Source organism: Hoplias malabaricus, chromosome 2 (genome assembly GCF_029633855.1).
Source record: "Hoplias malabaricus isolate fHopMal1 chromosome 2, fHopMal1.hap1, whole genome shotgun sequence".
Lineage (NCBI taxonomy): Eukaryota > Metazoa > Chordata > Actinopteri > Characiformes > Erythrinidae > Hoplias > Hoplias malabaricus.
In genome coordinates, this window is record NC_089801.1 from 63,226,348 (window position 1) to 63,278,915 (window position 52,568).

Here is a 52,568-nt window from a genome sequence, read left to right on the forward strand (position 1 = left end):
ATAAATTGGACTGTGAATGGAAAAGTGCTAAAATGTGGAATTTTGTCTATTATTCTGTTTAATCACCAGTGGTCCGCTAGAAAACACTGTCCAAAACACTAGTGGACCTCCAACTTTGCCCTCAGTTAAAAACGGTGGTCCGCTGTTTCCTTGCTATCAAGTGTGTGTGTGTGTGTGTGTGTGGCGCAAGGGAAAGTAAAATTAACGGTTCACAGAGTCATGTTTTTGTCTGGTCGTTCTCTCTCTCTCTCTCTCTCTCAGGTGCATGTGTGTGTGTGTGAGTATGTGTGTGTATGTGTGTGTAAGGGAAAGTAAAAGTAACGGTTCAGCGGTGAGGAACGTGGACTGTACACAGCGGTGCAGCGAGGGACAACGACGCTAAATGCAACTGTAAAATCCTCTGTAAAAAAAAAACAGGTTAGTACTGCACTCGTATTTATCTCAGAGGGAGATGTTAAATATCATTTTTTTGTGTGTTTCCTCCATTGTCCTCACCTCTCTGGAGGTGCAAAACTTATAAAAACATACCTCATATTAATTCCAGCTTCTCTGTAATAGCGTAAACATTTGAAAAGAGGTTCACCTTTGGTGACACTTGGCTCTAGAAAAGTACGTTTGAATTATCCTTCTTAAATAACTGCAGGGATACACCTAATTTATTTTATTTCACTGTCATTTCATAATCTTTTTTTTGACAAGTACTGCCCAGTTAATTGCGTCAGCAAGTGTTTTCCCGTAAATCAGTAGACGATGTTTAAGCCTTTAATCAAGGCACAGTTCAAGGTGGTTGCACCTGCTCTTCATTAAACAGATGCTGTCTACCCAGAGGTTGCTGTATCCGCCTCTACAAAGACAGTTGTGTTAGAATGTGTGTTTCAGGGTACAAGGGAAACTGTGCCTTGTTTTAGTTTCCGCCATTTTGTTCCGTGTTCCGTCCACTCAAACAACCAAACGAGCACCTCTGGATTCTACAACTTCATCAGACACTTTCCTGATGTTTAATCAGAAAATAAACCAGACTGTTCCCACCCAGTGAAACACAACATTGATCTGATCTCTTTTGGTTGGATTCTGGTGATGATTATGACATAAACGCCACCAGCTAAACGTGACATTATTTGTGTTTGAAATTGCCCCTCACTCACTATAGCCCTACATTTCTCACTATATAGCGCACTATTCAGGAGTTTAGTGAACCATTTTGGTCACTAATGAGGGTTTGCTCACGTGCTCACAAACACCTTTTCACACCAATGTACATAAGCAGGGATATATGTATTTGTGTATGCGAATAAAGATACACGAATTTGCATCGCTGACAGATAGTGCTGCTGCTCTGTCTCTGCCAACATATCACAGAAGTATATCACAAAATGCTCCCAACAGAATTATAAGCAAGAGATATACACAGCCTTAATCCCCTTACAAGGGCAAAATATGGTAATTAAAGGTAATTACTGTGATAAGACATTGATTATAAATATATATATTCTTTCTTACCATTTGTTTCAGCAGGTACAGTTTTGGAACGCTGTAACAAACAACAGTAAGCTAAGATTGTATAATGCACTGGATGAAAAAAAAGGGAGATTTCACATGAAAATCACATGAAAACATTAAAAATTGTGGGTCTGAGCCTGCGCACAGAAGCATAGTTATCAATAAGTAGCACAACCTGTCAGAACACCTGTTTAGCTACCACATTTACACAGGTTGTCCCCTTCACTGTCTGGCATTTAACTTATTGAGACCATTTAAACACAGGAGGGGAGTGAGAGAGGAGGCCTCACTCTACAGCCAATCAGGGAAAGCTTCCTCCATGTCTGATCTTAAACAGGAAGAGTACTGGGTTAGGAACAAGACTATATCAGAATAAATCTAAGTGAGTCATAACTTTTTTCTTGTTTGGTGAGGGTAAAAAGCCATTTGGAGAAGTGCATGAGATTAGTTTGTCAAGGAAGGTAAAATGTAAAATGTTGCCATTAAGCTGATATAATCATTTTTTGCTGCAGTAAAATAAAATATTTTCCTTATGGAGAGGTTGGAGTCTTTGAAAATTCCAAAGGAAGATTTCAAAGATGATTCCAAATTTAGGAAATTAAGGAAACAGTCAAAGCTAATGCACTGCTGCCTCTCACAGCATTGCTAAAGTAATATATTCTACTTGAGAGGTGCCCAGTCCAGAGCAGAACTTCTATGATCCAGCCCTCCGAGGTCCTGCCTGTGTCCCGCCCTCTGTCCAATCATTTCACAGTCCACCGTGTGGCCAGGTCTACAAACAGTGTCTCACAGCCATGAAATGAACATGTGAACATAGTTAATGTTATATTTTACCAAAAGTCAAGAGCCAGAGCTGGTTAATTTTCTCCCGAATAATATATAGTTGTGCTCAAAATTTACATACCCTGGCAGAATTTTTGCTTTCTTGGCCTTTTTTCAGAGAATATGAATGATAACACACACACACACAAATTCCACTCATGGTTAGCCTTATCCACAGCTACCACAAAAGACTTCAAGCTGACATTCATGTTAGAGGGGGCAATACACTTAGGGTGACCAGACGTCCTCTTTTACCAGGACATGTCCTCTTTTTTAGACTTAAAAAAATGTCCGGGCGGAATTTCACAAACGTCCGGGATTTTGTTTTTCTAGAGCTTACATAGAATTTCGAGAAGCATTTCGTTCACAAACTAGTCCCGCCCTCCCCTACTCCGATTGGTTCGCTTGAGTGAGAAGGGGGCGTGGTGAAGGAGCCTAAAATCTTCCGATTGGACGATCTGACTGTAAAGCTACCGTTATTGGTCGATAACCTTCTCTGTAAACATTTAATTGGTCAGTCTGCACATCAGCAGTCCTTGTTTACGTCAGGCAAAGCTCGTGTACCTATCCTCATCTCGAGCAGCTATGCCGAAACGTAAATGTAAGTTCTCGGATGAATTAAAAATGAAATTCCCATGTTTTGTGTGGCAATTAAAGGTGTAAAGGACCTAAGAGCACACATAGGTTCAGCTAAGCATACAATGGCAGCGAGGGGCGAGACAACAAAATAGCAAAAATTCTGCCGGGGTATATACACTTTTGAGCACAACTGTAAAATAAAATATAGACGTACAGACGCCTATGAGTAGTTTAAAAGGAGTAAATCTTGACAATAATGCAAATAAAATTCTAAACGTTTGAATACAAAAATTGTGAATAATTGGTTGAATAATACAATTGGTTTGTGTGATTTAAATGGATAGAGTGGAATAAAAGTTGCTTCAAAAATTTTAAAAGCTATAGCGTTAGCTTAAGAGCGTTAGCTCTTAAGGTGGAGCAGAGAATTCAACAAGCTTGTGAATAACATCATTAGGACTTGTAAACAGACACATGTAAGGTGGAACGAAATATGGATAAGTTCTGCCTCCTAAATGACATTTATGGTGATTTATGGTCAATATGTTGATTATGGCTTATTCTTCTTAGCTATTACGGCCCAAGTTCTTAAACTCGTCTCTCGCTTGTTCGTTCAGTTTTCCTCAAACTAGCAACCTGCTCAAGTTACACATCTTGGGAGGAGCGGAGGAGGCAGACAGCTCTCACTGTTTTCAAATTGTATTATAGTTCAAATTTTAAACGCTTGGTGTCAGTATTATAGATTGCTCCTTTAAGAAAAGTGCTTAAAATGTTTTGTTGTTTTGATCATAGTTTAACCACTGAAGATTCATTTCAATATCTTTAAAAATTCTGAAGGCTTTTTAGTAACATTACTTTATAAAATTTTCTCTAGTTTATTCACTGCCTCAAGATTTGGGTTATTGTATTTTCAGGCGTAAAATGGAAAAAATACCTGGAGTTTGAAGAGGTTAAAAACCAGCATGAAAAATAATCGTGATAAAATTGGGATTGTGATCCTGCAAATATCGTGATAATGTATTTTTGCCATATCACCCACCCCTAATTGGAGGAGATGGTGACATTATGTCTTTAAGTAGCTTAAGCCTGCTATTTACACTGGTAATGCTTTCATTTGTTCAGATTTCAAAACATGATCTTGTATGTAAAATGCTTGGTGATCAGTGATGTAGTCAGTACCTGCCATGATCAGTTTTCTCATGTATGAGTCACTTGAGTGTCGTTTAAGTACAGATCAATTGAGTACAGTCTTTTTTTATATTGAGCTGAAGTTAAAAGCCCTTTTTATTTTGCCATAGTGATATAAATGTAGAGAATGTCAGGCAGTTCAGGACAGTGTATGTACAAACTACAGCACAAAGCGAATCCCATTATTGGATGAAAACCGCAGACCTACCTTGAAAACAGTGGCGATTGCTCTAAGACTGCAATGGAAGCTCAGCTTCCCCTAAAATGTCAAAAAATAAGTGATCAAATATATACTGTTGTGTGTACATGTCATTGAATAAATATGCACTTCAACGCGATTAACTTTTGTTCGGAATCAGCTTCTTATCACTGGTAAAGATGCGGCTTTCCTCTCAATCATTCTCTTCATGGTGCTTTAAACAGTGAGGACGCTGAGCGTCCACAGAGTTCAATAGTGAAGCAGCAAAGTGCAGGGAAACGAGACGAGTCATTGGATAAATGCTGGGCTTTGTCCCGCCCATCGGACGCTCAGCGTCTCTGGGGGTCTATGGGGCAGTGGGCTGGCCTCGGCTGGCCCGGACGCTTAGCTTCTGCATGATGATTGGATGATCTGTCTCAGGCTGAATCCCTTTTTGATTGACAGCGAAATGAGCGAATCAGCGATCCTTTTGTGTAAAGATCCGTGGGAGCATTAAATTTTCAATCTGTTCTGAGTTGAACCAGACTTTCTAAGTCCTTTTAGCGGCATTTTCTTTGTTAAAAATGACTAGCGACAAATCGAGTTTCTATTTCTGGTGGTTTTTTTGTAGCTGCTTGTGTTTGGAGACTGACTTCTATCGCAGTTTCTGTCCAGCGGGTGCTGCTGAGCCCCTCCACCGTCACAAAGCACTCACAGGCGGACACACTTCACATGGTCCAAGGCCGTTTAAGCAGCCTAGCTCTGCTGGCCATTGAGAGGACACTAGTCAAGTCCCTGGAAAAGACGCCTTGTTGGTACGACAGGGTCACAGATCATTTCCTTTAAAAGGAACGGAGGGTAGAATTTACGTATAAATAAACCGACACATTTTATGATGTAGGCCGAAACTGAGCTTCCCCTCCTTGAAAGACCACCGTCCGCCACTGCTTGAAAACCACTGGGACCAAGCAGTGTACACAAGACGCTGTATTTACTCAAGTGTGAGATTTACTCAAGTGTGTCTAGTAAATGTTGAAGAAGCCCCATATTGTGCAACATGCCAAACTCAGCTTATGATAAAACATATAATGTTGGACTGTGTTGATTTTGGCAGAGCCTAGCTGCAAAACCCATAACAGAATTATTCAACAATATGAAAGCATGTGCACTCCTAATTACTGTCAGTAATAAAACATAAGCAACACATATGAATAACTTAAATAGATGGCAGTCTCAACATATATAAAATAAAACTGCATTAGTAAATTAATAACATCTTACTAGCTTTCTTGCCGTGAATGTGGCCTTATGGGCAAATATGGCGTTAAATAGAAACTACAAAATTGAAGAATACACTGAAATGAAATTACATTGAAGCTACTCATTTACACAAGAAACCTTGATTTGTCAAGATTACATTTTAACTGTGATTTTTTTAATGTTACTAAATACATGCACCTTTACATTTCATTAACCAGAAATAATATACTTGATGAAGGAACCAGGGCGGCACGGTGGCGCAGCAGGTAGTGTCGCAGTCAGCTATCTTGCGCCCAATGATTCCAGGTAGGCTCTGGACCCACCGCGACCCTGAATTGGATAAGCGGTTACAGATAATGAATGAATGAATGAATGAAGGAACAAGGCATTCATGCAGAAATATTTATAGCTGAGCCTCTGCAGGAGAAAATGTAGGAGAAAAGGTAAATGACCAGAATTAATCATTAATTCATTCATTCATTATCTACCCGGAATCACTGGGAGCAAGGCAGAAACACACCCTGGAGGGGGCGCCAGTCCTTCACAGGGCGACACACACTCACACATTCACACCTATGGACACTTTTGAGTCTCCACCTACCAACGTGTTTGGACTGTGGGAGGAAACCGGAGCACCCGGAGGAATACCACGTAGACACAGGGAGAACACACCACACTCCTCACAGACAGTCACCCGGAGTGGGGCTCGAACCCACAACCTCCAGGTCCCTGGAGCTGTGTGACTGCGACACTACATGCTGTACCTCTATGCCGCCCTGACCAAAATCAGACAGGGAAATAATGATTAAACATTTATATAACGTGAATTATGGAAAACATAGACTCTATTGCTTCAAAATTAATGTTATTTAAATATTTTGGGTAATTTCTCTCTCTCTCTCTCCCTCCCTCCCTCTCTCTCTCTCTCTCTCTCTCTCTCTCTCTCAGAAACTGGACTAAGGATTTACTGGAAGAAAGCAGACAGATATGAGCTCACGCTTGCCCACTCCTGGTCAGTCTTTATCATCACTCTGGAACATAGGGCACACTGTGTTGTTGAGTTTCAGCAAATAGAGTGTGGAGTGTGTCATTTCTTACCAGTAGAGGAAAATATGTTAATTTAAAAATTCTGGAGGTTCAAGTCCAATTTCTAAACAGTCACACAACACATTTACAATTATTAACAAAACAAGAAAACCACAGTGGAAACGGTGTCAGCATCATGCAAAGAATAGTAGAAGCCCCTTATACTCGGTGAATTCAATTACTTTCAGGTTTTTTATCATGCACATAACATGGAATAACATGGGACATTCTGGAGCAGCTGCAGATGAACTTAAGATCACTGTGCACAATTTCAAGCTTTCGATTAAGGGGTAAAAACTCAGTAGCATTGGGCTGTTTCCCCTGAAGTGACAGACCTCCATGTAGTACATGTGAGATGAACTGGAGCAGAGCTACTGATTTTGAATGCTGCTAAAACCTCACAGTATTGTTTTAACATCTAGTGTGCATTCTTCCCAAACTAGAAGAGGCAACAACTACAGCAGCAGTGGAAAACCCGGAGTACAATGTTTTATAAATTTAGGATTTTAGGATTTTCAATTTATCATTTTTATCTTCCCACAACAGTAGGGTGACCAGATCTGAGGTGGTGAAAAAGAGGACACGCTTTGGGGGGTGGGGGGGTGGGGGGGGAGCTCTCGCCCCTTGCTGCCATTGTATGCTTAGCTGAACCTATGTGTGCGTTTAGGTCCTTTACACCTTTATTTGCTACACAAGACATGGGAATTTCTTTTTTAATTCATCCGAGAACTTACATTTAAGTTTCGGCATAGCTGCTCGAGATGAGGGTAGGTACATGAGCTTTGCCTGACGTAAACAAGGACTACTGATGTGCTGACTGACCAAGTAAATGTTTACAGAGAAGGTTATCGACCAATAACGGTAGCTTTACAGTCAGATCGTCCAATCAGAAGATCTTAGGCTACTTCACCACGCCCCCTTCTCACTCAAGCAAACCAATCAGAGTAGGGGAGGACGGGACTAGTTTGTGAACGAAACGCTTCTCGAAATTCTGTGTAAACTCTAGAAAAACAAAATCCCGGACGTTTGTGAAATTCCGCCTGGGCATTTTTTTAAGTCTAAAAAAAGAGGTAAAAGAGAACGTCAGGTCACCCTACACAACGGGTGTCTGACGGGGCAAAGTCTCTAAAGGGGCAGCTGTGGCTAATGGTTAGAGAAGCAGAATTGATGTGATCCCCATGACCAGCAGGAGGAGGAGATGAGTGAAGAAGTGATTTACAGACATGCTTTTTTCTCTTTCTCTGTGTGTGTGTAATTGTCCGTATTTAAAACCTAGCTGAGCCTCTGCAGGAGTGTACAGAGAATGCAGACAAAACACTCGATACCAGCAGAGCTTTCAGACAGCAATACATCGAACAGGTAACACACAGACAATCACACAGATGTAAAGTAAACTGCAGATCACATCTGAACCTGAACACACTCAAGATTGAACACTTGAGGTGGAGACTAGAGTCAGTGTGTTTGCTTCACAACTCGACTCTGTATTCTTGGTCTGCCCCGGGGCCTCCTCCCCGTTGGACATGCCCGGAACACCTCACCAGGAAGGCGCCCAGGAGGCATCCGGACCAGATGCTCAAACGACCTTAACTGGCTCCTCTCTCCTCTAGACACCCTGTGGAGAAAACTCATTTCAGCCATTTGCACCCGCGATCTCGTGCTTTCGGTCACTACCCAAAGCTCGTGACCATAGAGCTGCTCAGCTCTCTCTTCACCACAACGGACCAGTACAGAGCCCACATTACTGCTGACGCTGCACCGATCTGCCTGTCAATCTCCCGCCCCATCTTTCCCTCACTCGTAAACAAGACCCCGAGGTATTTAAACTCCTCCACTTGAGGCAGGATCTCACTTCCAACCTGGAGAGAGCACTCCACCCTTTTCCGACTGAGTATCATGGACTTGGACTTGGAGGTGCTGATCCTCATCCCTACCGCTTCACACTTAGCTGCAAACTGGTCCAGCAAGAGCTGGAGGTCCCGGCTCGATGAAGCCAACAAGACCACATCATCCGCAAAAAGCAGACATGGAATCTTGAGACCACCAAACCGGACACCTTCCGCCACTTGGCTATGCTGAGAAATTCAGCCCTGAAACCAGTCAGACTTACTGCCAGCCATACGAACCAGACTCCTGCTCTGTTTATACAGGGACTGTACAATAGTTTTTGTGTACAATCGTATTTTGTGACTTTACCTGTAGGTTTTGCAATGTGAAGATTGACGCTTATTCATCAAAGTTACCTAAAACAAGCAATTTAAATTAATTAACCTGCTAAAATCCCTCCAAGAGCACAGCAGCGGATCACTTAAAATTTTAGGGAAAATCCAGATAAACCCTGAGCTCAAGGCTTATGGAGCATCCATTTGTAGAGCTTCACCGTCACACGTCACCACAGGTTTATGTCAAGATTGAACCAACAGTTTTAGGACATGGGGTTTTTAGTCTCCGGTTTCCTCCTGAACTGGCTACTCACAAGTGTCTATAGGTGTGAGTGTGTGGCGCCCCCTTCAGTGTATGTTACTGCTTTTTTCCCTGTGATTCCTGGCAATCCAGGAATCCAGACAATGAATGAATTAATGATTATTTTAGTCTTGCACCAAGTAGAGTTCCAATTGCTCCAATTACACCTTACAACCACACAAAAGTTTGTGATTATGAAGGATATAGGAGGGACATCAGCAATCATAACAGTATTAAATTAACCATGACCCTAATCCTAACACTAACACTAACCCTAAACCTAACAGTGAACAACTCACAGTGTAGTCCGCGGTTCTTACAGAGTAGAAACTTCTGTCCTGAAGCTGCTGGTCCAGAGCGGTTAGCCTGGTTTAAACCTGTGGTGACGTATGGTGTTGTGGCTATGTTATGAACAGCTCAGAAGAAGCAAAATGAAGAAAGTCTCGTCAAAGTCTTGAATTTAATCCCATTGAGAAGCTCTGGCAGAAGTTCAGATAAGAACTATTCTTCCTTTTTTCAAAAGTGAACACAGTTCTGGGGTCTTAAGGAACATTCATGACCTGCTTTGGTCAAACTATCACAAGCATTGAACCCCACAGCAGAATTTCCCCCTGTCTGAACATCTCTCTTAAGAACGGCCATTTCAGCACCTGTTCCTTTAAATGATAATGATAAGCCACTGTTTACTCCAAACACAAGGCACCCAGGAGTAATCTTAGAGGACCAGATACACTGGATTTTAGCCATTTTCACTATGTTCCCTTTCTTCTTCTTTCTTGTTTTCCCTGTTTTTGTCGTACATTGTAGTCATTTTGAAGCCTCTGTTCATTCTTCTTTTTAAATGCAGTGGGTCAACAGTACTCCCTCGGACAATGATGCCATGTCAGTGCAAACCAGTTTATCTAAAGATATGCCTCTCAACGTTTTTACAAACAGGTGAGATAGGGCTATTATTTACAGTGTAACAGATACATTTTTTTTTTAAATAAAGTGTTTCTTAGATTAAAGAAAATGCTGAGACCCTCAGACCTTCAGAACTTCATATCGTGATATGTAAAAGAGCATCTTTCAGAAATAACTCCATGCTAACCTGTCCTGATCTAATTACCTGAATGATGTGTTTGTACCTCAGGAGACAAACCAGAGACTCTGAATCACACAGACCACATGAAGACAATCTGGTGAGATCAGTTATGAAACACTAACTTTGCTTATTATTATATCTCTATCATTCACATCTTATTTTATTGTTGTTTACTTAACAGTTTAGGCTCACAGAGAAACTGATGGACAAACTAACATGAATGTCCAATATTTTAATTCCACACTATTTACTAGTGTTTGTAGAGATAAAAATATATTTAAAGGGGTTTTTAAGTTAATAAAAATATTATAATATTTATAATAATAGTAATAATAATAATAATTATTATTATTCTCAATAATTATTAGTCTCAAGTAAGTCCTAAGTCTATTAATTTTCTTGTGAGGAAACCATTACAACACCCTGTATTTATTACAGCATAAAATGCCTGAAACTAGAATCAGGAGCAGCACATCAACTGCAGATGATTAGGACATCATTACAACTGATTTTGGAGGAAACCTTTTATTAAGCCTCAGGCATTCAGTTTGCTCTGGATTGTTGAGGTGAGTGGTATCATCATAGCGAGGTTCAAAGAGCTCTCTTAGGTCTTCAGAAAAAAGGTTGATGGTAGATGCTGTACTTTAACATCAACTGTGGAGAGAGCTACCTACTACCATGAAGACATTTTGGAATGTCATCCCTGACTTCACAGACTCATCTGCATTTACAACCTTCTTTCTGAAGTCCTCTGAGAGCTCTTTGGATCTGGTGATCCCACTCAATAGTCCAGAGCAAAGTAAACTAAATGTCTGAAGGCAGACCTCTCCAAAATCAGCTGCAATGGTGGTCTAATCGTCAGCAGCTGATGTGCTGCATCTGATTCTAATTTTAAATATTTTAAGTTTTAATAAATGTGTGGGTGTTCTTTTTCCTCACAAAATATATAATATATATATATATATAAAAAAATATTTCAAAAGGCATTTCACAGTTAAAAATGTTTATTGAGGTTCCTGCTGTTCACCATACAGCAGAAATGCTGCCGGTAAGTCTATGCAGTCGTACTGGGACATAAACAATTGAACGTGGAGCCTATTACTATATTTCTCATCCTTACACCCTTCAAACTTTACAGGATGTGTCCTTATTAGAGAATTCTGTCTTGCTCAAATGTAAACAAACGCTGGTGAACGCTAAGGGCTGATTATGAGGTGTCCGAATTAATTTATTAATACATAGCTTCTAGCTATAGCGATTTAGTAAAAGTTAAACTAAACTGTTAACCACTATATTTGGAAACACTAATGGGAACATGGGGTTTGAGAATCAAAATAAGCATTAACCCTGGAACTGCAGAAAATACATCACAAATGTTAGCAGACTATGGCTCAATTATAAAGTCTTTTCATAAAGTTAATGTTACCAGCATACCAGAAACCCCAAGTCATATGATTTTGCCATTTTACTTAAGTCAAGTGTTATTAATATTGACTGTTTTCTCTTCTCAATAAATGCACAATAAACTAACATTTCAAATTAACATTATCGTTTTGCTAATGTTTGACTAGCCAATGAATAACCTTATTTAAAAGGCACAGCCACTCGTCTCTCATTGTGGGTTTTGAAGTGATGAATGACATCTGATGTTGTGGTGGCCGTGTTGCTGATTTCAGAACTGTAGACCTTGCATGTTGCTGTTTGGTTACACTTACTGTGACTCCTTAAATCTAAACACAGTTTTTAAGTAGCCGCATCCATGAAAGGAGCTTTACATGTTGGTGTCTGCTGGTCTGCTGCTTTCTGATCAGTTGCCTGGTTTACGCACATTGCAAAAGTAAATCATCCAGTCATAAAAAAATAGTAATAATAATTTAAAAAAATGATGTATATCCTCTGTTTGTACAAATTACAAAAGTGTATATTTCACTGTCTCAATATGAAAATAGATGATCACCTATCAGAGTTGTTTTCAAATGACTCTGATTCAGTTATTTCTCCTTTCTGATTCACATCTTTAGCAAACGAAAGTTTAAAATTGTACATAACGTATAATCATTTATTTTGTGGATGCTTATTCAGCACCTTGCTTATTATTATTTTATTATTTTTATCATTACTTCTATCTTTGTTCTTTAATGTTTGTCTTTTCTCTTTCCTGCAGTGGGACAGTGATTCTTCATCAGAGGCTGGATCATTCGTCACACCTATACAAACCACAACATTTAAAGGAGCAAATTTTTCTGCAAACAGGTGAAAGATTTTTCAATTTACAAATTAATAGATAAAGCTCTTTCAAATATTGTGTCACATTAATTTAAAAGAATCATTGCTTAGACATCAGAGAGTAAATTGTTGCTATGGTGTGTGTCTGTTGGGATCAAATCCCTCTCTGAGGGATAACAGATCATTAATCCCTGGGCTTAATGCCAGGATCAGCCTACACATATTTAGTCTGATTTTGGCAAGATTTTGTCATATCCAACACATTTACAGTGTCCACCGACACTGGGGCAAGTAACGTTTGTGTAGTGTGACATAATTCAAGATCAGCGATGTGGCATCTTAGATGCCCCACAACACCACAGCGAGAAGTCAAGCCTCCACAAGAAACTCTGAACTCACCCAATGACGTGAATGTAGAATGGTCCGTGTCAAAAGTGTAGTGTTTCCAGTCTCCCGACCAAGACACGGCACAAATTTATATCATTAATCTGAAACAGTGAACGTTGTGAAAGACAAAAATATTGTGTAGTCTGATCCATGTGATTATGTGTTTATACTCCAGCAAACAAACCAGTGACTCTGAATACAGATCATACAGGCCACGCAAAACCAATCAGGTGAGCTCAGTTCAGAAAGATTGACTTTCTTATCATGGCTCCATCATTCAGGTCATCTTCTCTTGTTGTTGATAAGTTAATTTACAAGCAGCACAGTACAGGCTCACTCAGAAATCCATGAAGAAACTAAAATTTACGTTCCTTGGGATAATATAATAACATGGACTTGAGCATATTTATTATTAAATAATAAAACAATAACACATAGTGTTAATTCATATATATGTCTCTGATCATCTGGGCACTTCATTCATTCATTCATTCATTCATTCATTATCTGTAAGCACTTATCCAGTTCAGGGTCGCGGTGGGTCCAGAGCCTACCTGGAATCATTGGGCGCAAGGCAGGAATACACCCTGGAGGGGGCACCAGTCCTTCACAGGGCCTGGGCACTTCAGTCTTTCAAAATATATGTAAAACATAAGAAAATTTAAATCCATGTGCTGTAATATTACCCTGAACTCTTTTGACAGAAATCAGTGAGAAGCTTCAGGAAACAGGTTTGTGATGACAGGTAAGACTGACCTCTTGCCCATTTTTATTAAGTTAGGATTTATCCTTCAGTTTTCCTCATAGTGATGATGTTTGCTACTGTGTTGCATCCCCTCTTGTTTCAGTTCATCTTAAATTTGATTGCGCCCACTAAAAGTGCTGCAGTTTCTGGTTTATATCTGTTTTTTTTCTTCTTTGTATTTGTGAGTTTTAACTTGCGTTTGTGGATGCATAAATGAATAAATGGTTTCTTGTCTGTGATCCTTGTTAGGTTGTAGTTTCCATGGTTATGGTTTGTTTCTAGTCTTGTATGTCCCTCCTTGTTTACTTGCTGTACTGTATTGAAGTGCATAGCGTTAGCATAGCGTTAGTGTGTCATGTTTCTGTATTGTTGTTTTACTCTGAGTAAAGTTTGTTTGTGTCTTTAATGTATTTCATGAACTGTCAGCTCCAGCAAGACCAATAGTGTTGTCTGTGTATACTGAATATATTGTGCATTGTCTGTAAGTTATGTGTATTCTATTCTGGTCAGCACTAGAGAGCATCACCAACAATCGGAAACAAATTCCTTGTGTGTGTTAACAATAAATCTAATTATGATTCTGATATACTTTAATGACCTGTTACCTGCTCTAAAAGGAGTTGGTGCTACAAATTCTCAAAAAGGTCAAATCCACATTAAAACCTGGAGTTTCATTCATTAACTCACGTTGATCCATTGACCTCAAGTTTCAGAAACATGGGTCACAGAGTCCGGTCTTATTCACTTTTAGATCATTTGTTTTGTGAATCATGAATATATGTCCATTTTCAATAAATGCCCATTACTTTTATGTCTTTGATATACTTAAATTGAAAGGGTCCAAAATGTCTTTAAATGAAAAATTGACGTTTGCCTTTTCTTTGTTTGTGACGTTCAGCAGCAGAAAAGACAAAGAAACAAAGACAGACTTCAGAAATGAGATTCGTCAGGAGACCAAGATCAGAGAAGAGGAGGAACAGAAGAGGAAGACGATGGAAGAAGAAATGTCTAGCAAGATAAACAAATTACAAGAAGAGATAGATTATAAGAACAAAGTCATTAATGTGAGTACTGCTTCTTCGATGAGTCCCACCTCTAAATTCTGACTGTCTAATTACTGCTTAGCAACTGTAATCACAACCATTTTTTTCTAAATGTCAGTATAAGTTTTAATTGGGCAGCCATTAACATTGTAACTGTAAATGGCCAGCCCTATAATAATCTTCCCGGGAAGGTAATCCTATCCCCCCTTGGTTCTTAGATAATTGTAGTGTCTGTAATCTAACTTGCAGTTTTTGTTTTCCCCAAAATAAATATCGAAATCATTCTACTTCACTGACTAAATTACTTAGGTAGTATTTATACTGGCAGAGAATGAAAGAGAAAGAGTAATCTGGATAATGTGTTCATTTTAATGATATCTATTTGGTTGGTCATTTTCACTGCTAATAGGGACCAGCGTTTCTGCTTTTATGTTCGCGATTATGACAATAATTCATATATGACAGATCCTCGGGTATCTGCACTCCAAGGTAGTTAATTGTGTTGTCTTTATATTTAAAATGACATTTTATAGGTAATATTCTGTGGGTTGTAACTAAAAGTGACTGTTTGTGTTTTATGTTAATTTACAGCCAGAATATGACCCACATTTTTAAAGCAAGGATTTAACAAATTTAGGCAAGCTAACTTGAGGGTTGGTCAGGGTCAAAAGAATGTCATCAGCATACAGACATTTTATATTCTGTATTATTAATCATTCCCCCTTTTATACAGTCATCTTCTCTAACAGCTTAAGGGACACACTTGGAGACCATATACGAATATATACATAAACATATACGCAGCAGGTAGTGTCGCAGTCACACAGCTCCAGGGGCCTGGAGGTTGTGGGTTCGATTCCCGCTCCGGGTGACTGTCTGTAAGGAGTTGGTGTGTTCTCCCCGTGTCCGCGTGGGTTTCCTCCGGGTGCTCCGGTTTCCTCCCACAGTCCAAAAACACACGTTGCAGGTGGATTGGTGACTCGAAAGTGTCCGTAGGTGTGTGAGTGAATGTGTGTGTGTCTGTGTTGCCCTGTGAAGGACTGGCGTCCCCTCCAGGGTGTATTCCCGCCTTGCGCCTGATGATTCCAGGTAGGCTCTGGACCCCCCCGCGACCCTAAATTGGATAAGCGGTTACAGATAATGGATGGATGGATGGATGGACTTATTAATCAGTTATTTAACATTTTAAAAGCCAATAGCTTTAGTGTTTTTACACTTTGTCATATTATTTAACAGAATAATGCTACGTGCATTAACAAAGGCATCAAAAATGTCATAGTTATTATTTGTATTTTTATGCCTTCATGTCTGCTGTTGACAAAAAATAAAAAATAAAACATTGATGATAGTGTATGATATAGTTCTTATGAATTATCCAATATTTCCTATTAATTCCTATGAAATCCCATAAATTCCTTAAGGTTCGCATGGTAAGCTACCTGTAATTTACTGGAAATTTATTAGAAATGTTCCAGCCCTTTGCAGCCCAATTCCTCTCACATTTTTATTCTGGAAGGAATAGTAATATGTGTCTTTAAATCCTATTTTTTGCAATTTCAAATGTTCAGTATTTGTGAGATTTTATTCTGCGTTTCCTTCTTCATTTCAGCTATTACCTTATTTCTTTCAGCTGGATTATGCAACCCATTTATGGCATTATTTTTGTGCTACAATTATGCAATTCTGCATATTTTGAGCGAGCAAGGAGGTTTCTTGAACACACACTACAACCTACACATCTTGCTCTCCTGTCCTGCGCAATGTCTCTGACCCACGAGCTCGCTCCACACTTACAGATATTACAAAGTGCCTCAGTTTCAGCCAATCAAATGTCCTCCGAACGGCAACAGACCAGTGCACCACAGCCAGTAATTTTATTTTATATTCATTGAATTGGCCACATGGTAGAGTTTTTTTTGCCTTAATTATTGTATTTACTAGTTTTACTGAGTAAGCAACATAGCTGATGTGCTGAAAATAATGTACATAGTACAAAATAGTGCAGATAGGACCACTCAGATTACTGTCCTGTACAGGATATAACTCATTGTTAATGTCCTCAAAAAGATTTTAAATTCACAGAGACATTTATTCTGGAAAACACACTAATACAATTATTACCAACAACTATGAGAGATATAATAATGAGTACAAGCCTGATATAAAATGATAATGCTAAAAATGTTGACACTGTGCTGGATTAAAATTATTTACTAATCTTATTTATAAAAGATAACAGAAGAACCTAATGAAGGGGAAAAATGTAAATTGGACAGTGAAAGGAAAAAGGGCTAAAATGTGGCATTGTGTCTAAATTCTGTTTAATCAGCAGTGGTCCGCCCAGAAAATGCTGTGCAAAACACTAGTGGACCTCCAACTTCGTCCTCAGTGGGCCAACGGTGGTCTGCCGTCTTGCTATCAGGGATAGAATACTGTAAATGCTATCTAGATAGGTAGTTATCAACATACATGGCTAGTTGCTTGTGTAATGCTACAATCTAAATAACTCAATAGCTTAATACTGCAGTTAAGTAAGCTTATGGTTAGCTATTCATAATTCTGTCAGCTATAACTCTAATGCAGTAAAATATCTAAATAATGCTGCATGCCGAATTGTGCAACGAAAATAACGCCATACCCATTCACATGAACTTTTCAATCATAGCAAGGAAAAAAGATACAGAAAAACAGTTTAACAGGGTATCTAAATATTCCTAGTATGTTTAAACAAAACAGCTTCTGTCCAAATTGAACAAACAAGTATATAAATATAACACTGAGGACCTACATTTCTGAAGTAAACCTTAACTTCCAGATTAAAGAGAAAACCCTACCACCTGAAGGGGCCCACTTTAGTGCTAACTGCCATCTCTGACAAAGTAGGGCCAGAGCAGTGTACATGCTAAGCAGGCATTAATTCCCAGTCATATGGTCATTATTAAAATAATTAGGCAACAACAAAGGAAATAGTACCATTTATGACATAATTCAATCTATCAATATGACATTATCTGTTTCAGTCCTCTATATCTCTGCAATGATGTTAGCTGGGAGAACTTCCATAGCTCCTCGTTCAATTTGGTTGCTAGCACCGTCACTGATTTCCTCCTTTTCTTTCGACAAATTGCTGCTTATTTTCAAGTTTTCTGGTAAATTTCCTTTCAATTTCCCCCTTCCATTCCGTAAAAAGCTGTTTTGTTAAATGAGTAGTCAGTGTATAGTCAGTGGGAAGTAAGACCAACAGAGGGATCCTAAATTATGCTGCTGCACCATCCCAGAAGCCACTCTTAGACATTCTGTGTTACATTGATTTGGTAGTGAAACCAGTGGTACAGCCATTTCTCCAGCGTGTCCCAGGAGCCATTTTTCAACAGAACAGTCTATGCCGCCTGCATGGCCTAAACATGCTACCAGACTACAGCGTCTCCAGATTTGTGTCCTATTAAGCACATTTGGAATGTCATCTGTTGGCAGTGGGAAAGAGAGATGCCAGCAGTGGATCTTGATTATTTTTGTGCACAAGAACATTCCTCAAACAACCATTAATAATCTCACTGATAACATGCCAAAGCCTGTAGTGTGTTTGTTTCTGTGCTTGGCACTCATACCCAAAACTAATAACTCAAGATGTTTTGAGAATTTTCTTTCTTTTTTTTATCATTTGCTTAACACAAATATGTCTGTCAGTCCTGTGGTTTCAATAATTCTATGACTTTCCCATCTTGTTGTTACAGTTTCAGTGTTGAAGAGTGTATATATAGACACAACTCATGAATGTATTTCTCCAGGAGATGAAGCAGGAGGCTGAGAATGAGAAGAGGAAAGCAGAATCCAGGGTCAGAGAAATCTTACAAGAGGAGGAAAAGAAGATGGAAGAAGAAATGCATTGTCTGAAAGTACAGCTGAAAGATGAATAATTTCTATATTAAAAATCATAATTTGAAAGTACTGAAATTACATTTAACTTCTGTGTCAGAATTAGCCAAAACCTGTGCTTTGTAAATAACAAAATGCTCTTTATTCAGTGCCCAAGTTTAAACCCAGGCATTGAGTTTTTAATAGAAAATCATTTTATTTGAAACCTCAATGTAAGTCAGAAATTCACGAATAAATATTTTCCCCAAATCATTCAGTACCACGTGAAAGATAAGATTAACAGACTGAAAGAAGAGGCAGATCATAACAACAAAGCACTTATAATGAGTATTACACTTTGTTAAGCTTTAAATACCGACTGACCAGTCATCATTTAGCCACTGTAGCTAGAACGAACATCTCAAACAAGCTTTTACAAATTTACTAAATGCTCTGTGCTTAATTATATAAATGACAAAAGTTAGTAAAAACAACATTGGGGCATTTTAAAAGAAATATGTTCAAAACAGTGTAGAAAAATGTAATTTAATTTACTTCTGAATTAAAACATTTGGTTTTGCAAACTTCTAAAACATTTACACAGAAAATATGTACATGAGATAAATTATATGACTTATTAATGAACCTCTTGGGTGTAATCAATCATTTTTTAATTTTTCTGTTATTCATTTTTATAATTCTAGCAACATTTATTCTAATAGATTGCTCTTGGTTGTTTCTTTAATCAACACGTTTCTTTCCTTAAATGTCTTTTCCCGGTTTCTGACAGAAAAACAACACGGTTCCCTCTGGGAAATTGTCTTTGGCAGTTTTGGCAGATTTGGCAGTTTTGACAGTTGTTGCAGTGGTTATCTTCCCTTCAGCCTTCAAAGGTAAAGACAGATCTCACAGTAAACAATAAGTTATCAAATAAACTGGAGTTCACATGAGACCTGGCCCCTTTTCTCTCTAAAACAGTGCTGCCCGTTCTGATGAGCTCTACAGGCTTAAGGACAAGCTGACATGGGCATTGCAACATACTTTATTTCCTTATCATGAATTATATATGAGGGAAACCGGACAATTGGGCTGGAAGTGGTATAGGGATTTTCCTACTTCCCTTCAGTCCAGATGTGGGTCCAGCTGTGTGCACGGAGGGGCTGCCGTTCATACACTGTAACCACACATCTACCAAAAAAAAAAAAATCCAAAGCCCAAGTTTTCCAGCATTGAATATCCACAGAAAACATAATTAAACTGTAAGACTGTTAATCGGTAGAATAAAAAAGCTACATCAAATGTAGTGAACCATCAAGTTCACCCTCTCTCTTCTGCTGTCCTTCTCATGCTATTTGAATTGGCAATGTGACCTGTCCTTCTGTCTCAGCCTTCTTAGCAAATTCATCTTCTGATTTTATCAAGGCAGTCACATCTATCTCTAGACATTATTTGTCATTAAAAGCACTTTACCATTTTGTAAAATATAACTAAAATAAACAAAATAAAACATGACTGTGAGTGACAGTCTACACTACTGCCCAGGTAAAAGTTATTATGATACACGTTTAAATACAAAAACTGCCCAAGTTCATGTGAAATACAGATAATTGATCATGTGAAAAATTAATCTACTATCAAACTGTTTGTGTTTTTGTTTTTACACAATGTTATTGTTAATGACTTTAAAGTAGGTTTTTAGATGTTATTATTTTTCAAGGGCTGTTTATGTTCTGTGGCCTTCCAGGTTTCCCAAAACTCTTATGATCCCTGACTACTCTACCTATCAGATACAGGGTTTGTGTGAATCCCATTTCAGATCAAAAGCACAGTTCCTGTCCATGTGACAAATCAAATTCTGAGTCGTTCACTGTCCTGATAATGAGCTAGTTCAGTGTTCTCACTGATTGGTCAGAGTGGTGATTGATGCAGGAAAATATAATGTGATACTATTGGTTAGTGTAAGTTTTCCACACCCACAGGCTGATGTCATCACTCATATTGTGTTTTACAGGGAGAAAAACTGACTACACTTTGAGTAAAGATGATTAAGAAGCAAGAATGTTGTATTTGAAATTTTATTAACAAAGAATTCTGTTCAGTATCAACACGCACATGAAACATCAAGATAAAATCATTCAATTTTTCAGCTTGACTTTATTCTGCGACTGTGTAAAATTCAATTAAAACCAACTTTATTGTCGTTGTACAAAGTATGGAGGTACACAGTATAAACGAAATGTGTTTGTCTACATTTCAGGTGGGTAAATGTAGTACTTGACACAATGCTTAACACTATCCTCAGAGTTTAAATGTGCTGTTAAACTTCATCCTGATCACACCCTGCTGCTGTTTCTCATCACTGAAGTGTTTCTACTGCTCTCCAACATCGAGGATTTGTCTGATTATATGAAAATAACTCTCCTTTTCTCTGCTTTCCTCACTTTGGCCTGATCTGTAGACCATGGCCTCCTTTAAAATACCAGCAGAGCTGACGAGCGTGCAAATCCTCATTGAACTAGATTAGGCAAAATCAAGGCATACAGACAGGAAACAGCCTAAAACATTCAGTTACATAAAATTAGTTTTTAAGTGTTTAAGACTCTTAAATGTTACATCTTTCAATAAGGTTTTTCAGACTGAAACTTTCATTCATTTATTCTTTGTCTGTTAGAGCTTATCCATTTCAGGGTTTACAGCAACATTGCAGTGGTTTATAATGGAATTTATTTTACTTACATGAACTTTCTTTGTAAGCTACAAAACACCAACAAGAAACATCAGTCACTGATCAAATATCAAGCTGTAAATCCTGATCAGATTTGTGAATTCCGAGGTAATGTAAATGTCTGAATCTGTTTTGTAGGACCATCGACAGAAGGACCATCATGCTCTATACATCCCCATGAGCTGAGAGTGATGCTGGTGGGTAAAACTGGAGCTGGGAAGAGTACGTCTGGAAACACAATCCTGGGTGAGAACATTTTCAGAGCGGAGGCGTCTCCATCTTCAGTGACAGCACACTGTGAGAGGAGGAACAAACTGGTTTTTGGACAGAACATCACTGTAATCGACACTCCTGGGGTAATGGACACATGGTTCTCATCAGGCCAAACAACTCACAATGCACCTGAATGTATCCTCGATCCTGCTCTTCGTCCTCATGTGTTCCTGCTGGTGATCAGACTGGGAGCATTCACACAGGAAGAAATGAATGTTGTCAAATGGTTTCAGGAAAAGTTTGGAGAAGACGCTCAGCAGCGAACCATGATACTCTTCACTGGTGGAGATCTCCTGGGGAGGAAACCCATTGAGAAATTTATCAGTAACAGTGATAAGCTCCAGGGCATTGTCGACACCTATGGAGGTAGATATCACGTCTTCAACAACAATCAGAAAAACGATACCATTCAAGTTACCACGTTGTTCGATAAGATAATTGCAACGTTATTCCAGTCTTTGGACTACATTTACACAAAAAAAGGTACATCAGATGGTCCTTAAAATCATAAGAGAAGAAGAAATCATTATATATTAAAAAGGACAAAGTAAAGGAATGTTCATTAAAGAGCTAAGATGGAAAAAAAGATCAGAAAAGAGGAGAAATTCAAGAGGATAGAGTTAATGAGCAAAATGAAAGATGAGGACATCAGAAACATTAAAGAGGAAAAAGACATCAGAAAAAAGATAATGTGCCCCCTCCCCTCACAGAGAACGGGATTTAGGAGACTGGACTGCTCTAACTGAAAATGATTAAAAAAAATTAATGTACTAAATATTTGCCATTATTTTGTTTAATTTTTCAGTATTTTGTTATTCATGTTACCATTTTATCTTTATTTGATATATTTTATGTAGTACTTTGATTTTTTTTTCTGTGTACGCTTGGCTACATCGTAAGACACTAGACCAGGGGTGGCCAAAGTCCAGCCCCCGGGTCACAGGCTTCATTACTTTTAAGAATACATCATTAACGGCCCACTTGCACTTTGCAGTTTTTTCTTTTACCTGACGGTGGCAGCAGTGCGCTAATGTATAGGATATTCCACCACTGTTTTAATAAACTCAGCTAAACTTAAATGCTATTCATTTCTCTGGGACAGCAAAGTAATTCACTGAATGACATTTGGTGATGGCTACAGCCGAGAACCGGGGATTTCACGAGAGAGGGAAACATTTGCAGTTAAATGTTGGATATTACACTTTTTTGAGCTCATGCAGCAGTTGATGCTGTAAAATATATGTAATATATATAAATATATAATTTAATATATATATAATATATATATAAAATATATGTGTGTGTGTGTGTGTGTGTGTGTGTTTCAGAGGCTTTGCTTCTGTTTTGTCTCTCTACTCATAAATGTGAAATATTCAATTTGCTGGCAATCTACATTGTTTAGAAATGTTAACAATGTGTTGCTCTGATTATAGCTCTGCTGGTATTACTTATGCTTTATTTTATTTATTTTTCATATAGTTTCACTCTCATTCTTTTAGTGTATGAATACACAGCTCAATAAAACTCAGGAGCTTGGAGGCTACATCCTGACTCTCATGCATTTATCTGAAGGGAGTTTGGCTTGCTGTTAAATTGGGTACAAAGAGAGAGAGAGAGAGACAGTACATTCCTGCACTAGACAGTAGACAGATTTGGACCTCATTTTTCTTAACTGACGCCTGACTTGTTGACTCATTATTTGGTACATGATTTTTTATGCATTTGCTCTGGTTTTTGTAAGGTGTTGTTGGCTTTGTGTTTTGCCTCTGTCTCTTGACTTCACCACTTCTTTTGCCCTGTTTATTGTAATTTTAAATAAAGTGCCTACCATGTCCCTCTCATCTCCTTGAGCCTCCATCATCACACATATTTTAGGACAGCCTTCAGGACAGCCTTTTAGGATAGGTCATATACCATGACCCTCTCCTATGAATAGTGGCCCCAATCATATACAGCACCAGTCCAAAGTTTGGACACATCTCATTAGTGATTGCTGGAACAAGGCTGTTCACTGTATAGAACTGTGTACCACCCCCTGCGTCTGAACAAACCCAGTTATGGTCTCGAACACATTAAGAACATGAGCGGTTCAACAAATTAACTCTTGACAAGGCCACTGCTGTTCACTGAAAACCGATCCAGGTGATGACCTCATGAAGCTGACTGAGAGAATGCTCAGTGTGTGTGAAGGTGCAGGTGGTGCAGCAATCAGCCCCAAACTATGACATTTCCACCTCTTGTGCTCAAATGCTGCGTTGGTTTGCACCAGACCTATCTTCTGTTACTGTGCCCAGATAATTCAGCTTTGGATTCATCTGTCCAAAGCACATTGTTCAAGAAGTCCTGGTCTTTGTCTAGGGTCTCTCTGGCATATTGCCCTGATATTTTTTTAAAAGCAAGTGTTTCCTTTTTGAACACCTCCTGAAAATCAAATCAAATAAATTGAACACCTCCATGAAAATCAAACTTGTGCAGTCTTTTCCTGATGGTAGCTATATGTACCTTGACATCACCTGTGGTAACAGCTACTTATTAGTCTTGTCATGACGTTTTAGGATTGTTGGAGACTACGCATCTGTACTTGCTAGGATGGCCTGACCTGGTCTTGTTAGCAGTTAGTGTAAATGTTCTCAACTTTCTACACAGAGGAATGTCTGATTTCTTATTGTTTTGAAATCTTTTTACATCCCTTCCCTGATTCATTGTGAAGGGGGTCTGCTCTGAGCGGGACTCAAACCCAGGTCAGCAGGGTTAAAAACTGACAAAAAACTGGTGCGTTATCCGCCAGTAATGGCAGTGGGCCCTTAAGCAGAACAGTGAGGTCTCACAACAGATTATATAAAAAATCCAAGTAAACTGTAGGATGTGAACCCAGGCCGTCAGCACGCAAGACGAACATGTGACTGCTGAGCTAACAAGCCACTGTAGGAACTAATAAAACGGACTCTTAGTTCGACAGAGTTACAGAGCAAACATAAGACAGTAAAACACTGTGGCAGGAAAAGGAAAACAAAATGCCATGGGAAGGATTGTAACCCCGATAAATGGGAGAACTAAACTCAACTTCCAAATAAAAAATAAATGACTTTAAGTGCTTGGTGAAATTTTTATTTTTAATACAACTTTCCCCTTTTATCCATTGAGGGATTAAGGGTCTTGAGACAAATAAAGAAAGAAAGAGAGAGAGTCTCTCGAAAAAGAAGGGCTGTGTAACCACAGGCACTTTCACAAAGTCCTCAGATAACAAATTACCAGCAGGGAGCTCGGCTCAGAGTTTCACAAAGACCCAGCACCCAGAGCAGCTCTGCCAGCACTGAGTGACTCAATCCCAGGGTTTATATAGCCCTCACACAGCTGATGAGAATCACACCTAATTAGTAAATTACTAATTAGTAATTAGTAACCCCCCCCAGTGGTCGGAAGAGACCTCACCCTTGCCTCAGCCTTTACACTCATATACATCTATAACCTTCTTTCTGAAGGACTCAGAGAGCTCTTTAGATCTCGCCATGGTGATACCACTCACTTCAACAACCAAGGACAAATCAAACTAATGAATGAGGTTCAAATCCTCCTCCAGTGTCCTCTTTAACAATGGTCTAATCATTTGCAGCTGATGTGGTGCACCTGATTCTAAATATAGACATATTAAATAGTAATAAATGTAGGGGTGTCCTAACTTTTTCGTCACAAGAAATGTACAATTTTGTTCATTACATTGTACAACCTCTGTTTATGAGTAATTTCTTCAGTTTTATTTGTATAAGCTCCATCTCTCAGTGCTGTTCAAATGAAACTCGATTGTCCATAAATTTAAATATGTTCAGAAAGACAAAGGTTTGGGTTGGGGTGTCCTAACTTTTTCACATGACTGTATATGTCATATATTATATTTTTGTATGGGGTGGTATTGCGTAACTGGGGGGATTCCTAGCTCTTGGGTTAAAGTCTGGATGGATGACACTCACACTGCCTAGAAAGTGCACAGTCTTAAGTGCACAGAGTTAAATTTGGGATTCTACAGACAGTGGAGATTGACAACTCTGAGCAGTTGTGTAAATCTTTTAAACTCTTGTCTTGGGGAAGTAAAAGTCACATGGACTGCATGACTGACCTGGCCACGCCCCCAACTGATCTGATTGGTACCAGTGTGTTTGGGAAGGTGGGCTTCAGTAACACCCCGACTCAACCAAACCCTTCACAGGATGTGTGTAAATGGAAAGTGAAAGTCTAAATAACGGTTCCGCATGGAGGTACGTGGGCTGTCCTCAAACTGTTCTGAAGGCAGCTGTTTGAAGAAGAATTAATATAATTGGTTACCAGCCAACAAGCATGGATTTATGTGATTGGTTAGAACACAATGTTCAGAGGTGTTCAAATACTGCACCATAAACTACATGCTAGTGTACAACTAGAAATCGTGCTTGAGCTTCAGTTGAGAGACAACAAAGCTGAAGACTCCAGTAAAATCTGCAGATAATCAGGTGGAGAATCTGGTGAGTCTGTCTCTCACTTCTACCTTTTCTGAAGATGCCACATTTTGAAAGTGAGGGCGGCATAGTGGTTAGGAATGGATCCCAGTTTTACTTTAAAATTTCAGCGCATGGCTGACTATCTGTCAATTAAAACCACATATCACCAAATAATTTGGGATATACACGGAAGAATCACTGGATTAGGGCCTACCTTGTCTCTACACTCAATGTCCATTTTATCAGCCCCACAGACCACACAGGAGCACTTTGTTGGTCTACAATTACAGACTGGAATCCATCTGTATCTCTGAATGCTTACCTTTCCCCATTTCACCCTGTTCTTCAGTGGTCAGGACCCCCAAAGAGCCGGCATGGTTTGGGTGGTGGATCCTTCTCATCGATGCAGTGACTGGTGGTAATGTGTTAGTGTGTGTCACACTGATACGAGTGGAGCTGATAAAATGAGGAATGTATATGTGTCTAAAATAGAGATGGAGAGACCAGATGAATTTTGGTTTAAAAATATCCATTTTTAACAATTCTGTCAAGTTCAGTTTTGAAGCTGTACATGTGCTCATCACACCCTAACGCATTAATTTCTGTGTAAGAGCCACTCTCTGTTTGTGCCGTGTTATTGGTTTGACCTCCTGTCAGTCAACTGCTTAGGGGAGTAGGTTGGATGGGTTTAGTTGCTCAAGCAGGAAGGAAATTCATTCACAGAAGAGTGCTCAGAATGTGACTAACAAACAGTAAAGCACTTGTAGGATATTTATAGGCACATTTGATAAGAATACAGTACTAATGATGACAGTCGGTCTTGTCTGAGGTGAAACTTGCTTAAGACCTATGCTTTAGCGCAAATTTAACCAATTTTGACATTAGGTAGTAGTCTGATACTGCAGATGAATGGGGGAGTATTTTTAGGTTTTTATGTTAATGTCCAGGTTCAAACCTAAGACCTAATAAAGAACCTAATAATAATGTGTAGGGTCTGAAACATTTTGTGTGAAACCAACAGAGTCTATGATTGATGTGAATGCTTTTTTAGGGAATCATCACTTTTATCAAAATGAATGTTAAAGTCTCCGACAATTATTACTTTATCACAGGACACTGCTAAATTAGCAGCTAAACCAAATAAAAAAAATCTGAATAGGGACCTGGTGGTCTGTAAATATTTATTAAGGATAGTGTGTTCTTATTTGTAGCTGGGTTCGTTATGTCAATGTACATCATTTCAAAGGAAGTGAAGGTGTAACCAAGTTTTGATTTACATCTAAAGTATTTTTGTAAATGACACATAATCCAAACACTTACCTGTTAATCTGGGGCTGTGTAAACATTTATAGCCGGTGGTGGCTAATAGAAAGGATGCTGTGTTCCACAATCTCAAATTCAGCATCTGAGTTCAGATGGATGTTGTTAAGGATGCTTTCATAAGGGCAGTTTCTGTGCTGTGATGTGGACAGAAGCTTGACTGGAAGTCATCATAATAACAGTGTTCATTTAAAAATTTGAGCTGAATAAAAACTACTTTCTCAATAATTTTTCCTATGAATTGAAGATTAGAATTTGGTCTGTTGTTGTTCAGGTTGGTGCTGTCTAAACTGCACTTTTTAAAGAGAGGTTTAATTACTGCATTAATGCTTGAGGGAAGATCCCTAAAAGGAGTGACCCATTTACTATTTGCAGTATGTCCTCAGATAGACAACAGAAGGCTTTCTTCATAAAGTGCGCAGGCAATATATGTAATATGCATGTGGATAGTTTTATCTCCTGGACAGATTCCTCTAGAGTTTTCTGATCAGTAACAGTGAATTCATACAGGGTGTGTTTCTAATTTTGAGCTGTATCAGAACAGCTCTGCTGTAAAGAGACATATTGAATATCACCCTCCCCCCTCTCTCTTTTGTTGTTGCACCGTCACGTGGCCCGCCCACTCAGCACGCTCCTCGAGCCGACACGTCACAACTGTGAAACTGATACTGTTCTTAAATAAAAACCTCTAATCCTTTGTTCTCAACACGTATTCTTTCTTTAGTTATATACTTTCTTTATTTAATTTTCATTTATTATTTTTATTTTGTTTAAAGCCAGAAGTGCACTGAAGGGAAGAAATTCCTTATTCTTTGTATTATTTTCTTGTAATGTTCAACTTGAAAAAAATAACAAGTTTGAAACCGCTTACAATATTTGTTGTGGTGTGTTCATTTTTCTGTATTGTGGTTTGTCAGCTCTCTAACCTCAGAAGATTGTTTTAATTCGCTTTAATTTATATATTTTTTACATTCTTTATTTAAGAAAACAACGTAGAGAAGTGCACTGAACGGAAGATATTCCTTATTTTTTGTATTATTTTGTTGTATTGTTCGACTTGAAGAACAGAATAAGTTTGAAACCGTTTGCAGTATTTGTTGTGGTGTGTTAATTTTGTTGTATTGTGGTTTGTCAGCCCTGTAAGAGATTTAGTTTTAAGTTGTGTTGAGTGATATTTTTTTACACTCTGTTTATTTAAAAAAAAAACAGAATAGCACTGAAAAGAAAAAAAATCCTTATTTTTTAATTGTTTTTCCTAAGAACAATTCTATTTGAAAAAAAAACAAACAAAAAGAAAGAACTACAAAAGATGTCTAGTGAGGAGAGAAGTTTTATTTTATTTTTGTATTGTTGTTTCCTAATGTTAAGGCAAACTTTGTTTTGTTACTGTTCCATTGTTTCTAAACAAAAATGTTGATTGTGATAAAAAATAGTATTTTGTTGTCACGTACAATGTCTTTTGGATCCTTTGGATCTATGAAGCTTAAATATGAAAAAGTATCAGTATCGATAATGGCGATACTGGCCTTGCATTTACTTGGTATCGGATCAATACCAAAATTCCGACCTCTACTTGCCGGAAGTTTAGAATTTTATTGCTGAAGAAAGCTGCATTACATTTTTCCACAGAGAATAGTTCTGGGTTCACCTGTGGTGGTGGGTTTCACAGCCGATCAAATATTGTAAATAACGAGCGGGTGATGTTAGAGCTTTTACTGATCTTAGAGAAGAAGGCTTGTCTGGCCTTTCTAACGTCTAAATTGTACTTATTGCATCAAGTAAAGCATAAAGGTCCATAGTAATTTTGCCCAAGTCATTATCTCATCTGTCTCCTGTGATGACAAACTGATCAAAGTCAGCTGCAATGACAGTTAGCAGCACAGTAAATTCATCAATAAAATCTGTAGTGTTTAGGTGGTCTATAAATAGAAAGTATTAAAATGTGAGGTGCACCTTTTAGCACAGTACTTAAATACTCAAAAAACAAGAAGTCACCAAAGGCTGCATACCTGCATGGATATTCTGTATATTTGTAAACAGGCCGGCTATTCCACCACCTTTTCTGTTTTCTCTACATACACTATTAAAACTGTAGTCTACAGGATTCTCTCCTGTACTCTGTTTTTTCTGTTTCTGATAAGTATTGGAACGTATGTAATGTTTTTTGTTGGATCAACATAAACCTAAGGGCTGCACGGTGGTGTCACACAGCTCCAGGGACCTGGAGGTTGTGGGTTCGAGTCCCGCTCCAGGTGACTGTCTGTGAGGAGTTTGGTGTGTGCTCTCCGTGTCCGCGTGGGTTTCCTCTGGGTGCTCCGGTTTCCTCCCATGGTCCAAAAACACACATTGGTAGGTGGATTAGTGACTCAAAAATGTCCATAAATGTGAGTGTGTGTCACCCTGTGAAGGACTGGCGCCCTCTCCAGGATGTGTTACCGCCTTGCGCAGACAATGAATGAACGTAACTCTATCAGTAGTTGGTATAAGTAAAAAAAATGCAAAATGATGCCTTATCTTATTTTTTAGAGTCTGAATATAGCATGGCACTGCATTTTCAACATAGAATTTCTTTGTTAACAAAGCTAGATTGTTAGTTTTTGCATTCTGACCTTCAACACAGCCGTAAAACATGTAGAGTATCACAAAGCAGTACACCTCTGTGTGTCATAGAAATGACACTCATAATTTGTTTCACCTGAACTCAATAAATTAACAACGGAAAATAAAAAATCTGACCAAAAGTACAACTTGATTTTTTATCTTACAACAGTAAATAAGTATTAGAAAATAGACATCTGAATTACTCTGTCTGATAATTCGTTGGAGGAAGGTAGGTGGAGCTCCTGTTGACAATGAGGTTGAGAGCAAAGCTGATGGTTTTGAATCTTTCTTTATGTTTTGAGGTGTTGTAAGTGGTGGGTGAATATTGTTTAACAGTTCATCAATCTTGCTGAAGGAGTTGCTGGGTCCTTGCAGCTGTAGATGATAGTGGAGGTGAATTTGAGCTGTTTTTTCTCTGTACCTGAGGACTAGCTGACAGGGAAAGTGACAGACTTGTCCCTGCAGATACCAGCTTCTCCATTGTTGTTGGGAAGTTCAGGTTGGGTGACAGTGAGGTGGAGATGGAGGATGGTGTAGATTGCTCATGCTGATACCGTGAAGAATGGCACTCATTCAGTAAGGGCAAGATATGGTGGTTTTGGTGTGACAGAGTCCTTGAGTGTTAATGCGGACAACTCTGCCTTCTCAGTAGAGGGAGGATATTAGTCTCTGAAGTGATGCCAGAATCCTTGGCTGTTAAGTCTGATGCGTCTTCACTGCTTGGAACAGAGAAGTAGCCTTGAAAACATATTGGTGCTCCTTGCAGGTAGAGGGCCACTGATAAATGACTGGATTTTGAGCTTGATCAGAGTGATAAACATAGCACAAAAAGTAAGGACATTTGTGTTTGGTAGATTATTTATTTGTTGTAACAATGCTCCTTGGCAATAAATCGTATACCTTTGGAAAGCCTGTTAATCTCCCTTTTAAATGGTGCTACATTTTTAAGGAACACGCATTTGTGGCATGAGCAGTAGAGCTGAGTATGTGGGTTGTGCCCATGAAACATTTGCCAAATCCGCTCTGCCAAATATTCTCTTTATTCTCTCTTTCTCTGTTTGAAAGTTATAACATTAGAGGGTGTGTACATTCTTCTGTATTTTTCTGTATGTCTAAAATGTTGTGAATTGTCATTGTCAGCTGATATTACATGTTGCAATTTTTTTTTAAAACCAATTAAAAACATTAAAAAGAAAAAAAAAGGTCCATAGGGAAATTCAGAAATTAATGTTTTTAACAGAGACCAATCAAAATTAATCACTTGGCCAGAAGCTGAATAAAGGACATTTATATGGGAAAAAATTACTGTACTTCTATATATAAATATGTATTGAACACTGAACATTAAAATCCCAGCACATACCAGCAAAGCAAAATGGCTTTAAATAATTTAGCAAAAAAAAAAAAAAACGTTTGACCCCTAGTAAAACAAAAAAAATGTGAACAAATAAAAAATATATACAGTAAGACCATATTACTTAAACATAAATAAATAAGTAAAAAGCTCTGTTCTGTCATGTCTGAAATGGGTTTCCGCATGGGTGTTCCAGTTTCCTCCCACAGTCCAAAAACACACTGGAAGCGAATGAATATATATTAATTCATTGATTGTCTGTAAGCATTTATTTAGTTCAGGGCCGGCCGTGGTGGGTCCAGAGGCTACCCAGAATCACTGGGTACAAGGCATACACTCACACCTACAGGGGTTGAACAATGAAACTGAAACACCTGTCATTTTAGTGTGGGAGGTTTCATGGCTAAACTGGACCAGCCTGGTGGCCAGTCTTCATTAATTGCACATTGCACCAGTAAGAGCAGAGTGTGAAGGTTCAATTAGCAGAGGGTAAGAACACAGTTTTGCTCAAAATATTGCAATGTACACAAAATTATAGGTGACATACCAAAGAGGACAAATTGGTGATGCATGTCTTGCTGGTGGATCTGTGACCAAGACAGCAAGTCTTTGCGATGTACCAAGAGCCACGGTATCCAGGGTAATGTCAGCATACCACCAAGAAGGACAAAACACATTCAACAGGATTAACTGTGGACGCAAGAGGAAGCTGTCTGAAACGGATGTTTGGGTGCTGACCCGGATTGTATCAAAAAAACATAAAACCACGGCTGCCCAAATCACAACAGAATTAAATGTGCACCTCAACTCTCCTGTTTCCACCAGAACTGTCCGTCGGGAGATCCACAGGTTCAATATACACGGCCGGGCTGCTATAGCCAAACCTTTGGTCACTCATGCCAATGCCAAACGTTGGTTTCAATGGTGCAAGGAGTGCAGATCTTGGGCTGTGGACAATGTGAAACATGGATTGTTCTCTGATGAGTCCACCTTTACTGTTTTCCCCACATCCGGGAGAGTTACAGTGTGGAGAAGCCCCAAAGAAGCGTACCACCCAGACTGTTGCATGCCCAGAGTGAAGAATGGGGGTGGATCAGTGATGGTTTAGGCTGCCATATCATGACATTCCCTTGGCCCAATACTTGTGCTAGATGGGTGCATCACTGCCAAGGACTACCGAACCATTCAGGAGGACCATGTGCATCCAATGGTTCAAACATTGTATCCTGAAGGCAGTGCCATTGGTTTGATGAACATGAAAGTGAAGGTGAACATCTCCCATGGCCTGCACAGTCACCAGATCTAAATATTATTGAGCTTTGGGGTGTTTTGGAGGAGCGATATATATCTGTGTGTGTATGTGCGTGTGTGTATGAATCAGTCATGAAATGGCTTTGATATTTTGAAAAATATGGAGTTGCAGGTGGAGTTAACCACGTACACATTTTTCAAAATATCAACCCAATTCCAACTGTAATTCTTTAGAGTCTTATACAGTTGTAAACATAAGATATTGCAAAAAACAGAAAAAAAGCACCATATACATGTAGCATCACGTCCCATGCAGCCAGAGGAAGTCTGAAGGTCTACGGTAGCTTATACCACTATCTAGAAATTTTTTTCACGGTGAACTGCAGCTCTGAAAATTAAAGACCACGAGCTTCGCTGCTACCATGAACTACACCAGCTCCAAAGTAGAGTCCATGTAAACTTTCAACTCACTAATTAGCTAACAATCACTAATTAGCTGTACAGTCCACGAGAAAAAAATGAGTGAGAAATTTTGAGCAGAACTGTCCCTCAACTCAACCACTGCCTTGTCAGTAGTTAAGATTCTCAGTCCAACAATCTAACTTAAAACTTCATACACAGCACTGAAGTCAGTTTTCCACCATAAATGGAATGTCTACGATTGTGGGGAAACAAGGCTTGTGACTTGTTTGGGTTCTGAAGCGCAGAGTCTTTTAAGGTGGTACAGTGTGTTTGAAGGAAAACATTACAGTTAAACATTGCTGCGATGCTCTTCTCACTAGTACTCCTCTATCCTTCTCTCTCTTCATTTTTGTGTGCTCCTTTTTTCCTTCACACTCCAATTTTGTACGCGTGTGCTGCCTTTTTACCCTCTGCACTACTCATAAACTTTCATGAGTTTCATAAAGTTTTCATGAGTAATTCAGTATTATATAGTTCAGTAACACACACACATTTGTCACTTATCTACCTTATATGTAATTCATTCATTCATTCATTGTCTGTAACCCTTATCCAGTTCAGGGCGGTGGTGGGTCCGGAGCCTACCCGGAATCACTGGGGACAAGGCAGGAACACACCCTGGAGGGGGCGCCAGTCCTTCACAGGGCAACACAGACACACTCACACACTCCAGTCCAACGTGTGTTTTTGGACCATGGGAGGAAAATGGAGCACCCGGAGGAAACCCACGCGGACACGGGGGAGAACACACCAACCCCTCACAGACAGTCACCCAGAGCAGGACTCGAACCCACAACCTTCAGGTCCCTGGAGCTGTGTAACTGTGTAACTGTGAATATATATATATATATCCGGGTCGTGGGGGAAGCAGTCCGAGTAAAGAAACTCAGACCTCACTCTTCCCAGCCATTGATCCATGTATTTTGCAAATACTCTATTACCAGTTTAAAATAACTATTATTTTAAATTTTTCATTAATTACAATAAGGTCTAAAGTGGAAGAATCTTATTGGTCTAAGTGTCTAAAAGACTTATATTATCAGATGTCCACACAAAATATCATGCATTTAATTAGGGCTCATAATTGTCTTACCTTCTAATAACAATGTTTTACAATTTAACCAAGGTTTAACTAATTTCAACATAAAACATTTATTTTGCAGAAAACACAATGATTGAAAACACAATAATTAGAGAACAGCAATGACTGTAGCACAGAGAAACAACTAGATTTTCTGAAAGTTACAACATTTACCAATAAGTAGGAAATTACTTCAGCACATCTGCAGCCACAGAACATCACTAGTTTCTCACAATGCTCTGGTGTGATTTTAGTCCAATTTTCTTGCAGCCTCTTCTAAAGTTCAGTGATTGTTGTGGGTTCCTTGGTCATAAATTTGTCAACATGGACTTTCCAGAGGTTTTCTATTGGGTTTAGATCAGGACTCTGGATTGGCCATTTAATTTTTTCAGTGTTTTCAGCTTCAAGGAACTGCTCTTTACACATTTTATTGTGTGGCAGGCAGCATTGTCCTGCATGAAAATTGCTGGCTGACTGAGTAATGAATACAAGTGTTGAAGTGTTGACAATTGTTGAAGAAAGTTCTGATACACTAACTGAATTCACTCTTTGCCATGTACAAGTGCATGTCAATAAATTAGAAAATCATCAAAAAGTTAATTTATTTCAGTAATAAAATACAAAATGTGATAAGCTCCATTTTGATAAGCTCCATGTTTGGGAGCCATTAAATAATATGTAGTGTCTTTACCTGTCCAATTTTAGCTTAGACAAGTAGGTCATCTTCACATATTATACAGCAGAATTAGCTAGAGTTAACTATTATTAATGAATTATGCTCATTGACCCGCCGTGGGTTCTTGGCTCTGAAACTGAATCTGAACTAGAAGGAATAATTCTGTACAAGAAAGGTGCACAAACAAATAACCAAGGATTGGTTTTATCACACAACTGGTTTATTAAAGGTAATATTAAATAATGAATATTGATCATACATTCATATAATGAAATCGATTACAGTGATACATGAGGGAATAGGGAGATTAGTATATGAGGGAATTTCTCTGTGATAATTATTCTAAATTCTAGAAAGGCTTTGTTTATCCCAGCAAGCATTCAGCACCAACCTCCTGAGCAATGAAAAAAATGAAACCATGTGACCTTGCGTATCCCCGGAGATGGACAGGGAGCATGTTGCTGATGTGCGGTGGTTTCCAGCATGGCTTCCTAGAGAACTGCAGACACGAGCCTTGTAGACGGCGACCCCTCCGTCGGAGCTGGAGGTGTTCTGAAGTTCCTTGTGGCATTTAAGGGTCTGAGGTCTCCTTCATGCTCTGGGTGGCATTGAATTTTTGCTGGAGTTAAACTATAATAATAATTATAATAATACATTTTATTTCATAGGCACCTTTCTGTCACTCAAGGACACATTACAAAGAGTATAAAGTAAACAATAAACATAAATAATACCAAAAAACACACAAGTATACAGTACTGGAAAAAATAAACAATGTAACTGAGTCATTTTAAAGGAAAGGCAATCTTAAACAGGTGGGTTTTGAGTGAAGTCTTGAATTGTGTGAGTGAGTTTATGTTCCGTATGTCAGGGGGTAAAGTGTTCCAAAGCTGGGGACCAGAGCGGCTGAAAGCTCTACTTCCCATGGAAGTGAGACGGGTAGGGGGAACAGTCACGTGAATGGAGGAGGAGGACCTGAGGGTGCAAGAGGGAGTTACAACATGGAGGAGATTGGAAAGATACGGTGGAGACAGATTGTGGATGGCCTTGAATGTTAACAGAAAGATCTTGTAATCAATGTGTAACCTGACTGGAAGCCAGTGGAGCTGTTGCAAGACAGGAGTGATGTGGTGGATGGAGGGGGTTCTAGTGATGATACGGGCAGCTGAGTTCTGGACCAGTTGAAGCTTATGGAGAGATTTGTGGGTAATACCAAAAAGGAGGGAGTTGCAGTAATCAAGGCGGGAGGTGACAAGACTGTGGACAAGGATGGCTTTTCTTAACCTATAGTTTTCTACAAGAGTGTAGCGTATGTTGGGTTTTTAATCATACGCCACGATACCTTTGTGAATATATATTTAATGTATATATTTATAATTTGTGTTTATAGCGTTGACCTTATTCAAACTCCTATAATCTCTGATATTTGACTTAATGATATTAATTAAAGTTTATAATTGGCTTAAGCAATTAAAACGTTAATAATTAGTCTGAGAATGAATAATAATCAAGCTAAGTGAGTCCTTCAGGATTTTCAGAAATTCTAATGAACAAAACTGCACACACTGTGATTTCAAATAATGAAAGTTTTATTAACAAAGAGAAGGATATTTACTTAACATAGCGTGATCTTGAAATCTCACGGCATCAAAGCAGGGGAAGCCGACTCGACTGCGGCGATACGCTAGGCACTCTAGCTTGTGACTAATGTGTTGCTAACTGAGGCTTAAATAATGCAAAATTTATCAAGAAACTTGATTCAATTTTCAGCTCTGGACATGCGTAAGTTTAGCTTACTTTTCGTCGATTTTCTCCACTCGTTGCGTACAAAGGCTCTCTGAGGTCCTGGGAGTGATGGCGTCTTGTTTGATTTCACGGTCTCGGAAGTTTCCAGGCTGAGTCAGCGTGGAGGTTTTCTTCGTCGGTTGAGTCGCCTCGGCGTACTCGGAGCGTGATGACGCCGGCGGCAGGATCCTCTGGCTCAGTGTCGTGAGTAGGAGGGTCCAACCATATGGACGTTTGGACGAAAGTTTCGCTGGATACTGCGGATCCAGAACTGAAAATCGATTCAATAAACTTACTTATTCTACGACTTTCTGGTATCTCGGCGGTGTTTTCTTACTCTGGCCACGAATAAGTTCACCGGCTTTGATCAGTCGTGAGATTAAACTTAGATTGGGCGATAAAACATAAACACGGTTAAAAGAAAAGAAAATATTCAAATCGCTTGACGCATTATTAAAGCGTCATACTTTTAGCTAATTCAAGACGTCTCTTGTGAGCTTCTGATGAAGTCTCTAAGGTTTTTCTTTGTTTCGTCGGCGTGAAGGAGAAAGCGTCTCGCTTTGGAGAGGTTTTCGGAGTTGAAGCGAGGTTCTCTGCTGATCTCTTTGTTGTTTCGGATTTCCTTGGACTGTTGTTGTTCTCTCCTCTCCGTTTTCTGTTGATTTTTACTCCTTAACTTACTGCTGTGTCGAGCTGTTTTTCAAAGCCAGCGCGGTCACGCCCTCATGGGAGGCGTCCTTTTCTGATTGGGCGCGAGTTCAGGCTCACGTGACTCTCGAGAGGGGAAGAGAGTAGGAGGGGAGAGTTTGAATCAGCGGTTCACTGAAATGGGATATAATTTTCGCGTATTGAAACTCCTTATACATTTTAGTAACATATAACAATGAGTATGCTGGATTATTAATATCAAACATTTACATAAGATTTCATCTTGGGTACGTTGAGTTTACGTCCCATTTACAATAATACGTTAGAAGTATTATTTTGGTGTTTAATTCACGTTTCTAATCAGAAGCAGAACTTCTTTTCACGGTTAACAATCAGCAATATACATCATTTCATTAGAAGGTGGGCATTCATCTGAGGGCACAGAAAGTGACATTAATACATTTGTTTATACACATTTAATCAGAATTTGATTTCATTTCTGCTATTGTTCAGGCGACCCCGAGCGAGGCGTAGTTTTGCCAGTGTCCATTTGGGTCGCTGTTGGTCCATGCTGTTGATCCAGTGCGGATGGATGATTCACGGGGGTTCAACCGAGGTCACTTTTGGTTTAACCATTTGCTGATCCTGTTTAGTGGGCTCGAGATAAGAACGAGACATTTAGGTGCCATTGTCATAAAAGCGGGCCGTAAAAACTCTCTTCTTTGTTCTGTGTTCCTGTTTCTCACAAGAGAGAAGGGGGTGTTGGGGCCGTGTGTCACTTGAAAGTGTTCTTAGGTGGGTGCGTGTGTGGGGGCTGCAGGGTCTTTGTCCCCTGCGGTTCGTGGAATGCTGACTTCGGGACCAGATGAAAGTTCTGGTCATAATGGAAAGTTTTGAATTAAAACTTTTCATTTCTTCATTTCGATCTGGTTATCTGGTATTCGGTCCATACTCCACTACAAGAGATAAAATTAAAATAGAACTTCTGTTCTATCTGGACCACGCTTGAGGGTCCCAAGACTGTTTAAGAAACCCATGAGAGTCTAACGCCTGCAGAGTCATGTCAAAACCCAATTCATATTCCTCTTTAGCCTTGAAAAAGGCAAAAAGAGACAAAAATGTGAAGTGAAGCGAAGGTTTGGGGAAAGAAGCCTGGAGTGTTTTAAGCCTTTCTTATTTGGCTGGGTTTTACCAGACTTTAGAAAGTCCGCCTTGAAGACTTGATTGGAGCATCTCTTGCTCCTGATTGGCTGTTTCCTGTACCTTGGAAGTGACATCACATAAAATGTATGACCCTTGACAAGACAAAGACTTGAAGACCATCCCTTTTTGAATGAATGTCCCAGGATTCTGAATCATACTTTGCATTATAAAAGATTATATGTTAACACAAGGTAATATCATTAAGACAACCATGTTTGATAATTAGTCCCCTCCAGGGTGTATTCCCGCCTTGCGCCCAATGATTCCAGGTAGGCTCTGGACCCACCGTGACCCTGAATTGGATAAGCGGTTACAGATAATGGATGGATGGATGTTTCATAATTATTAAACACATAACATACATAGTATGTGGCTACCTTGGTTCTACATAATTTCATATAAAAAAGAAATGACTTTAAACACATGTAAATTAATCCCACCTATTTTGATTGTCCAAAGGGAATTAATTTCAAACAGTTGTGCCCATAGGCAACTTGTGCATCAGGTAAACCAAGGAATTAAGGAATGTGATTATTGTGGTTATTTTGTTTAACTATCTTTCCAAAGGTGTGAGTTTTAATCAAGGTTGAGTCTGTGTGTCTCTCTGCATTCTGCATTTGAGAAGAGTTGCATGACCCTCCAAGACCCCGTGTCGTAAACTGTCCTTAAAAGGGTCTATAGCAGGGGTGTCAAACCAAATCCACGGAGGGCCGTGTGGGTGCAGGTGTTCTTTTCAACCACACAAAAGCCCCACACTACTGAAAGTCAAGATCTGTTGATTAGATCCAATGATTAAAAACAGGTGGAATGAGGTGTGGCTTCTGCGTGGTTGGAAAGAAAACCTGCACCCACACGACCCTCCGTGGATCTGGTTTGACACCCCTGGTCTATAGTGTCAGTTTTATGACTCTGACACAGACCTTCAGGCACAAATTTGGAGCCAGTTCTTGCTGAAAAGCTTACATCAAATTCCAATCTTGGCTTGGTGTAGCTTGGAGATGTCTCTGAAACCAGCTAAAGTTTGGGTATTTAAAATAAAATCTCAGAAAATCAAATTTCTTATTAGAAATTAATTCACATCCATCATATCACACTTCACTCATTATATAGATTCATTACAATATGATCTATTTTTAGTGTTTATATCTTTTTATGTTGATGGTTATGGCTTACAGCCAATGAAAACCCAAAAGTCATTATATCAGAAAATTAGAATAATCAACACAAAACACCTGCAAAGGTTTTTTGAGCCTTTAAAATGTTTCCTTAATCTGGTTCAGTAGGCTACACAATCATGGGGAAGACTGCTGACTGACAAATGTCCAGAAGGCAGTCATTGAAACCCTCCTGCTGTATCCAAGCATATTAATGGAAAGTTGAGTGGAATGAAAAAGTGTAGAAAACAGTGCAGAAGCAACAGGTAAAACCACAGCCTTGAAAGTATTGTCAGGAAAAGACCATTCAAAAATGTAGGGGAGATTCTCAAGGAGTGGACTGCTGCTGGGGTCAGTGCTTCAAGAGCCACCACACACAGACATATCCAGGACATGAGTCACAACTGTGTCAAGGTGCTCTTAAGTCTGAGACAACACCAGAAGCGTCTTACTTGGGCGCAGGAGAAAAAGGACTGGACTGTGGCTCAGTGTCCAAACACTTGTTTTCAGATGAAAGTAAAGTTTGCATTTCATTTGTAAACCAAGGCCCCAGAGTTTGGAGGAATAGTGGAGAGGCACACAACCTAAGCTGCTTGAGTCTAGTGTGAAGTTTCCATAGTCAATTATGGTTTGAGTACCCATGTCACCTGCTGGTGTTGGTCCACTGTGTTATATCAAGTCCAAAGTCTGAGCAGCCATCTACCAGGACATTTTAGATAACTTCATGTTTCCCTCTTCTGACAAGCTTTATGGATTTAATTTTCCAGCAGGACTTGGCACCTGTCCACACTGCCAAAAGTACCAATATCAGGTTTAATAACCACAGTAACACTGTGCCTAATTAGCCAGAAAACTCTCCTGACCTAATCCCATAGAGAATCTAAAGGGTATTGTCAAGAGGAAGATGAGAGACACCAGACCCAACAATACAGATCCCTCAGCAGTGCCACAGGCAAATCGCCTCTACGCCACTCCGCACTGATGCAGAAGGAGCCCCGACCAAGTATTGAGTTCATACACTGTACACACTTTTCAGCAGAACAACATTTCTGAATTAAAAATTGTTTTTTTAATTGGTCTTATATATAATATTCTGAGATAATGACTTTTGGGTTTTCATTGGCCCTAAGCCATAATCATCGATATTTAAAAGAAACACTTGAAATAGATCACTCTGTTTGTAATGAATGTACAGTATATAATATTAGTTTAACTTATTGAATTGAATTACTGAAATAAATTAACTTTTTCATGATATTCTGTAGCTGTATGAGAGGTCCAACACCTGCTGCCAAAAACATTCACCATGACACTTCCTCCTCCACCATCTTTTTTTTTTTTACACATGTTGGATTCAGTTTTTCCCCAGTTTGTTGAGGTACATAATATTTCTCATCAGATCCAAATAAATTAAACTTTCATATATCACTAAAGTGCCCACTTCTCCTCTGTCCACACCTTCATCCGGACAACCTGCTGTAGAAGGATTTCAGTCACTTTGGAATGGCTCACTATTTTGCCAAGTCAGTAAAAACTGGAAAGTTAGGCTACTGGTTAAATAGGGTTTGTCAGATAATTAGCACCAGGTGCCAGATTAACACCAATAACTTGTAGATACCTGCAAAAGTGTCCTCTAAATTTAATCAGTGTTCTTTTTGAATTATCTCATTTAATTTTTTTATACTGTGCTTAAGAATATATATACAACTCATTAAATAATCTTAAAACACTGCACATTTACTCCTGTTAAGATAAATTCTCATAGGACTACACAGTGACCTTGATATTCGGGAAATTGTGTGTTGTTCTCTAATTTTGATCTCCACTGTATGTGTACTTACAAAACATACAAATAAATAAAAATGTATTTTGGATTATTTTTTTTAAATAAATAAAAAAGGACCTAGTATTTGGTTTCAGTGTGAGGTGTTGTTCCCAAACTGCCAAAAGAGTAATAAAGTCCTCCAGGAACCTCCATATCCAAGGGTTTTTGACTGGAGAAGGCGTGCAAGCATTTTTTAGCGGCCATTTGAACTTGCATAATATGGAAAATACAAGACCAAGATCACAAGCGTGGGAGCATTTCCATCTCAATTCTCCCACCATGGTGATGTGTGCATGATTAGTGACCAACAGCTGTCCTATTCCAACAGCACATATTCAATATTCATATTCATCTCTCTGCACGCTGTGGTCTGGAAGCTAATTTAGTCTGGGTAGGAACTGATACAGAATCCTCAGCTTTCAAGAGACTCACGTTATATATAGTGCTTATTTTTGTGTCTAATATTCATCTTATAATAAACAAATTGTGAGTCGCACAGTAAATGCTGAATGGGCCAGTGAGACAGAAAGAGAGAGAGACTGAGACTCACTGCACACACTAATACTGTCCTTGCCTCATGTGTTCAAAAATATAATTGACACACCCTGAATCTTCCTGTTTCTAGTGTAGCTACGTCATGTCCTGACCTCTTTGCCCTTTCATACTATATCTGTTACACCTGACCACACTTGTTTATAATATATTAAGTGTAACTTTTTGGACAGCTGTGCTGCTCAGTGCTGCTTTAATGCCTGGCTACAAAGGCACCATAAAATACATCTCTCATCTCATCTTGTTTTCCGCTTGTCCATTTCAGGGTCGCGGCATAAAATACAATATATACAATAAATACAAATAAAGCTTCAAATTTAATTTATCTTCATTTAGTGTGAAATCAATTATCATTCCACATTCAGAGTCACCTTCAGAATCAATCCCTGCATTCCATGTTAGAAATTATTTATGCATTTTACAATTTTCACTGGTATTGGAAACAAGCCTCAATCCACACAGTGAATATGTAACCTACATTTTATTCCAGGTTTGTGAAAGGTGTACCCAATAAACTTAGTAGATACAGTTTTAACAAAGATGGTTATACAATGTTTGAAAGAGCAGCTTCCAGGTTTCATGTTTATACTTATATTTTCCTGATAAAGTTCTTCTATGTTTTTTAGGTCCCACAATAAAGAGATGGGAGACCGCCCAAGATCACACCAAAAGGATTTTAATAGTAAAAATGTGGACCAGAAAGGAAGAAAGAAAGTGGTTGGTATCTTTATAAATCGGGAATTAAAAATCTTTGAAAAATACTGCTTTTCCAATCATTATTACGGTCTCATTCGTCCACTTGCACTGTCAGAAAATTAATATGTAAAATTATGTACCTCTCCCGTACCTTTCTTTCTGAGAGTGTGCATGAAGTACAGAGAGGCAATTTAATTTTGATTAAAAACTCAATTGTTGAATGTATAACACATGTATACTTTTTCAGGTCTGAGACCAATTTGAATTAAAAGTTTGTTTGTCTTTGGTCAGAGACAAATAATCTGCTGCTGTGAAGCATATAATAAGCTACATGTTTAAAGACAATGATTTCAGTTCAAGATCAATGATAATAATGTATTAATTAATAAACAGTATTAACACTAAACCCCACTGTAGGAGCCTAAATTGAGGTATGTGAGGATTACACACCACACAGGAGTCAGAACTGAGAGATGTAGATCTTTATAGAGTTGAGCTTTAGCGACAGTCCAATTTCAAAGTGATTTTACAGCACTTTATTGGCTGAATGTGTAGAGTAATCAAATATTGAGACCATTCCTGAACTTTTCGTTCTTGTTATTTTTTGTAGTATAACAGCTGTACCTCCATTTGGATGGCTTTGTGCCCAGCAGCAGTTGTACTGATGGCTATTGGCTATTATTGGTACACAGGTTCCCTTGGTAAATTAATTTAAATTTCATTTTTATTCAATTTAATTTTCTTATTTTAAGTTTAAGAAATTGTTACCAATGAGAAAATGTACCACTGTAAACTGCATTGTCCAATTTGAAATAATTTCATTTGTGATTACTGTTGTTTAAGAAAATGAGCTGAACCACCATGAGCTGAGAGTGATGCTGGTGGGTAAAACTGGAGCTGGGAAGAGTGCGTCTGGAAACACCATCCTGGGTGAGGACACTTTCATAGTGGAGGTGTCTCCATCTTCAGTGACAACACACTGTGAGAGGAGGAACAAAGTGGTTTTTGGACAGAACATCACTGTAATCGACACTCCTGGGGTAATGGACACATGGCCGACATCAGACCAAAGTCCATCTGATTGTGTCTCTGTGGCGGATCCGGGTCCTTATGTGTTTCTGCTGGTGATTAGACTGGGAAGATTCACAGAGGAGGAGATGAATCCATTTAAATGGATTCAGGAAAACTTTGGAGAAGAAGCTCTGCAGTTCACCATTATCCTCTTCACTGGTGGAGATCTGCTGGAAGGGAAACCCATTGAGGACTTTATCAGTAACAGTGTTGAGCTCCAGAGACTTGTCGACACCTGTGGAGGTAGATATCACGTCTTCAACAACAATCAGAAAGACAATACCACTCAAGTTACAACGTTGTTCAAAAAGATAAATGAAATGTTGTTCCCATCTTTGGGCAAGACACAAGAAGAAGAGGAGAGGAAGAAAACCTTAGAGAATAAAGAGATCAAAACAAACGAAAATTCAGTAAGAGCTGAGATAGAAAGACAGATCAGAAAAGAGGAGGAACTCAAGAGGAGAGAATTAATGAGGAAAATGAAAGAGGAGGAAAAAAGAAACATTGAGAAGAAGGAGGAAGAGATCAGAAAAGAGGAGGAACTCAAGAGGAAAGAGTTAATTTACAAAATGAAAGAGGAGGAACAAAGAAACATTGAGAAGAAGGAGGAAGAGATCAGAAAAGAGGAGGAACTCAAGAGGAAAGAGTTAATTCACAAAATGAAAGAGGAGGAAATCAGAAACATTGAGAAGAAGGAGGAAGAGCTCAGAAAAGAAAAGGAACTCAAAAGGATAGAGTTAATGAGCAAAATGAAAGAGGAAATCAGAAAAATTGAGAAGACAGAGGAAGAGCTCAGAAAACAAAAGGAACTCAAGAGGATAGAGTTAATGAGCAAAACGAAAGAAGAGGAAAATAGCAACATTGAGAAGAAGGAGGAAGAGATCAGAAAAGAGGAGGAACTCAAGAGGATAGAGTTAATGAGCAAAATGAAAGAGGAGGAAATCAGACACATTGAGAAGGAGGAAGAAATCGGAAAAGAAAAGGAACTCAAAAGGAGAGACTTAATGAGCAAAATGAATGAAAAGGGAAATCAGAAACATGGAGAAGGCGAAAGAGATCAGAAAAGAAAAGGAACTTGAGAACAGAGAGTTAATGAGCAAAAGGAATGAGCAGCAAATCAGGCAAAAACAATTAGAAAAATTACAAGCCAGTTCTATTGGCCACGTGTCACACTCTGATGCTGTCTTGTGCTTTCCTGCTGTCTATCTCCCTTGTTTCCTTGTTTGCAAGGAGAACATGGCTCTGTTATTCTTTTGTTCCTGTCTCCTCCCTTGTCTTTGCCTTAGCCCTGCCCTGTCATCCTGTCATTACTGTTCCCACATGTGCCTCCTTGTGGTCCTGCCCCCTTATTATCAGTCTCAGGTGTTCCTCTCCGGTGCTGTGTATTTTAGTCCCCTTGTTTCAGTGTTTCTTGACTGGACATTACCATTCTTTTATTTGTTTGGTCTGCTTATGGCTTTGTGTCTGTCTGGTCAGGGTATACACCTTGTTTGTTCCTTTTAAGTCTGGTCTGTTTGTAAGTTTCTCCCTGGTCGGCTTGTAACCCATTCTCTGCTCTGTTTAAACCCATTTATATTTATTCTGTTTAATTAATCTTAGCTTTGTATTTAGTCCTGTTTCTGTTAACTTTAGTTCAGTCAAGTTTAGTTTGTACAGTCCATTGTTTGTTTGGTTTTCTTACTTTTATTAAATCTGTTGTGTTATTGCACATACATCCGCCTCCGTCAGTCCACCACGTCAGCTGATAGATGTAGCAGAATTATACACAGTTTGTCCAAAATGCCACTTAATAGCTCCTAAGAAAATCTGACAGAGTACAGCTAATAAAACGTCCCATTATTGAGGTGCAGTTCTTATGGGTTTACATGGACTCATTAGGCCCTAAAGTCTAAAAGGAGGAAACTATATTTTGGTAATTTGGATTTTGACAATATCTTTATTCCGTATCAATTAAGAAATTTCTTTACCGATGTGTACAGTTCTACATGGACTCACTCCTGAATATCTTCAAGAAATTATTTCCTATTCTGAGCCTCCACGATTACTTACACAGAGTAAAGGATTTTTAATAGTTCCCAAAATTCAGAAGGCCTCAGCCCGGGGAAGGGCTTTTTCTTATAAAGCCCCCAACTCTGGAATGATCTTCCAGAAAATGTTGTGGAATCAGACACAATCATATTCTTCAAATCTAGGATAAAACTCATTGGTTTAGTTTAGCTTTTTCTGATTAATGCCCCCCCCCCCCTTAGATAAAGACGGCAGATCCAGGGGTCTATGGACACAGGGAATTTTGTTAAACTGAGACGACGGTGCTGCCGTCCCACCACTTGCACCCGAAAACTGTGGGAGGAAACCCACGCGGACACGGGGAGAACACACCAACTCCTCACAGACAGTCACCCGGAGTGGGAATCAAACCCACAACCTCCAGGTCCCTGGAGCTGTGTGACTGCGACGCTACCTGCTGCACCACCATGCCGCCCTTAATAGATATAATATGTATATCTATTAATTTATCATATTAATACAAGGTTACTATAGCTGGAGCTCAACATCACAAAACCAACAAAGCCAACATATAAAACACCAAAACATCTACTTTTTTTATGTTAGGTCTACACTGTAAAACTTAGTTGCCCATAAACCCTATAAAATAACTTCCTTTGACAACAATGAACAGGGATTATTCAGCTCAAATAAAGACCATGAATTATTTAATCCAAAGTATATGCTGGAGTTGAATAAACCCAGTTGAATAGTTAGTTATCACATGATATAACTACTTTTGAATGTAAATATGTAAACACCTCCAAATATACAGAGAGAATCAGCTTTTTTACTTTTTCTTTTTTTACATTAGTTCTCCTGACTTCTAATAATTTCTTTCATGTTTAGTTACAGAGCGACAAACTATCATTCAACCTAATGCTTTAAATTATAAATTTATGGCTAAGAAAACCAGCATATTTGCTGATTGGAGATGTGTTTTACACATGGACCTGCATCGTGATGAGAGGTAGATTTAACAGGGCTTTTAGATTTTGCAAAAGCCTTTTCATACCTTTGTGGCTGAACTTTAAGTCAATAGTTCCCAAACTTTAGCACATTTCACCAATCACAAAAATGTGGCAGAAGCATCTCGTGTGCTTTGTGCTATCGGGAACGTGCCCCAGAACAGCCAAGAAGGATTCTGTCTGTGCGCATATCTCTTGCACACAGGAATGACTGACTGGCCTCATCGCCTTGCTTCGCAAAACACTGCATTAAATTTATGGTAAAGCTGTGATGGTACCTACAAGGACTGAGCATGGCCATCTCGTTTAAAACCAATGTATTACCAGACAACTGTGTCTCCCTTTTTATTACAACATTTTCCTCACTTATGTCTTCGCTCTTCAAAAGGTTTTTCAGCACTTGGCCCACGGCTGCACTCATCTTCAGGTCATGCGTGTTTAGAGTGTAGGCTCACTGTAGCCCTCCCCACAGTTTTGCCTCAGTTACATCAAGTGGTTAAAGTCTGCAGCCTAACAAGCTCCCTCTGATGCTGCAAGAGGGTAATGAACACTGGTAATGCACTTTGAGTCTGCTGTTATTCAAGGCATTATTGACACATTTTTTGATGTTTATCAAAAAAACTCATATCGTGATAATGATAAAAATACGATTAATGGTGCAGCCCTAACTCACATCCTGACTATCATTAGTAATAGACAGCCAATGTGTTCAAACAGTTTAGAAAAGAGAACCTGAATATGTGGATTTGAAATTATGTTTTTATTTTAGTTCCATGTTTGAACTTATTTGATCATTTATCATGATTATATTCTATTTATTTCAGTCCTTGATATCTGTGTTGGCTTGGCCACACCAAAATCAGCTAGCACTCTCTGTATACTTAAAATTTGAAATAAAGCTTGATTTATTGACCTACTGGTTGATCTTGAATTACACCTGAGGTCAGGATCACCTGAGTTCTGTCAGGGTTGCTATAACAACCCACTCATTAGCATACCTGCCTCTAGTTACCTGCTCATCAAGAAATTCTCTTAAACCACACCCACCCCACAGTTCAGTTGCCAGCCACTAGACAGCATGTGGAGCATTTCTCTGTGTGCTTTTGTTCCAGTGTCTATCAATTCTGACTATCCCAAGTACCCCCAAAGTGGTACATAGCTCCAGTTTGCCATCCTGTCACACAGTCAGTATTAATTTACCATCAGTATTTTTATGGGACATATTTATTCACTGTTTGTCCAAAATACTTATAAAACGATAAAATAATTTCATACACTTCTACAATTATTCTGACTTTCCATAACTACATACCAAGAAGATAATAGCAGAACCTTCTAAACAGGACTTCTAACAGGGCAACATTTAAAGCTCCCAACTTTGGACTAACAATAACATCAGATTGCCCTCAAATGCAGAAAGTCTCTCACTGGCGCCCTGTACCAGCCTCTGGGTTTTGTTATTGGTCCAAATTTGAACATCTATTGGAGTTTTGTCTCTTTGTCTTTGGATAGGTCGTCACACACTCCACAACTGAAACCTCCTCTTCTCTTGACTCAAAGTCACCAACTATACCCACACTTTGATTCTCTACTTCAGGTGCTGAAACAAATGTCTGAGAATCTCCTGCACTGTAAACCTGAATAAACCAGCACAACTAAAATAAAATCAAGACCGTCAGTTGCCTTAATATTTTCATAAACCCAAATGTTAGACGTATGCATACACTTTTAATTTAACTTAAAAAATGTACATTTCTGCTACTCAATATTATTCACTACTATTAACTATTTGGTTATTATTATTTAATACTTCTAACCTAAGCATACATTAATACAGAGAACCATTTTTTTTACAGTAAACAGGAAATTGTTCAAATTACAAAAATAATAAGTAAACAATGACCCAAATAACTAGAACAACCAAAAGTGTGCACACAGTAAATGAAATAAAGTGTCCATTGGGATCCTTCGAATCTGAAAATTGTTGCAGGTGCACCTGATATTACATGTTCGTCAGTTACATGAGTGTCGTGTGAATGTATGTGGGTGAGAGTGGATACGTGTATTTCCTTGTTTGTGTCTTTTCTTCAAGTTCCTGACTCGCCATATAATGCAATCGGGATCACATTCTGGTTCTCAAATTTTCAAATATGAAAATGTTCAAATATGGGACCTAAAAATTCAAAATCATGTGTTTTCGCTCATATGAACACTGTTTTAATAATACTCACGGTAAGGGACTTAGCATTCAAAATCTGGCATGTCTATATCAAAAGCAAGTTAACATAAGATGTACATAAATTAACAGTGATAGGACATACAGAGTTGCTTTCAGAGGTATCAAAGAAGTGTGCTTAATTACTCCTCATACACTATAGGCCTACTAGAGTGAAGGAAACTGAAATTAAATAAATTCTTCACTGACTTACATTTATAAAATAAAATGTAGTTTTACACTCATCATATGAATTATTAAATGATTATTTTTTTCCTTTTTATATTGACACTAGAAAAATAAAACAACTTCTCTTTTATATACATCAGTATAAAATAATAGGCACAATATACATGTTCAAAACTTTACAACATTACTCACTTCAGTTCACACACATAGACTTTAGCAACACCCCTGCTTTTGATAGCACACTAGAAAGCAACATAAATTTACCAGAGCATCTAAAAAGACATATGTTTCTCACCTTTGCTCTATGTTTCAAAGCTAAGCTAAGCACACTGACGTCAGGCTTGCAGTGGCTCACAGATGGAAGGTAAGTGATTACCCTATAATAAACCATTTAAATGGTTACCAGTAAATATTAACGAGAATTCTTGTATTCGGTAAACCTCATCCCAGCGATAAAACTCATCTCCTTCGTTCAGTCACTCAGTTCCTGACTCCTAATAGGTAAGTTCACTGACATTCTCTTTTCCATATCATAGTGTAATGCTGATTGTTCTCTGTTTTTTTCCATCATTTTAGCAGACAGCTGCTCTCATTCTCACGGCTGAGAACCAGATGATTGGCTGAAGGTGACCTGCATAGCCCCTGATTGTCTGTTGAGGCCTAGGTATCACCCACGTGGAGTTATGTGAATGCAATTCAATTACAATATACATTTTTAACCTCTGCTGATGTAAACAAGTAAACATAATTTATTATATACTATATACTTTCTCTATTGGGTTTATCCAAGTGTGTGTTTTTTTTCTTTCCCAACTGGGCTATTCCTGGTATCTCTGGTCTCCAAACAGCTACTCTATATGATGCTGAAAAGTGCTTGGAGCATTGCACAATCCAAATGGTATGTGTATGAATTCAAACAATCTGAATGAAATTTAAAAAGATGTCTTCTCACAATTTGCCTTTGCTACTGGGACCTGACTGTAGACACTAGTCAGATACAGATTTGTAAACACTTAGCCCCAAATGAGGCATCATCTATTTGAGGCCATGTAAAAGCATCCCTTGAGGTAATTACATTAAGCTGCGAAAGTCTACACAAAGTCGAATGGAACCATATGTTTTCTGCACATTGACATCTCAGGATGCATAGTGACTACATTCAGGACTGACCACTTCCTGATCTACTATATACTGGATATGGGCATTCACCAATGATACAGCTGGCATACTGGGGTTTCATCTACAAAACGTTTGGTATGCTGCACCTATGTAGTGCACCCCAAGTCTTCAATACCTTGACTAAATTTTCCCCTATACTTCTCTAGAAATACAAACCTCCTGTTCCTGAGAATCCAATAAATTAGCCCAACCTACCCAAGAAAAAATCTATTTCTGTTGTTGGTTTGCATTCACTGTATTGGACATTCACAGTTACCTGTTTACCTACTTCCTGCACTAAAAATGTATGAGTTCCACTGTCGATAAATATACCTCATGGAGATCTCCAAAAAACAATTTTGGTGCCACCCATCTAGCCTGAGTGCCTATATTCACAACATTTTCTTGGACAATACCATGCTCTACCAATAGTAATGCAGGATATATAACTCAATCTGTAGGCAGATAAATATCTTCAATAGCCATAGGTTCTAACAAACCTAAGAACAATGAGGACCCTAAACCCTGACCACATATGGTTCATATAAACAGGAAACCAGGAGGAATAAAAACAGTGGCAGCTGGGTGAATAATAAAATGACCCACAGCCCCAGTTTCCGAAACTTGATCTAATTGCTGGCACATCATCCCACATTGCCGTCACTCCCAAGCCTGTTGAACATAACCTTGAGGCAAACAACCTGCCCCATACTGTCCAAACCATTCCATATAGTGGCAATTAATAATATTCATGCCCAAGGGACCTGGAACAACATCATTTTGCCCTGTATCTGTATTTGCCACAGAATCCCTTAAAGACCCATATTGTAAAACACCTGTACTTCCAGGTCCAGATACCCAAACAGGGTATTGCTAAGCTATTAGCATCCCTTAACTGCAACCAACTATAAGGCTGCCATTGGGTCGAAAAAGCTGACTGCAAATTTTCTAAAAACATTCCACTGTAATAGTGGTAACCACTGACTCTGTAACCAACAAATGTTTCATTAGTACTCCTCACAACAGTACCTCTGATATGGGACAGCTGCCAATAAGGTCTGTAGTGGCTGGAACATACAGCCTAATAAATTCCCACCTAATACCTGGGCATGAACAACAGTGGGTTCTTGTGTTCTGGCCTGAAAAAGTCTTAACTGTCCCATCTGCCTAACTCTCTTTCCATGATACTGCTTGCCATTTCCACAACTCAAAACAGTTTTATTTTCTGGCTTAATACACCACATACAAATTGGCTTCCCAAAACCACAAATCATATCCTTTATGTGCCCTGAGACCCCCTATTCCTATCAAGCTGTCTAACAACAGAAATTTAGCACCAGAGCATCTAAAAAGACATATGTTTCTCACCTTTGCTCTATGTTTCAAAGCTAAGCTAAGCACACTGACGTCAGGCTTGCAGTGGCTCACAGATGGAAGGTAAGTGATTACCCTATAATAAACCAAACTAGCATTAGCATGGATGATAACAGTAAATATTAACGAGAATTCTTTTATTCGGTAAACCTCATCTCAGCGATAAAACTCATCTCCTTCGTTCAGTCACTCAGTTCCTGACTCCTAATAGGTAAGTTCACTGACATTCTCTTTTCCATATCATAGTGTAATGCTGATTGTTCTCTGTTTTTTTCCATCATTTTAGCAGACAGCTGCTCTCATTCTCACGGCTGAGAACCAGATGATTGGCTGAAGGTGACCTGCATAGCCCCTGATTGTCTGTTGAGGCCTAGGTATCACCCACGTGGAGTTATGTGAATGCAATTCAATTACAATATACATTTTTAACCTCTGCTCATGTAAACAAGTAAACATAATTTATTATATACTATATACTTTCTCTATTGGGTTTATCCAAGTGTGTGTTATTTTTTCTTTCCCAACTGGGCTATTCCTGGTATCTCTGGTCTCCAAACAGCTACTCTATATGATGCTGAAAAGTGCTTGGAGCATTGCATAATCCAAATGGTATGTGTATGAATTCAAACAATCTGAATGAAATTAAAAAAGATGTCTTCTCACAATTTGCCACTGACTCTGTAACCAACAAATGTTTCACTAGTACTCCTCACAACAGTACCTCTGCTATGGGACAGCTGCCAATAAGGTCTGTAGTGGCTGGAACATACAGCCCAATAAATTCCCACCTAATACCTGGGCATGAACAACAGTGGGTTCTTGTGTTCTGGCCTGAAATAGTCTTAACTGTCCCATCTGCCTAACTCTCTTTCCATGATACTGCTTGCCATTTCCACAACTCAAACAGTTTTTTTTCTGGCTTAATACACCACATACAAATTGGCTTCCCAAAACCACAAATCATATCCTTTATGTGGCCCGAGACCCCCTATTCCTATCAAGCTGTACCTGCTGTGTATGAAAAAACACTCTTAAATCCTATAACCCTTTCAAAGA

The 52,568-nt window shown here is 38.8% G+C and overlaps 2 protein-coding genes across 3 annotated transcripts; both read left to right on the forward strand.

Moving 5' to 3' along the window:
- The first annotated feature begins 306 nt into the window (after positions 1 to 306).
- Positions 307 to 23,788, forward strand: LOC136686353 (uncharacterized). Of its 2 annotated transcripts, none has more exons than XM_066660067.1 (12): positions 307 to 417; positions 6,473 to 6,536; positions 7,887 to 7,969; positions 9,921 to 10,009; positions 10,206 to 10,254; positions 12,322 to 12,410; positions 12,946 to 13,000; positions 13,475 to 13,515; positions 14,414 to 14,579; positions 18,347 to 18,454; positions 19,204 to 19,306; positions 21,277 to 23,788. In XM_066660067.1, exons 2-12 carry the CDS (start codon positions 6,512 to 6,514, stop codon positions 21,912 to 21,914), a joined length of 1,446 nt encoding a protein of 481 aa, XP_066516164.1. In that variant the 5' UTR covers positions 307 to 417; positions 6,473 to 6,511; the 3' UTR covers positions 21,915 to 23,788. The 2 variants fall into 2 exon arrangements, with proteins under 2 accessions (XP_066516164.1, XP_066516165.1); XM_066660068.1 differs by having other exon boundaries at positions 14,417 to 14,579.
- A 2,009-nt stretch (positions 23,789 to 25,797) lies between these two features.
- Positions 25,798 to 45,327, forward strand: LOC136686352 (GTPase IMAP family member 7-like). Its single transcript, XM_066660066.1, has 4 exons — positions 25,798 to 25,907; positions 42,422 to 42,512; positions 43,102 to 43,192; positions 43,335 to 45,327. Exons 2-4 carry the CDS (start codon positions 42,438 to 42,440, stop codon positions 44,639 to 44,641), a joined length of 1,473 nt encoding a protein of 490 aa, XP_066516163.1. The 5' UTR covers positions 25,798 to 25,907; positions 42,422 to 42,437; the 3' UTR covers positions 44,642 to 45,327.
- The last annotated feature ends 7,241 nt before the right edge of the window (positions 45,328 to 52,568 follow it).

What these genes read in the sequence shown, in the direction of transcription:
- LOC136686352 (XM_066660066.1), top strand. Translation starts at nt 42,438, where the DNA reads ATGGGAGACCGCCCAAGATCACACCAAAAGGATTTTAATAGTAAAAAT. An exon ending in AGAAAGGAAGAAAGAAAGTG is followed by an intron (nt 42,513 to 43,101) that starts GTTGGTATCTTT and finishes TATTTTTTGTAG; the next exon opens with TATAACAGCTGTACCTCCAT. An exon ending in TTGGTACACAGGTTCCCTTG is followed by an intron (nt 43,193 to 43,334) that starts GTAAATTAATTT and finishes CTGTTGTTTAAG; the next exon opens with AAAATGAGCTGAACCACCAT.
- LOC136686353 (XM_066660067.1), top strand. Translation starts at nt 6,512, where the DNA reads ATGAGCTCACGCTTGCCCACTCCTG. An exon ending in CTCAACGTTTTTACAAACAG is followed by an intron (nt 10,010 to 10,205) that starts GTGAGATAGGGC and finishes TTTGTACCTCAG; the next exon opens with GAGACAAACCAGAGACTCTG. An exon ending in AAACAGGTTTGTGATGACAG is followed by an intron (nt 13,516 to 14,413) that starts GTAAGACTGACC and finishes TGTGACGTTCAG; the next exon opens with CAGCAGAAAAGACAAAGAAA.